This window comes from Ascaphus truei, chromosome 3 (genome assembly GCF_040206685.1).
Source record: "Ascaphus truei isolate aAscTru1 chromosome 3, aAscTru1.hap1, whole genome shotgun sequence".
Lineage (NCBI taxonomy): Eukaryota > Metazoa > Chordata > Amphibia > Anura > Ascaphidae > Ascaphus > Ascaphus truei.
The window spans coordinates 211,259,338-211,331,426 of NC_134485.1; the positions used below are offsets into that span (position 1 = coordinate 211,259,338).

A 72,089-nucleotide genomic window follows, 5' to 3' on the forward strand; every position below is an offset into this window, starting at 1 on the left:
AGAGAGGCAAAGCGAGCCAGAGAGACAAAGCGAGCCAGAGAGACAAAGCGAGCCAGAGAGGCAAAGCGAGCCAGAGAGGCAAAGCGAGCCAGAGAGACAAAGCGAGCCAGAGAGGCAAAGCGAGCCAGAGAGGCAAAGCGAGCCAGAGAGGCAAAGCGAGCCAGAGAGGCAAAGCGAGCCAGAGAGACAAAGCGAGCCAGAGAGACAAAGCGAGCCAGAGAGGCAAAGCGAGCCAGAGAGCCAAAGCGAGCCAGAGAGACAAAGCGAGCCAGAGAGGCAAAGCGAGCCAGAGAGGCAAAGCGAGTCAGAGAAGCAAAGCGAGCCAGAGAGGCAAAGCGAGCCAGAGAGACAAAGCGAGCCAGAGAGCCAAAGCGAGCCAGAGAGGCAAAGAGAGCCAGAGACGCAAAGAGAGCCAGAGACGCAAAGAGAGCCAGACACACAGCCAATGCTACAGCAGGATCCTATTGCGCAGGATCCTATGTCCCAGGCTCTTCCCCTGGCCCAAATCCTAGCACTGACACTGGCCCAACCATTGGCAGTGGCTCAAAATCTGTCCCAACCACCAGCACTGGCTGAACCACTGACCCAACCACCAGCACTGGCTGAACCACTGACCCAACCACCAGCACTGGCTGAAACACTGGCCCAACCACCAGCACTGGCTGAACCACTGGCACAACCCCCGGCACTGGCTAAACCACTGGCACAACCCCCGGCACTGGCTAAACCACTGGCACAACCCCCGGCACTGGCACAGCATCAAACGGCAAGAAGAAGGCAACGAGCCAGTCACCGTGGACATGATCCCACACCAACGCCTCCCACACGTTCATCCCAAAGACTATCCCCCCCAAAAAATGTCATAATTCTTCCCGTAAGTCTTTTTATTCTATTATTAGCATTCATTAATGTTCACCAAACATACTTAACAATGTGCAATAATCAAGTGTGTATGTAACATAATTCAGGTGCATACATGTGAATGAAACAGCATATGATTTCTCATGTGTGAATAATGTATCTGATATATATATATATTTATATATATATATATATATATATATATTTTTTTTTTTATAACGTCTTAACTTACCAAAATCATCATTATAATAGTTGTTCATTTGAACATGTTATTTCCCATAAATATTCTATCCAAAGTGTGTTTCTGAGATTTGCTACTGAATCATGTATAATATGCAAGCACAAATTTCATAAGATACAGAACACATGTATGTGGGAGAAGAATACATGGACACTTCTTCCTTTGCATAATGACCTTGTACAGTGTTGTGCACATAATGAAAGTTTTGATACTTTGTAAGAACCTTCAATTAAGGAATACTTTTGATTACTGTACTCCATTCCATGAAAATACATGCCGTTTGAGATGTGTTCTACGGAAAAGCCTCCGTTTTCTTACGCCAAGCTAATATATAGCGCCATTGAAAATGAAAGGAACAAAAAAGCTACAGTCTCACAGATCTATCAATATCTTACAGATAACTACCATTATTATCAAAATCATCTGCAACCTAAGGTCTGGAAAAATTCGATCCGCTGCACTTTATCAACCAATGCTTCTTTTATTCGAAACCCACCATCTGGCGGAAACAGGGGTGGCTGTTGGTCAGTTCATGAATCCGGTATGCGTTTGTCTGCAAATGGAAATGTAAAAAGACAGACAATTGTCGGACATAACTACCATGATATAGGTGCCCGCAGTGGTGCCTTAAATGTTCAGCAGAATGTCTATTTTCAACCGGAGTTGGCCTACCAATACCATAACCATAACGGAGCAAGTTATTACGATAACATGCAGAATACCGACTTTGCTCAAACAGATGAAATTACACAAAGTTACTCTCTTATCCGCCTCCGTACATTGTACAAGATTCAAACAGTTATGAAGTAAGCAACAACCCTAGCCAGCTGAACACACAGAACAACGAATTGATTGACTACAGTGGCTACACCCCTTCCATGCCTGCACTGAATATGAATGCAATATAATGCCGGTAACTATAGTGTAAATAGTTTATACACTGTGTGAATCTTTTCTTCCCGAATGACAGGCATATGCATTGTATTCATGACGCATGCGCGTACCATACAGGAAAAAAGTTTTTATTTGTGTAAATTAATGTGTCTCTTTTACCTTTTTGGCGGCTTCTGATATTATTACAGAGATCGCGCTGTGAAGATCACAATATGCCGGAACACAGTTCTGTAAGAAGGTAAGATCTAGTTAACGATATACGTGCCAATATTTTGAACTGTGCAGTGCAATGGATGGTGAAATCAGAGATATTCGTGCACAGCCCTTAAATGTCAGTCGACTACGTGTACGCCCCTTTGTGAAACTACAAGAATTTTAAACATAAACAAATAGTTATATATGCAGAAATGCAGTACATATCTTCCTAATTTGTGTACTTTGCATATGGCTACATAATAATGTTATGTGCCTGTTGAATCTTGGTTACTCTGTTATAGAAATGGCAGGCAAAACAGCAGCAGTTTACATGACATTCTGTCACATTATGCAGACTAGTTTATGTTGTTTATAATTCTGTATGTAACATGTTTGTGGTGATAGCATGTGAAGAAACGAAAACTCAGGTAATACAGCCAGTCCTCGGTTATCCGACACAATGCGTAACTTTTTTTAATATTATCCGAATATTGTAATATTATCCAAATATTGTACTTGGACAATAAGATATGCAACACACACACATTATATACACTGTGTATATATATATATATATATATATATATATATATATATATATATAATACTTAGCAAAGCATCGTAAGACTGTTGGATAAGCCATTCGTTTTAAAACGAGGACTGCCTGTATAAGCATAAGTATAATGTAACGTGGTTGATTATGAAAATATATATATACATATATATATATATGTAAATATGGTTAATAATGTTAATAATATATATGTAAATATGGTTAATAATGTTTACTCCATTCCATGAAAATACATGCCGTTTGAGATGTGTTGACACTTGTGCCTTATGCACTGTACTGTACTAGTGTGCAGTTTTTTGAGCCCTTTTCTTTTCTTGTTATAGGAATCATGAATAAAGCTTTCTTCCAAGAGAAAATTGTGCCTGAGATTGTGGAATATATCACACGTGAGTTCCCGGATGATCACCGTTTCTACCAGGACAACGATCCGAAGCACACCGCGTCAACAGCGCATTTCCTTGAGCGCGGTATCAACTGGGTGAAGATGCCAGCGGAGTAAGTGCGGTAACCGTGTTTCTCATTTTTTCCCACTGTTTTTACTGTGTACTGTATCTCTTAAACTAATTGTCCTTTTTTTCCCCCTCCAATGACAGATCACCAGACTTCAATCCTATCGAAATGGTCTGGCATGAGCTGAAGAATCATATCCGAAAAGTCATGAAACCCTCCAAAAAGGATGAGTTGGCGCAAGGCATACTGAGTTTTTGGAACGATGTACTCACTGTGGAACGATGCAATAAATATATTGACCATATTGCGACTGTGTTGCCCATTGTGATCGCGCGTAATGGGCAAGCATCAGGAAGGTAGTATGGTATAGTACTGTACTGTAGTATTGTAAGTACAGTATGATACAGGTAAGTATGGCACAGATTTTTTCTTTCCTGGTAGTCAGAGTATACAGTAGTTCCAGTATAGACTAGTTTAACAGTACTAACTGCATACTGTAGTCCAATATGGAGTAGCTATACAGTACACAATGCCATAATACAGTATGCACCTAACTGCTCAAATTTTTTCTTTCCAGAGAGAGCAGCACCAGCCATCTGGTTACAAAGTATTTAACAGTAGTCACAGTATACTGTAGTTCCAGCATAGACTAGTTTGATAGTACTAACTGCATACTGTAGTCCAATATGGAGTAGCTATACAGTACACAATGCCATAATACAGTACAGTATGCACCTACTGTAACTGCTCAATTTTTTTCTTTCCAGAAAGAGTAGCACCAGCCATCTGGTTACAAAGTATTTAACAGTAGTCACAGTATACAGTATTTCCAGTATAGATTACTTTGACAGTACTATACAGCACACAATGCCATAATACAGTATTCACATAACTGCACTAATTTTTTGTTTTCTTGTCTTTTCAGAAAAAAAGGATGGACTGGGGGAGAGGGGGGATATTGTGTAAAGTCTGTGAACTGTTTGTACAGTTAAGTGTACAGTATCTAAACTGCAGTCATGATGTACACAAAACCTCTCCTCTCTCAATGAACTACTGTACTGTACACAGAATGAGGAAGAAGATAAAGACGGAAAAAATGATATTACAATATATATGTAGAGGGAGAAAGGGGGTGGCTCGGGATTAAAGGGGTTGCACCCCATTTGGCCATCCCCTGACCTCACCAGGGAGACAAGGGGTTAACTGGGCTGAGGTCCAGAAATGTGATGTAACCCTTGTTATGACATGAAAATGTGTATTCCCCTGTTCCCATGCTTTATTGTAATATCTGGTTTAATCAGTGTCTGCATCACACACACACTAGGATCCATCCGGGAGCGCAAGGGTTAATAGTTGTTTAGTGATTATAGCCCATTGTGTAATTTTCCCGCCTTTTCAGGCACCATTTTGCAGGGTCCCATAAGTCGCCATTGAGGCTCCATGTGTTTCAATGGTGAATCTTGCTGTTTGGGTCCTGTTTCCTGTGAAGACCAGCAGATGGCGTCCGAGAGGAGGAGCGGCGGTTTCCCATTGTAAGTCAATGGGCCCATTGACTTCAATGGAGAATCCTCGAAGGAGCTTTCCAGGAACGAGTTGGCTGCCGTCCAAACTGCAAAACCGCAAAGCGGATACATTTTCAATAAGAGAGCTTTGATCACTTAGCAGTCAAGTTCAACGACAAGTGGCGTGGGAATAAACAGTTCTAGAGCACCTAGAAATAAAATTCTTTCTGCCCCTAGTTCCTAGACCTCCCCCCACTCGACCACAACCGGGTCCCCGAATCCTTGACCCCCGATAAGGGTTGAACCGAGAAGAGAGGATCGCGCCATAGGTTCCAATGGCGGCGGCAGAAACAGCTCAAGAAAACGGCTAAGTGTCAAAAGCTGAAATTTGGGAATCCATAGCTCCGGTTCCGGAGGGCCCAGAGGATCAGGGTTTGGGGTATCTGTAGTCACTGCTCCGGCATCGCTGCAGAACCATCCTTGACCCTCTTGGACCAACCCGACGGAGTATGGACCCCCTTGAAAGTTCGGGACTTTTCCCATAGACTCCAATGGTGGCCAATCTCCATTGACCGGCTATGGCGGAAAACCCCCATTGACTTCAACGGCGGCATTGCCCCGTTGAAAGTCTATGGAGGCGGATTCCCATAGCCGCCAATGGCGGCGGTTTGCCATTGAAAGTCTATGGCGGCGGAGCCCGTTGTTTTCAATGGGGATTTAGTGAAAAAACGTGATTTAATTACAGCGGAGATTTTTGTATTAAAATGAGCAACGGTTTTAAGTGTATTTGTGTAACTCCGGTTCCGAGGGTCGTAGCAAGTCACAAATTGGACCATAGGGTGTCCCAGTTCCGGCATTGAGAACTGGGAAGTTTGGACCTGCTGGACCCAACGGAACCGGGTATTTTAATATACCAAAAAATAGTACCAGCACTCTCTGTCTCACAGCTACAGATATAAGCGAATACCAGTGTAGGGAATATGAATAATTTAATGACACTAATAATAAACTGAAAATATAGCAACAATAGCCAATACGGCAATGCAAGAATAAATATCACCATAGAGGAAATCAAAAATAAAGGGGGTAGAGGGGAAAGAAGGAGAAGGGGAAAAAAACACAAAAGAAAAGCAAAAAATCACAAAAATGGAAAAAGGAAAGCAAACTAGGGGGGCGACGTTTCGAGGGGTGACCTCTTCATCTGGCCCATTCCCCCTGGTCCCAAAGGGTCCCAGAGGTACTTCCCTAAGCCTTCCCTCCCCACTGTCAAATAATCCCACACTCAGCTAATGATATAAATCTAAAGTCTAAAGAGGTCTAGAGTCTAAAGTCTAGACTTTAGATTTATATCATTAGCTGAGTGTGGGATTATTTGACAGTGGGGAGGGAAGGCTTAGGGAAGTACCTCTGGGACCCTTTGGGACCAGGGGGAATGGGCCAGATGAAGAGGTCACCCCTCAAAACATCGCCCCCCTAGTTTGCTTTCCTTTTTCCATTTTTGTGATTTTTTGCTTTTCTTTTGTGTTTTTTTCCCCTTCTCCTTCTTTCCCCTCTACCCCCTTTATTTTTGATTTCTTCTATGGTGATATTTATTCTTGCATTGGCGTATTGGCTATTGTTGCTATATTTTCAGTTTATTATTAGTGTCATTAAATTATTCATATTCCCTACACTGTTATTCGCTTATATCTGTAGCTGTGAGACAGAGAGTGCTGGTACTATTTTTTGGTTTGTTAGTACTTCTGAAGGGAATTAGGGTCCCTTCTTGTTCCGTGCACCCTGCAACCTTGCTGAGTCATTGTGTCAGAGTGCTGTCTATCACCCCCCCCTTTCTACCATAGATTGACCCTTTGATAGATGGGCACCTGTGCCATTAGTTGTGACTTCATGTCGTTGTCACAGGATATTGTCACCCCCATAATTAATGCCAATACATTTACTTATTCAGATGTGGATGCTTCACGAATAGCCACACTGTTTGGGGGACAGGGAATTTTTATCTGATAATAATCCCATTGATATCCCGCTAGATTTAGAAAGGATCTTAAAGCGAAAAATAAACTTAGAATTACATGCAACCACTTTAGCCGAGTACTTTAGGGTGAAACGCATCCCTAGGGGTCTTCGATCTAATCTGAGACCTACGCTTGATATTTGATATCTGCTTATGTGATTTGCCCTCTTTAGACTTTAGATTTATATCATTAGCTGAGTGTGGGATTATTTGACAGTGGGGAGGGAAGGCTTAGGGAAATACCTCTGGGACCCTTTGGGACATGGGGGAATGGGCCAGATGAAGAGGTCACCCCTCGAAACGTCGCCCCCCTAGTTTGCTTTCCTTTTTCCATTTTTGTGATTTTTTGCTTTTCTTTTGTGTTTTTTTCCCCTTCTCCTTCTTTCCCCTCTACCCCCTTTATTTTTCATTTCCTCTATGGTGATATTTATTCTTGCATTGGCGTATTGGCTATTGTTGCTATATTTTCAGTTTATTATTAGTGTCATTAAATTATTCATATTCCCTACACTGGTATTCGCTTATATCTGTAGCTGTGAGACAGAGAGTGCTGGTACTATTTTTTGGTTTGTTAGTACTTCTGAAGGGAATTAGGGTCCCTTCCAGTTCCGTGCACCCTGCAACCTTGCTGAGTCATTGTGTCAGAGTGCTGTCTATCACCCCCCCCTTTCTACCATAGATTGACCCTTTGATAGATGGGCACCTGTGCCATTAGTTGTGACTTCATGTCGTTGTCACAGGATATTGTCACCCCCATAATTAATGCTAATACATTTACTTATTCAGATGTGGATGCTTCACGAATAGCCACACTCTGTTTGGGGGACAGGGAATTTTTATCTGATACTAATCCCATTGATATCCCGCTAGATTTAGAAAGGATCTTAAAGCTAAAAATAAACTTAGAATTACATGCAACCACTTTAGCCGAGTACTTTAGGGTGAAACGCATCCCTAGGAGTCTCCGATCTAATCTGAGACCTACGCTTGATATTTGATATCTGCTTATGTGATTTGCCCTCTTTAGACTTTAGATTTATATCATTAGCAGAGTGTGGGATTATTTGACAGTGGGGAGGGAAGGTTTAGGGAAGTACCTCTGGGACCCTTTGGGACCAGGGGGAATGGGCCAGATGAAGAGGTCACCCCTCGAAACGTCGCCCCCCTAGTTTGCTTTCCTTTTTCCATTTTTGTGTTTTTTTGCTTTTCTTTTGTGTTTTTTTCCCCTTCTCCTTCTTTCCCCTCTACCCCCTTTATTTTTGATTTCCTCTATGGTGATATTTATTCTTGCATTGGCGTATTGGCTATTGTTGCTATATTTTCAGTTTATTATTAGTGTCATTAAATTATTCATATTCCCTACACTGGTATTCGCTTATATCTGTAGCTGTGAGACAGAGAGTGCTGGTACTATTTTTTGGTTTGTTAGTACTTCTGAAGGGAATTAGGGTCCCTTCCTGTTCCGTGCACCCTGCAGCCTTGCTGAGTCATTGTGTCAGAGTGCTGTCTATCACCCCCCCCTTTCTACCGGGTATTTTAATATGTTCATGTTTTATCTTGCATACTGTGTGCCAAAGCCGGGACAAAACCCAGAGGAAATTCCTTTGCATACCAGGGTAGCATATGGCCAGAAAGGCGACCCAATGTCTAGGACTTAAGTATGGTTCAAAGGATTTTGTCACCTCGCTGTTTACATGAGGGCGGAGATTACTCAAACCAGAGCAGTCTTTAAGTATTTCATTTCACACCTCACAACAAAGAATATCCTGCCCGGAATCCAATCTGGTAGACTAGCTGGCATTCCTGATGCAGATGAGGGGCTACAGAAATGAGACCCCAGAGTTCTAATGCGCATGTACCAGCTAGCAGGGGGGCATGTATCAAAATGTGTTCCCACGTTAATGAGTGGCTAGAGGTAATTGAAGACCAATCACCTGTACTTAATGTTAAGGATAGGGTTTACAAAAGGTTTATAAACTGTTGTCCACCCTTTATCCTTTGTCTTCTGATATCATCTGAATTGTTACCTGATTGCGAGAGAATTGCTATGCTACATACTTCTCATCCCCCATCCCCAAAGTAAGTGTACTTCTTGTCTGTTACTGTATTATTTCGTGTATTCACCTATCCAAAGGAATAAATATACTTTATTATATCTAAGCCTCGTTCAGTTCAAAACCAGTATTTGGTGTAAATTACAACCTGTGATAAGCTATCGTCACAGGCTTGTATATTAACTGGTGGCAGCGGCGGGATTGAACTGGACCTGGATTACAGTATTTTGCGGGGTACTGTGATCCAGTGGGAACTTGATGGTAATTGCAAGTTCCTGGGACTAAAGATATTGAACACACGGTAGTGCAACAAGTAACGCAAGTTGTCACACCACCTCACTGCTGCTACCCAGAACCATGAGTTAAGCGGAAAACGTCCACTACCTGAGGACAAGAGCTCAGCTAAAAGACAAGTGCCGTGACTATGGACTGAAATATGAGGACCAGGAGGTCAAAGACATGATTGCCGCAATCACGGAATATGAAGCCGCGCGGGCAGAGTCTCAGGATACGGCTCAGCTTGCTCTTGTACAGCCGCCCGGAGATCAGGGACTGAAACGAGTGCTGGAGCGGCAGAATCCCGGGGAGGGGACAAGTGCACCTCCCGGGACAAGTGCGACAGGAGGAGCACTGATGGCTGCGGCCACCAGTCTGTTTACCCCTGAAATGTTGGCACTGATTACCAAGTGGGGAGACCGAGGGACAGCGGAGGAGCAGCTAAAGTTTCTCTCAATGGCAGTGAACAGACCCGCTTATTGCCCCCCGGTCCAACCCCGCAAAGATGAACTCCAACTGGACAAGCACAGTCTCACCAAGTACGTGGAAGGCACTGATCGAATCGACATGTTTTTAAGGAACTTTGAAACGCAGTGCCGGCGGTACAAGGTGCTTCCCCAGCATAGGGTTGCACGCTTGGACCCGCTACTCTCCGGCTTGGCTAAGCAGACATTGATGGCGCTTACAGAGGAGTTTGCTGATGATTATGACCACCTGAAAGAACTATTGCTATTTCAGCACGGTTTTACCCCTGAAACTTACCGGGGTAAATTCCGGCTGGAGGAGAGGCAGCCTCAGCAGACCTACGTCACCTATGTGACCCACATGGCTTTATACGGGCTACACTGGGTGGAGGGCTGTGAGGCCAAGACTTACCAACGCCTGCTGGACCTCATCTTTCAGGAGCAGCACATGCAGCAGTGCCCGCCAGCGATGAGGGCTTGGGTGTATGACAAAAAGCCCAAGACTTACACAGAGGCGGCGAGGCTGGCAGATGACTATGTGGTCAGCCAGTCCCAGATGACTGCCAAGGCACAAGCCAAAGCGGCGGCAGTGCCGGCGCCAACCAAGAAGTCTGTGACTAACCCCAGTGGACCCAAAAGCCGCCTGCGGGCAGTAGTTCACAGAAGGCGGGAGAGCTCCGGCATGAGCGCCGGTGCTACAACTGTAACAGCACTGGTCACCTATGACCAGATTGCCCAGAAACCCTGCATTCCAACGGACCCCATCGGGGGCAACGCACCCCAGCTGCGAAGCCGGTAGCCCGCGTGCGGGTGGCTTCCACCAAAGAACCAGGAGTGGTCATGGAAACAACTCCCAGCGAGACGTCCCATGTCACCCCTATCCCGGTTTCATCGGTGCCTACAGCCAGGAGCAGAGGACATCTCAGCGCAGACCTGCAGCAGACGGACGGCCGGAGCAAACATCTCATACCAGTCACAGGCGGTGACCGGCAAGCAGTGGGCTTGCTGGATTCAGGAGCTGCAGTGTCCCTGGTCCGACCTGATATGGTCCGGCCAGAGGAATTGCTCCCAGGCCCTGGGATGCAGATCACTGTAGCCGACGGAGAGCCACGTTTCTTGCAGGTGGCCCGCATCTTTTTGGATTGGGGGGTGGGCCAGGGTGTGCGGGAGGTGGGGGTTTTACCCGGTTTGGATGCTGGAATTCTTTTGGGCAACGACCTGGGACCGATGACCTGCACCTACGACCGTGTGCCCCAGCCCGCTGCAGTGGCGGCGGTTACCCGGAGCCAGACCGTGGCAATGCCGGCGGTGGCCGCTCCAGTCCCCCAGCCTTTGGGATCAACGTTAGCGGAGGGTGCAGAGGAGCCCGGGGAGGTAAGCCAGGATCAGTTGCAACCACAGGCTGACTTACTGTTCCCTCTCACCCTGTCCCCTTCCCCTGACAATGACATGACTGGGGGGTGGCCAGACTTAGGAGCCCAGTTTAGGGAGGCAGTGAAGGCAGACCCTACCCTGGCCGGCGTGAGACTTCGGGCGTCCGAATCTCAGGCAGGGGAGGGCACTGAGCGCTGCCTATGGCATAAGGGACTCCTATACAGAGAGTAAGGGAACCCGGGGATAGAGGAGGGATTGACCGGTAAGTGACAGCTAGTAGTGCCCCAGGGGTACCGGCAGCAATTGTTACGGGTAGCTCACTCTATTCCGTTAGCGGGACATCAGGGGGTCACCAGAACGCGAGCCCGGTTATTACAGCATTACTACTGGCCGGGGGCATCCCCAGATGCAAGCAATTTCTGCCGCTCTTGTGATGCCTGTCAGCGAGTAGGTAAGGCGGGCGACCGTGTGAAGGCACCCCTAAGACCCCTACCGATAATATGGGAACCCTTCCAAAAGGTAGCGATGGACCTTATAAGACCCCTCATGATTCCTAGCAGGTCAGGGAAGCGCTACATCCTCACGGTGGTGGATTTTTCCACCCGGTACCCTGAGGCGGTAGCGCTTGGCACCATAAGTGCCAAGATAGTGGCAGCAGCTTTGCTGAACATTTTCTCTAGGGTAGGTTTCCCTAGTGAGATCCTAACCGATCAGGGGTCGCAGTTCATGAGTGTCTCTGGGATGCATGCGGTGTACAGCACCGGCGCACTACGCCTTACCATCCCCAGACAAACGGATTATGTGAGAGGTTTAATGGTACCCTGAAGCAGATGCTTCGGACCTTTATAGAGGCGGAGGGGAAAGACTGGGAGATTCACCTGCAGCACTTGCTGTTTGCATACCGAGAGGTACCGCAAGAATCTACAGGCTTCTCCCCCATTGAGCTACTATATGGCCGCAGGGTACGTGGACCTCTGGACCTATTCCGGGAGGGATGGGAAGGGTAAACTACTGCTACTGATGCTTCAGTCATCCAGTATGTAGTAGATCTCAGAGACCGGTTAGAGATGCTCATGGGGGTGGCCCAGGACCACCTCAGGGCTGCTCAGACCAAGCAAAAGCAATGGTATGACCAGCATGCCCGTAGCAGAGAATTCATCCCAGGACAGCAGGTGCTTGTTTTCAAACCCACTCGGGAGAACAAGCTGATGGCTGCCTGGTCGGGACCGTACTCGGTTATCCGAAAGGTGAATGAGTGCAACTATGTTGTACAGGTAGCGCCTGAGAGGCACAAGACATACCACATTAACATGTTGAAGCAATACAGAGCACCGAGTATGGGAGCAGTGCTAGCCAGTTGTAGCCCACTGCTGGAGGATCCGGCGAGCAATGCTCTGCCTGATCTCCTAGGGGAGGCTAGGCAGGGAAACACTGTAGAGCAGGTAGAGATAGGGGCACAGTTGAGTGCTAGGCAGAAGAGAGAAGCCAGGGACATGCTAGTTCAGTTTAGTGCCCTCTTCACTGACATGCCTGGGACCACACATCTCACAAAACACCCAGTGCACACAGGGGACCTGCAGCCTCTGCATAAGCACGCTTATAGAGTGTCAGCAGAGGTCAAGACAAGTATGGAGAGAGAGATAGAGGAGATGCTGACCCTAGGGGTAATTACTCCGTCCCAGAGCCCTTGGGCAAGTCCAGTAGTCCTAGTTCCTAAGAAGGACAAGACCACCCGGTTTTGTGTGGACTACCGGTTGCTCAACGCTGGGACGGTGTCAGATGCTTACCCCATGCCCCGCATGGATGAGTTACTAGATGAACTCGCGGGGGCAAAGTATCTGACCACCATGGATTTGAGCAAAGGCTATTGGCAAATCCCCCTGACCCTGGAGGCTAGGGAGAAGTCAGCATTCATCACTTCAAGTGGCCTCTATGAGTTCTTGGTGATGCCATTTGGGATAAAAAATGCCCCGGCTACCTTCCAACGCCTGGTCAATAGGTTACTGGACGGGATGCAGAGCTATGCCCGGGCTTACTTAGATGACATTGCTGTCTTTAGTAATTCCTGGGAATCTCACTTAGGACATGTGTCTGCGGTGCTGGGTAGGATCAGGGAGGCTGGGCTTACCTTAAAACCCACTAAATGTATGGTAGGGATGGCAGAAGTCCTGTACTTAGGGCACAGGGTGGGTGGAGGGCATCTCAAGCCAGAGCCAGCCAAGGTAGAAGCCATAGTTGAGTGGCCTGTTTCAAAAACCAAGAAACAGGTCATGGCATTTTTGGGCACCGCAGGGTACTATAGGAAATTTGTCCCACAGTACAGCGCCGTGGCCAAACCCCTGACTGATCTGACTAAGAAGCAACTGCCTGTGCTTATTACCTGGACTCCTGCCTGTGAAACTGCTTTCCAAGCACTGAAAACTGCGCTTGCTGGAGCCCCCATACTGGCTGCCCCAGACTATACCAGTGGAGGTGGAGGGTTGGTCAGCGCACGGGATTTTGCTCAAACGTAGAGATAAGAGGATAGGAAGATATGGAACACGGTATTAGTGTTTTAGTAATCGAACGGTACAATACAGCCAAAAGAACTTTGGAATTAAAAATGTATGAAAAATATATTTTTAAAATAGCTTAAAACTCTTTGGAATTAAAGAACCTTGGTAATTAAAAGTAAATATATGAAAAAATATATTCTAAAATAGCTTAAAAATCCTTAAATAAAATCCTTAAATAAAATTTAAATGGAATTGTGTGGTTTTTTTGTGAACAGAAGCAGAATACGTGCTATATGTGGATGACTAACAGGGTGTGTTTATATAGCCTGTTGTTGGTCTGAGGTAAAAAGGGGATAATGGGGCTGGTTAGCAGAGTTTAATGCGTAGTCTTTCCTTCACGGAATGCTGCTAAAAACAATAACTTTCTCACCCTCCTGGTGGGGGCAGTACGTGAGTTGCTTCTCTCCCGGGGGCCCAAATAGGAAGAAAAGGGCCGAACTCGGTGAGTGAGCAAAATAGAATTTATTAGGTACAGAAAACAAAGTCAAAATAACACTCACGGTACAGCTTTAAAACAGCCCAGCATCAGCCTGATCGTCCGGTGATATTCCTCTCACCAGTACAGCTCCCGTGGTCGCGTCCGACGGCGGGACCGGAAGAGGAGGTCTTACCGGATGTCAGCAGGCTGGCTGGGTCCTTCAATCAATGGGCTCCGGCAGGGAACAACTAGTTTCGCAATAATGCTTCGTCAGGTTCCTGCCAGATGCCCTGTGTCTTCCCTCTTTATAGGCAAATACCTAATTGATGATTGGATTGGTCATCAATTGGTATTGGTACAATTAAATAATAAAATGTAAAAACGACCTTTATTGAGTGTTGGGTGTTGGACTAATGCCCAATAATATGAAAGACCAATAATGCTAAACTCTAAATACATACATAAATATGTTACAAGTAGTGACAATGTTATACACAGTAGATAATCATGCACACATGATCTCTATCAGTTCTATGAGACCTTCCCTCGCTCGAGGTGTAGGCAATTAGTAATTTGTGCAATCTACAGACATCTTTAAACAAATCTCTTAAAATTGGTAGCAGGTGCAGCACAATAACTTGTGAAGTAAACCTCTAAGTAATTCCTTCAGCAAATTAATTTCATACCTAAAGTGGCCCTTGCACTTAGAACTTCTGTGATGTGTGACATTTAAACTAAATGCAAAAAAGCTTATGCTCAGATGGATGGATTTTAAGTGATATATAAAAAATATAAAATAATAAAATAAGAATATAAAAATGTATTGTAAATAAAAATATTGTATAGATGAATATATGTGTAGTTGGGGCTACCATATGGTATCGCTTATATGTTTAGACTATTTGTCCTGAAAAATATATATATATATATGGTGTATTACCCAGGTTTAGGTGATATATGTTAAAAAGTATCCCTGTGTGTGTCGTGACTCCCCCTTTAGTTTGGAGAATGTCAATGGTGACTGGAATAGAATTGGAAAAGAATTATTCCTACAAATGTGATAGTTCAGTAATTCAAACATAATGATCAGTAATTTAAAGATGTATAGAACTTGGATATATTTTCAATATGATTCATTGGGGATTTGACCCCACGATCATATTAGGCCTTAACTTAAAAGCAGAGTGATAGGTTGGCTGTGCTATACAGAGGCAGATGGACTTCATGTGCTTGTTTGCACATATGCGAACAGAGAGAGTACAGAATTCTGCAATGAGAATAACAAATGTGGGTAAAGAGTATTGTTGTGTTACCCAGGCTTAGGTGAAATGTTAAAAAGTATTAAAAAGTATCCTTGTATATGTCTTGCCTCCCCCTTGTTGGTAGTTTTAGGGAATGTTGGTGGTGTCTGGAATTGGATTTGGGATAAAAGATATAAAAAAAAAAAAAAAAAAAAAAAAAAAAATCTTTTTATAATGTTAGTTCTAAATAATAGTATAATAGTAATAGTAATTAAAAATGATGCTCAATAATTGAGAAATGTGGGGTACTTGAATTCTTAGTGTGTGTTTCTAGTATTTCATTGGGGATTTGACCCCACGATCATATTGGCCCTTACTCAAAAGCAGTGTGATAAGTTAACTGTGCTACGCAGAGGCAGATAGATTTCATATACTCGTTGGTGCATATGTGAACATAGAGAACGTAAACATAGAGATAATGTAATTGTGTACGGTTAAGCGAATGTAAGTGAATCATCCAATTGCGAAGTTACTGGTTCCAAATTCGGGAGGGGGAATGGGAGAAAGAAGAGAAGAAGGGAGAGAAGAAGAGAAACGTGATTAGTGTGTTAAATATACATGTTTCATTCTAGAAAAGCCCCAATGTCGATGTCAATGTTAAGTCCTTGGGGTGCTAGCGTCTTTAGTTTATAAATCCATAGTGTCTCCTTTCTTGCTAGTTTTGTAAGTCTATCTCCCCCTCTCCAAAGGGGGGGAATCTGTTCTATGGCTCTATATGTCAAGCCCGAGGGGTCCCCCTGATGCTGTAGTGAAAAATGTTTTGATACGCTGTGGGTCATAACCTGTCGTCGGATGTTACCAATATGTTCCAATATACGAACCCTCAGTGGTCGGCTGGTACGGCCGACATACTGTAGTCCACAGGGGCAGCTTAGTAAATAGACCACGTAGTCACTCTTGCAATTGATAAAGTGCTTGGTTTTAAATTGTTCGCCTGTTACATGGGATGAAAAGTCTATTTTGTCGTTTGACCCTTGTTTGCAAGCTTTGCAAGTACTGCACTTATAAAAACCTTTGGCTGTTGATAGCCAATTCTCGTCCCTTTTGGAGTTATCAGTTCTAAATAGGCTGGGTGCTAATTTATTCTTTATATTATCTGCTTTTTTAAAGATGACCTTGGGTCTTTCTGGGAGGTAGTTTCTAAGGGTGTCATCTCCTTGTAGAAGGTGCCAGTGTTTATTAAGAATTTGTTGTATTTTGCCTGAATCCTGGCTGTACTGAGTTAAAAATGCGACGTTAAAATTTTCTGTCGGTTGTTTTTGTGTTGTTTTTAGGATATCTCGTCGTTGTAGGAGACCTGTCTTCTTAATGGATTCATCTAGTGAGTTTTTGTTGAATCCTTTGTTAATAAACCGATTTTTTAAAATGTCTGCTTGTTCTTTAAAAGTGTTACCGTCGCTGCAATTCCGCCTGATACGGCGGAATTGGCCTGGGGGTATGTTAGATAGCCACTTTTTGTGGTGGCAGCTTGTTCTCAGTAGGTAGTTGTTGCAGTCTACTTTCTTGAAAAATGTTTTGGTTTTGAGAGAACTGTTCTCGACATAGATGGTTAGATCTAAAAAATCTACAGAGATGGGGTTTGTGCAGGCCGTGAATTTTAGATTGATTTCGTTGTCATTGATATATTCTAAGAACCGTTTTAGATCCTCCTCGCTACCTTTCCAGATGAAGAAGATATCATCTATATATCTCCGCCAAAGCGCCAGATCTGCGCTAAATTCATGTGTTGACCAGATTTTGTCCTGTTCCCAGGCGTCCATAAAAAGATTGGCGTAGCTTGGTGCAAATTTCGTGCCCATTGCGGTGCCGCATTTTTGTAGGTAGTACTTTCCATCAAAGTTAAAAAGGTTATGTTTTAAAATAAAGTTAATACTCTCTAGAATAAAAGATTTCTGTTCTATAAGAACGTTTGGGTCATTGCTTAATGTCCTATCAATGGCTGAAATACCATCCTCGTGGTTAATGGATGTGTATAGTGATGTTACGTCACATGTGCATAGTATAAAATCTGGGCTCAAAACTGCGCTTGCTGGAGCCCCTATCCTAGCTGCTCCAGACTATACCAAGCATTTTCTTATTCAGACTGATGCCTCAGACTTTGGTGTTGGGGCTGTATTGAGCCAGGTGGGGGACGACGGCAAAGAGCACCCTGTGGTGTATCTCAGTCGCAAACTGCTCCCCAGAGAAGTGGCATATGCCACCATTGAAAAGGAGTGCTTGGCCATTGTGTGGGCACTCAAAAAGCTCCAGCCCTATGTATATGGGAGGGCTTTCACGGTCATCACAGACCACAATCCCCTGTGTTGGCTACAGAGGGTATCAGGGGAGAATGCCAAGTTGCTGATATGGAGCTTGGCTTTCCTAGAATTTGAATTTACCATTCAACACAAAAAGGGCAGTGAAAAAAGCAATGCCGATGGCCTTTCACGCCAGGACTATCCCTCTGAGACTGAATTCATTAATGGTGCCAGCAGTGCCCCACTCCCCGTTAGGGCCAGTGGGCCACAGGTCACCCATTAAGAAGGGGAGGTGTAGAGGGAGAAAGGGGGTGGCCCGGGATTAAAGGGGTTACACCCCATTTGGCCATCCCCTGACCTCACCAGGGAGACAAGGGGTTAACTGGGCTGAGGTCCAGAAATGTGATGTAACCCTTGTTATGACATGAAAATGTGTATTCCCCTGTTCCCATGCTTTATTGTAATATCTGGTTTAATCAGTGTCTGCATCACACACACACTAGGATCCATCCGGGAGCACAAGAGTTAATAGTTGTTTAGTGATTATAGCCCTTTGTGTAATTTTCCCGCCTTTTCAGGCACCATTTTGCAGGGTCCCATAAGTCGCCATTGAGGCTCCATGTGTTTCAATGGTGAATCTTGCTGTTTGGGTCCTGTTTCCTGTGAAGATCAGCAGATGGCGTCCGAGAGGAGGAGCGCGGTTTTTCCATTGTAAGTCAATGGGCCCATTGACTTCAATGGAGAATCCTCGAAGGAGCTTTCCAGGAACGAGTTGGCTGCCGTCCAAACCGCAAAACCACAAAGCGGATACATTTTCAATAAGAGAGCTTTGATCACTTAGCAGTCAAGTTCAACGACAAGTGGCGTGGGAATAAACAGTTCTAGAGCACCTAGAAATAAAATTCTTTCTGCCCCTAGTTCCTAGACCTCCCCCCACTCGACCACAACTGGGTCGCCGAATCCTAGACCCCAGATAAGGATCGAACCGAGAAGAGCGGGTCGCACCATAGGTTCCAGTGGCGGCGGCAGAAACAGCTCAAGAAAACGGCTAAGTGTCAAAAGCTGAAATTTGGGAATCCATAGCTCCGGTTCCGGAGGGCCCAGAGTATCAGGGTTTGGGGTATCTGTAGTCACTGCTCCGGCATCGCTGCAGAACCATCCTTGACCCTCTTAGACCAACCCAACGGAGTATGGACTCCCTTAAAAGTTCGGGACTTTTCCCATAGACTCCAATGGCGGCCAATCTCCATTGACTGGCTATGGCGGAAAACCCCCATTGACTTCAACGGCGGCGTCGCCCCGTTGAAAGTCTATGACGGCGGATTCCCATAGCCGCCAACGGCGGCGGTTTGCCATTGAAAGTCTATGGCGGTGGAGCCCGTTGTTTTCAATGGGGATTTAGTGAAAAACCGTGATTTAATTTACAGCGGAGATTTTTGTATTAAAATGAGCAACGGTTTTAAGTGTATTTGTGTAACTCCGGTTCCGAGGGTCGTAGCAAGTCACAAATTGGACCATAGGGTGTCCCAGTTCTGGCATTGAGAACTGGGAAGTTTGGACCTGCTGGACCCAACGGAACCGGGTATTTTAATATGTTCATGTTTTATCTTGCATACTGTGTCCCAAAGCCGGGACAAAACCCAGAGGAAATTCCTTTGCATACCAGGGTAACATATGGCCAGAAAGGCGACCCAATGTCTAGGACTTAAGTATGGTTCAAAGGATTTTGTCACCTCCACTGTTTACATGAGGGTGGAGATTACTCAAACCAGAGCAGTCTTTAAGTGTTCCATTTCACACCTCACAACAAAGAATATCCTGCCCGGAATCCAATCTGGTAGACTAGCTGGCATTCCTGATGCAGATGAGGGGTTACAGAAATGAGACCCAGAGTTCTAATGTGCATGTACCAGCTAGCAGGGGGGCATGTATCAAAATGTGTTCCCACGTTAATGAGTGGCTAGAGGTAATTGAAGACCAATCACCTGTACTTAATGTTAAGGATAGGGTTTACAAAAGGTTTATAAACTGTTGTCCACCCTTTATCCTTTGTCTTCTGATATCATCTGAATTGTTACCTGATTGCGAGAGAATTGCTATGCTACATACTTCTCATCCCCCATCCCCAAAGTAAGTGTACTTCTTGTCTGTTACTGTATTATTTCGTGTGTTCACCTATCCAAAGGAATAAATATACTTTATTATATCTAAGCCTCGTTCAGTTCAAACCCAGTATTTGGTGTAAATTACAACCTATGATAAGCTATCGTCACAATATATATATTATTATATATTATATATTATTAATTAATATTATTATCAATGTGCATTATTCATGATTATCCACCGGCCCTCAATTTCCATCTGACAGAAGACCTTAATAAAGACTGCATTTTGTATTATTCATGATTATTTTTATATTTGTTTTTTTTGTTTCTTATAAAATAAAATAAATATTTATTTACATTCATGGTAATTATAATCATTGTCAACCCCCCCCCCCCCACACACACACACACCTACACCAAAGAAAAAGAAAGAATGACAAAAAGTGGTAATTTACTGCATCAACAACATGAATCTGATAATGTTTTTTTAACTCTCAATTTCACAGTGCTGTGCAAATCAGATTTACATATCAAATTCAAGAAGGGATTTTCAAAAGCGTTACCGTAAACAAAGCCTCAAAGGGTTGGGGGGGGTGGATGGGGGAGTCATGCGCAGTAATCATCAGCTAGCTCCCTTCCCAAATAGGATTACAGAGAGGTGGCTCTAAGCCTGATGCTCGGCTAGGGACGGATTAAAAACACAATGGCAAGCTTCAGAAACTGAATGACTCTGTAGAGGTGTCTGTCGATAAGAGTTTCAAATCCTTGAGCGAGCGTTGTGTGTGTGCGTGGGGGAGGGGGGTACAGGGTACAGATGCATGAAGGATTAGGATTCAAAGAAATTGCATATTTTCAAAAGGCAGGTCATGATAATAATTTGAACCCTACACCCTCAAATACAGTACATAAAAAGCACACAAATCAACTAGTCGCAGTCAAAAGCTACAGCACAGATTGAAAATCGTAATATCAAGATGGTTTAGGCAGGCTTGTGTGGAGAAAATAAAAATAAAAAATGAGGAGAAAAAAAAAATATTTTTTTTTTGGTCACTCACTCTTGAACTTCGCAAGCAAGTGGGCGAGCGAGGGGAGAGCGCTGAATATGCCGAAATGTGATACTGTTACAGTACTATACACGCCTATGCGTTTCAACAATTTTCAAATGAGACATACAGCACTGCAAATGCATGTATAAATATGCAAATTTACAATTACTGCGCGCGCACACGCAGACTGTGTACTGACGTAGGTTGAACTGCTAAAGTATAAGACTTCGAAGACAACAGCTCGCGACTGCCCCCTGAGTTTTTAGACAGTATTGCAGACAGCGATAATAAAATGCTAATATTACGAGCGCTAAAATACCGCAATATACTCCGGACAAAAAAAAAAACAAAATGCATCTGTCCGCGGTTATCAGAGTGTCAGCAGAGGTCAAGACAAGTATGGAGAGAGATAGAGGAGATGCTGACCCTAGGGGTAATTACTCCGTCCCAGAGCCCTTGGGCAAGTCCAGTAGTCCTAGTTCCTAAGAAGGACAAGACCACCCGGTTTTGTGTGGACTACCGGTTGCTCAACGCTGGGACGTGTCAGATGCTTACCCCATGCCCCGCATGGATGAGTTACTAGATGAACTCGCGGGGGCAAAATATCTGACCACCATGGATTTGAGCAAAGGCTATTGGCAAATCCCACTGACCCTGGAGGCTAGGGAGAAGTCAGTATTCATCACTCCAAGTGGCCTCTATGAGTTTTTGGTGATGCCATTTGGAATGAAGAATGCCCCGGCTACCTTTCAACGCCTGGTCAATAGGTTACTGGAAGGGATGCAGAGCTATGCCAGGGCTTACTTAGATGACATTGCTGTCTTTAGTAGTTCCTGGGAATCCCACATAGGACATGTAGCTGCGGTGCTGGATAGGATCAGGGAGGCTGGGCTTACCTTAAAACCCACTAAGTGTATGGTAGGGATGGCAGAAGTCCTGTACTTAGGGCACAGGGTGGGTGGAGGGCATCTCAAACCAGAGCCAGCCAAGGTAGAAGCCATAGTTCAGTGGCCTGTTCCAAAAGCCAAGAAACAGGTCATGGCATTTTTGGGCACCGCAGGGTACTATAGGAAGTTTGTCCCACAGTACAGCGCCGTGGCCAAACCCCTGACTGATCTGACTAAGAAGCAACTGCCTGTGCTTATTACCTGGACTCCTGCCTGTGAAACTGCTTTCCAAGCACTGAAAACTGTGCTTGCTGGAGCCCCCATACTGGCTGCCCCAGACTATACCAAGCATTTTCTTATTCAGACTGATGCCTCAGACTTTGGTGTTGGGGCTGTATTGAGCCAGGTGGGGGACGACGGCAAAGAGCACCCTGTGGTGTATCTCAGTCGCAAACTGCTCCCCAGAGAAGTGGCATATGCCACCATTGAAAAGGAGTGCTTGGCCATTGTGTGGGCACTCAAAAAGCTCCAGCCCTATGTATATGGGAGGGCTTTCACGGTCATCACAGACCACAATCCCCTGTGTTGGCTACAGAGGGTATCAGGGGAGAATGCCAAGTTGCTGATATGGAGCTTGGCTTTGCAAGAATTTGAATTTACCATTTAACACAAAAAGGGCAGTGAAAAAAGCAATGCTGATGGCCTTTCACGCCAGGACTATCCCTCTGAGACTGAATTCATTAATGGTGCCAGCAGTGCCCCACTCCCCGTTAGGGCCAGTGGGCCACAGGTCACCCATTAAGAAGGGGAGGTGTAGAGGGAGAAAGGGGGTGGCCCGGGATTAAAGGGGTTGCACCCCATTTGGCCATCCCCTGACCTCACCAGGGAGACAAGGGGTTAACTGGGCTGAGGTCCAGAAATGTGATGTAACCCTTGTTATGACATGAAAATGTGTATTCCCCTGTTCCCATGCTTTATTGTAATATCTGGTTTAATCAGTGTCTGCATCACACACACACTAGGATCCATCCGGGAGCACAAGAGTTAATAGTTGTTTAGTGATTATAGCCCTTTGTGTAATTTTCCCGCCTTTTCAGGCACCATTTTGCAGGGTCCCATAAGTCGCCATTGAGGCTCCATGTGTTTCAATGGTGAATCTTGCTGTTTGGGTCCTGTTTCCTGTGAAGATCAGCAGATGGCGTCCGAGAGGAGGAGCGGCGGTTTTCCATTGTAAGTCAATGGGCCCATTGACTTCAATGGAGAATCCTCGAAGGAGCTTTCCAGGAACGAGTTGGCTGCCGTCCAAACCGCAAAACCACAAAGCGGATACATTTTCAATAAGAGAGCTTTGATCACTTAGCAGTCAAGTTCAACGACAAGTGGCGTGGGAATAAACAGTTCTAGAGCACCTAGAAATAAAATTCTTTCTGCCCCTAGTTCCTAGACCTCCCCCCACTCGACCACAACCGGGTCCCCGAATCCTGGACCCCCGATAAGGATCGAACCGAGAAGAGCGGGTCGCACCATAGGTTCCAATGGCGGCGGCAGAAACAGCTCAAGAAAACGGCGAAGTGTCAAAAGCTGAAATTTGGGAATCCATAGCTCCGGTTCCGGAGGGCCCAGAGTATCAGGGTTTGGGGTATCTGTAGTCACTGCTCCGGCATCGCTGCAGAACCATCCTTGACCCTCTTAGACCAACCCAACGGAGTATGGACCCCCTTAAAAGTTCGGGACTTTTCCCATAGACTCCAATGGCGGCCAATCTCCATTGACTGGCTATGGCGGAAAACCCCCATTGACTTCAACGGCGGCGTCGCCCCGTTGAAAGTCTATGACGGCGGATTCCCATAGCCGCCAACGGCGGCGGTTTGCCATTGAAAGTCTATGGCGGTGGAGCCCGTTGTTTTCAATGGGGATTTAGTGAAAAACCGTGATTTAATTTACAGCGGAGATTTTTGTATTAAAATGAGCAACGGTTTTAAGTGTATTTGTGTAACTCCGGTTCCGAGGGTCGTAGCAAGTCACAAATTGGACCATAGGGTGTCCCAGTTCCGGCATTGAGAACTGGGAAGTTTGGACCTGCTGGACCCAACGGAACCGGGTATTTTAATATGTTCATGTTTTATCTTGCATACTGTATCCCAAAGCCGGGACAAAACCCAGAGGAAATTCCTTCGCATACCAGGGTAACATATGGCCAGAAAGGCGACCCAATGTCTAGGACTTAAGTATGGTTCAAAGGATTTTGTCACCTCCACTGTTTACATGAGGGCGGAGATTACTCAAACCAGAGCAGTCTTTAAGTGTTCCATTTCACACCTCACAACAAAGAATATCCTGCCCGGAATCCAATCTGGTAGTCTAGCTGGCATTCCTGATGCAGATGAGGGGTTACAGAAATGAGACCCCAGAGTTCTAATGTGCATGTACCAGCTAGCAGGGTGGCATGTATCAAAATGTGTTCCCACGTTAATGAGTGGCTAGAGGTAATTGAAGACCAATCACCTGTACTTAATGTTAAGGATAGGGTTTACAAAAGGTTTATAAACTGTTGTCCACCCTTTATCCTTTGTCTTCTGATATCATCTGAATTGTTACCTGATTGCGAGAGAATTGCTATGCTACATACTTCTCATCCCCCATCCCCAAAGTAAGTGTACTTCTTGTCTGTTACTGTATTATTTCGTGTGTTCACCTATCCAAAGGAATAAATATACTTTATTATATCTAAGCCTCGTTCAGTTCAAACCCAGTATTTGGTGTAAATTACAACCTATGATAAGCTATCGTCACAATATATATATTATTATATATTATATATTATTAATTAATATTATTATCAATGTGCATTATTCATGATTATCCACCGGCCCTCAATTTCCATCTGACAGAAGACCTTAATAAAGACTGCATTTTGTATTATTCATGATTATTTTTATATTTGTTTTTTTTGTTTCTTATAAAATAAAATAAATATTTATTTACATTCATGGTAATTATAATCATTGTCAACCCCCCCCCCACACACACACACACCTACACCAAAGAAAAAGAAAGAATGACAAAAAGTGGTAATTTACTGCATCAACAACATGAATCTGATAATGTTTTTTTAACTCTCAATTTCACAGTGCTGTGCAAATCAGATTTACATATCAAATTCAAGAAGGGATTTTCAAAAGCGTTACCGTAAACAAAGCCTCAAAGGGTTGGGGGGGTGGATGGGGGAGTCATGCGCAGTAATCATCAGCTAGCTCCCTTCCCAAATAGGATTACAGAGAGGTGGCTCTAAGCCTGATGCTCGGCTAGGGACGGATTAAAAACACAATGGCAAGCTTCAGAAACTGAATGACTCTGTAGAGGTGTCTGTCGATAAGAGTTTCAAATCCTTGAGCGAGCGTTGTGTGTGTGCGTGGGGGAGGGGGGTACAGGGTACAGATGCATGAAGGATTAGGATTCAAAGAAATTGCATATTTTCAAAAGGCAGGTCATGATAATAATTTGAACCCTACACCCTCAAATACAGTACATAAAAAGCACACAAATCAACTAGTCGCAGTCAAAAGCTACAGCACAGATTGAAAATCGTAATATCAAGATGGTTTAGGCAGGCTTGTGTGGAGAAAATAAAAATAAAAAATGAGGAGAAAAAAAAAATATTTTTTTTTTTGGTCACTCACTCTTGAACTTCGCAAGCAAGTGGGCGAGCGAGGGGAGAGCGCTGAATATGCCGAAATGTGATACTGTTACAGTACTGTACACGCCTATGCGTTTCAACAATTTCCAAATGAGACATACAGCACTGCAAATGTATGTATAAATATGCAAATTTACAATTACTGCGCGCGCACACGCAGACTGTGTACTGACGTAGGTTGAACTGCTAAAGTATAAGACTTCGAAGACAACAGCTCGCGACTGCCCCCTGAGTTTTTAGACAGTATTGCAGTATTGCAGACAGCGATAATAAAATGCTAATATTACGAGCGCTAAAATACCGCAATATACTCCGGACAAAAAAAAAACAAAATGCATCTGTCCGCGGTTATCAGAGTTGCGCCGATATGGCCGCACAAGGATAAAGGCGGCCGCCACTGTATGTTCAAAAAATATCAGGATCAAAACACCAACACTCAAATTGGCTCCCAGATTCTTGGGTCCTTACCCAGTCCTGGAAAGAATCAATCCGGTAGCCTATCGCCTCAAACTTCCTCCTTCGATGCGGATACCTTCCGTGTTTCACGTGTCGCTCCTGAAACCGGTCTTTTCTCGCGCACGAAGCGGTACTCATGACATCACAGGGACTAGCCCCGCCTCCTGGTCACGTGACAGCGCGGCGCGCACACGTGATGCATGTGCACCACTCCCTAGCTGCGTGTCAACATCCACTGGTCACCTAATCAATCCCACCTGTCTCCTGCACCGACTCCACCTATCCCTGCCTCCGCTGAGGCTGCACCTCCGCTCCTCCTCTCTGTCTGATTGGATCTCTTCCCTTATATATGCTCATCTATGCAACTGGCACGTTGGCTGAGCATAGTTCTTTGTAGCCTTGCTGTTCTTAACAGATTGATCAGAAAGATAAAGAAAAGACCCTCCAGAGATGCACTCTATGATAATAGTGTACTGATATGTGACTCTCTAGAGTAGGGTCCGTTTTAAAATCACAAAACAATAACATTTTATTACATCCAAAAAATTGTGTGACAATGTGAAAAAAATATATAAAAATCTTAAAATCCCTGTAACGGAGCAGTAGAAATTCTCTTTGGTATAGAGATATCTTGACCATATAGGTTTTAGCTCAATTTCTACTTCGACATAGGTAATACATCCAATTGTATATAATTTGTTCACTTGTTAACTGTTTGTAACAATTGGATGTATTACCTATTTGGATGTCGAAGTAGAAATTGAGCTAAAACCTATATGGTCAAACTATCTCTATATCAAAGAGAATTTCTACTGCTCCGTTACGGCGATTTTAAGATTTTTATATATTTTTTTCACAATGTCACACAATTTTTTTGGATGTAATAAAATGTTATTGTTTTGTGATTTTAAAACGGACCCTACTCTAGAGAGAACATAAGCTGGCTGAATAAGTCAATACACTATTATCACAGAGTGCATCTTTGGAGGGCCTTTTCTTGATCTTTCTGATCAATCTGTTAATATATGCTATTTACCTCTATTGCACCATGATTTATTAATTACATTAATAGGAGAGCAGAATAGAACACAATTTTTTGTTCTAGCCTTGCTGTTCCCATGTCCCGTTCCCAGCTTTGCCTTGCCTTGTCCTGCCTTATCCTGTTTACAGTTTGACTTCCAGTGTACCGACCCGGCTTGACCCGGCTTGACCCGGCTTGACCCGGCTTGACCCTTGGACTCCGCTTCTCTGGACTACTGACCCCGGCTTACCTCTGACCTTCCGCATCTCTCCAACCCTGACCACGGCACCCGGACATCAACTATTCTACTGTCTCCGACCCTCGACCTAGGCAAGTATAAAGACTCTCCTTATATCTCAATCTCAGACCCGGCTACCTTGACCATCCACTCTGCAGACGTGCCCTCGTTGCTGTGCGTGGCGTTTATACTCTTCCCACCTCAGTACCGGGGCCCCACCTTGTTCGTGGTGAGCACAAGCGTTACGTGTACTTTTTTGATATGCGGAATAAAAGATGTTTCATTTGCTAGAGCTGTTTGCCTTCTCTCTCTGTACCACATGTCCAGTCACATTAGATGTAATTGTGGGGGTACTTTATCCCATAGGTTTCTTCATATAAAAAAGAAGTGTAATAGGGCAGTCATAACCTTGAAGGGATCCATGTTAAAATGTATAAGAAGCAAAAAGTGACACACTGTGTGTCATTACCCAGAATCACTTGCTGCAGTGGAAGTACTGTATGCTATGAGATAATGAGGAAAGCAGGATTGCAGACCTGTCTTGGACATGGGAATGTGCTCACACGTGATATTTTTATTTGCTGTACAACTTTCACGTGCAACCTGTGTAGAATTGTATGCATGACTAGCCTCCGTCTTCCAGATTAAAAATATTGCTACGATTAGTTGACTCTTTGAAATGTTTTCCAAAATCACTGCATGGAAAACATACTGGGTCACTGTTTTAGCAGTTGTTCAAAACATAGAATTATTTCAGAGGTTTTGCTTAATGTATGTCCCTTTTAAATGATTAAGAGCCCATATGTGACCCTTGAGGTATACAGTATGTTGCACAAATCTGCTCTATGGCTATTGCCTTCCATTTTCATTTTGTATTAACATGGTCATTCTCTAGGTGGCGCTGTTGCTCTAATAGGAACTGGGACATGTGGAATGTGACTTCCCCCTAACAGTTCACATACAAAAGTTCAGGAACTTTCTCTTTTCCTCACAACACCATCTTAAACACGCCAATGCTTAAAAAAATCACTGTTTTCAGTTTCCTAGTATAAAAAAACAGAATATTACGGGATTCCACATGCCTCCCTCCTTGCCAGCTTCTCCCCCACATGCTCCCCCCTTCACCAGCTTCTACCCAACATGCTCCCCTCCTTGCCAGCTTCTCCCCCACATGCTCCCCCCTTAACCAGCTTCTACCCAACATGCTCCCCTCCTCGCCAGCTTCTCCCCCACATGCTCCCCCCTTCACCAGCTTCTACCCAACATGCTCCCCTCCTCGCCAGCTTCTCCCCACAAGCTCCCCTCCTCACTAGCTTCTCCCCCACATGCTCCTCACCTGCTTGTCCACCACATGCTCTCCTCCTCGCCAGCTTCTCCCCCACATGCTCCCCTCCTCGCCAGCTTCTCCCCAACATGCTCCCCTCCTCGCCAGCTTCTCCCCCACATGCTCCCCTCCTCACTAGCTTCTCCCCCACATGCTCCCCCCTTCGCCAGCTTCTCCCCCACATGCTCCCCCCTTCACCAGCTTCTACCCAACATGCTCCCCTCCTCGCCAGCTTCTCCCCCACATGCTCCCCCCTTCACCAGCTTCTACCCAACATGCTCCCCTCCTTGCCAGCTTCTCCCCCACATGCTCCCCCCTTCGCCAGCTTCTCCCCAACACGCTCCCCTCCTCGCCAGCTTCTCCCCACAAGCTCCCCTCCTCACTAGCTTCTCCCCCACATGCTCCTCACCTGCTTGTCCACCACATGCTCTCCTCCTCGCCAGCTTCTCCCCCACATGCTCCCCTCCTCGCCAGCTTCTCCCCAACATGCTCCCCTCCTCGCCAGCTTCTCCCCCACATGCTCCCCTCCTCACTAGCTTCTCCCCCACATGCTCCTCACCTGCTTGTCCACCACATGCTCTCCTCCTCACCAGCTTCTCTCCCACATGCTCCCCTCCTCACCTGCTTCCCCCCACATAGGGTTACCAGGTGTCTGGTTTTGAACTGGAAAGCCTGGTATGTTGCCTCTGCGTCCGGTATAAAATGAAAGGTAATACCGGACATATATGTGTCCGGTATTATCTCTCTCCAAACGCAGGGTGGATGCGGGGGGAGGAGGAGGGGGCGGCTGGTCAGCCACCATGCCTGGCTCTCCCCGGCAGCAGGCTTCTCTCTCCCTGTTTGTCTCATCGATATGAGACAAACAGGGAGAGAGAAGCCTGCTGCCGGGGAGGTGTCTGACACTTGCCGGGTCCTCTGACATCAGCGCCGAAAGTCAGCTGGGCTTCCGGTGCGCACCGATAGGGAGGCCCGGCGCGCATCAGCCTCAGACACCTCGGCGTGGGACAGACAGGGAGAGAGAAGCCAGAAGCGGGGGAGAGCCGGGCATGGCGGCAACTGCTCTGACCAACCGCCAGCCCCCTCCCATCTACTGTCCCCCCCTCCGAATCCACTGTCCCCCCCTGCAGCCACAGCCATCCCCCCTCTGCAGCCACCACCCTCCTCTTCCCCCCCGCAGCCACTGCCCTCCTCCCTCCGCAGCCACTGCCCTCTCCCCTCCGCAGCCACCGTCCCCTCTCCTCTCTGCAGCCATCCCCACCCCTCCTCTCTGCTGCCACCGATCCCCCCCTCCGCCCTTCCACAGCCACTGGCCCCCCGCAGGCACCGGTCCCGACCTGACACCATCCCCAAGGTACGTCTGAATTTTATTGGGGAGGTGGGGGTCTTTTGTATATTTATTAGAGAGGTGGGGGTATTTTGTATATGTATTGGGGAGGTGGGGTATTTTGTACATGTTTTGGGGAGGTGGAGGTATTTTTTATATGTATTCAGGGGGCGTGGGGGTATTTTGTATATGTATTCGGGGGGCGTGGGGTATTTTTTATATGTATTGGGGGCGTGGGGGTATTTTTTATATGTGTTCGGGGGCTTGGGGGGATTTTTTTATATGTATTCGGGGGCGTGGGGGTATTTTTTATATGTATTCGGGGGGAGTGGGGGTATTTTTTATATGTATTTGGGGGGCTTGGGGGTTGCATCTTTTACCATTGTGTCCAGTATTTTTGGACAAGCCACCTGGCAACCCTACCTGCACATGCTCCCCTCCTCTCCTGCTTCTCCCCCACATTCTCCCCTCCTCACACTGCTTTTCCCTAACTTGCTAGCCTCTTCTGCAGCTTATCCACATTCCACAATCTGCATTACGCATGCAGTAGCTATGTGAGAAAAAGGTCAGCTAACATTTAAGGCATCTTACTTAGAGTTTACTACCATAACATAAAAATAAATGTATACTTTTATTGGTGCATCCTACTTGTTTGCATGAAAGATACATACACACATTTGGTACGTTTTTATTTACAGAAACAATCCCCTTACTTTCTGATCACAAAACTCACTAAAATCCACAGGCGATTTTCCACATTTGAGATATATTGACACTGTGACACTTTTTACTTTATGTTCTGTCACTTTACTTTGTTTGATATGCGGAATTAAAGATGTTTGATTTGCTAGAGCTGTTTGCCCTCTCTCTCTGTACCACATACTCTTCTTCTCATATGCTTCTCCCGTTCATGTCCACCTTTTCTATCTCTTACTCTCCCAACTCCTCTCTATCATTTTCCTCCATTCTCCTTATCTTTCTCTCACATCTACTCTCTTTCTCCCCCCTTTGTTTCCTTCATAAACTTCTCCCCTCTCTTAATTACCCCCTCTCTTTTTTACTCTCTCCCCCTATCTTTTACTCTCCCTCCCCTCTCTTTTACTCTCTCTTCTTCTCCTCATGTACTCTCCCCACCACCCGTCCCTTCTCTCCTACTTTTTCACACCCACCCCTCTGTCCTCTAGTTCTCTTTCAACAACACTCTTCTACTATCTCACCACCACCTCCTCCCTCTACTTGGACTCTTTCACCACCAACAACTCTCTCCTCCCTCCACTTGTACTCTCTCACCCCCCTCCTCTTGTACTCTCTTTTACACCCCCAACTCTTTTACGTCCTTTCTTACACCTCCCCATTCCCCAGGTCCTGCCTAGAGAATGTACTGTAGGTGCGGACTCGCAGAGCTTGTCAATGATCCGCCGCTGATGGAAAAGGGTCCACCCAGGCCGCCGAAACTGAAAGTTGGGCCCAATTCTGGCATAGCGTAACTTATGGGTTCAGACCCATGGGGCAGCCCTCTTCAATGCCAGGTAGGTCATTGCAAACTCCACGAGTCTGCAGCCATGTTCCCCAGGTAGGGCCTAGAGAATGAGGCAGAGTGGCTGCAGAACTGCCGGAATGCTGTTCTAGATACTGGTCAGAAATTGATTAACACACATTCCCAGCTAGCTCAAACTCCCACACCCACCACACCATGAATATATATTTATGTCAACAAGAGAGCTACTGAGCGTGGCAATTGTATTTAACAAGAGACAAGGGGTGCCCAATGCTACATCCCATTGACAAAACATATATGGTAAAAAGTATAAAGTAAAATACTTCAATAATAATATTAAATACTTGGTTATTTAGTTAACCCTTTGGCCAAAGCATCATAAGCCTGCATACACTACACTGTGAACCCTTCATTTTACCTCTGTAAGAGGGGAAGAACCATTATAGGTCCTGTTCCTGCAGCAAAAAGTAAAGACCTCCCAAGTTAAAAAGGTGAAGGAGGAGGAGTGAGCTCTGGGGGGAGGTGCCACCAGCCTCCAAACAACTGTTACCAGTCAGAAATTGATTAACACACATCCCCAGCTAGCTCAAACACCCACACCCACAACATCATGAATATATATTTATGTCAACAAGAGAGCTACTGAGCGTGGCAATTGTATATAACAAGAGACAGGCTTGCCCAATACTACATCCCATTGACAAAACATATATGGTAAAAAGTATAAAGTAAAATACTTCACAACATATTTGGTTATACTTTGGCGTTGGTATGCAGGCTTTTGACGCTTTGGCCAAAGGGTTAACTAAATAACCAAGTATTTAATATTATTATTGAAGTGATGGAGGGGTGATGATTTGGGCTTATTTTGCAGCCACAGGACCTGGGAAGCTTGCAGTCATTGAGTCGACCATGAACTCCTTTGTATACCAAAGTATTCTAGAGTCAAATGTGAGGCCATCTGTCCGACAGCTAAAGCTTGGCCAAAATTGGGTCATGCAACAGGACAATGATCCCAAGCACACCAGCAAATCTACAACAGAATGGCTGAAAAAGAAAAGAATCAAGGTGTTGCAATGGCCCAGTCAAAGTCCAGACCTCAACCCGATTGAAATGCTATGGCTGGACCTTATGAGAGCTGTGCATAAACAAATGCCCACACACCTCAATGAACTGAAGCAACATTGTAAAGAAGAGTGGGCCAAAATTCCTCCACAACGATGTGAGAGACTGATAAAGTCATACAGAAAACGATTACTTCAAGCTATTGCTGCTAAAGGTGGTTCTAAAAGCTATTGAATCATAAGGTATACTTAGTTTTTCACACATGGCTTCTCCATTTTGGCTTTATTTTTGTTAAATAAATCATGACACAGTGTAATATGTCATGGGTTGTTGGTCATCTGAGGTTGTAGTTACCTAATTTTAAGACCTGCTAAGGAACAGATGATTGCTATTATGTCCTGATATGTAAAACCATGGAAATGAGAGAGAGAGAGAGAGAGAGAGAGAGAGAGAGAGAGAGAGAGAGAGAGAGAGAGAGAGACGGAGATGCAGAGAGAGAGACGGAGACACAGAGAGAGAGAGAAACGGAGACACAGAGAGAGAGAGAGACAGAGACACAGAGAGAGACGGAAACACAGAGAGAGAGAGAGATGGAGACACAGAGAGAGAGTCAGAGCGAGAGACGGACACACAGAGAGAGAGACACAGAGACACAGAGAGAGAGGGAAAGAGAGACAGAGAGGGAGAGAGACAGAGAGAGAGAGACACAGAGAGAGAGAAGGAGAGAGACACACACACACACACACACACACACACACAGAGGCACACACACACAGAGACAGAGAGAGAGAGACACAGAGAGAGAGACAGAGAGAGAGAGAGAGAGATAGAGAGAGAAACACACATAGAGAGAGAGAAAGAGAGAGAAATAGAGACACCTAGAGAGAGAGAGAGAGAGAGAGACGGAGACGAAGACACAGAGAGGGAGAGTCACAGAGAGTGTGAGAGAGAGAGAGATGGAGACACAGAGAGAGAGAGAGAGAGAGACGGAGACACAGAGAGAGAGAGAGATACACACAGAGAGAGAGACACAGAGAGAGAGAGAGAGAGACACACAGAGAGCGAGAGAGAGAAACACACACACACACACAGAGAGAGAGAGAGAGAGACACAGAGACAGAGAGAGAGAGAGAGACAGAGAGAGAGACAGCGACAGAGAGGGAGAGAGACACAGAGAGGGAGAGAGACACAGAGAGAGAGATGGATCCCTTCAACTCTTAAGGTTCAGGGAGAGGGAGCCTATGCCCAGAGGGGACTCAACAGGCTGTAGCCACGAGGCATAGTTGAAGCAGCCCATCGGAGGTCCCTAGCTGGCCCCATTGTAGACTGCCACGAGGTGGCATCCAGTGCCGCAGGGGGGGACACTTATTACCAACAGAGTGAGAGTAGCACCAGGCCCAACATGGGCCAATATGAGATAGAGCCCTACCGAAAGCACCCAGAAGAGAGCTTCCTTAGGAAACAAAGGGGATAAAGCCTCCGCAACCTCCCCTAGCAGGCTGAGATCGGGGCAGCTAGGGAAGAAAGGTTCAGACAGCACAGGGAGAATGGAGTTATGACTATACCAAAATCACTGTGTATATTGCTGTAACAATATAGCTGCTGTTGAATTAATGAAGTTCATGGCGCCCATCATTGCTATATCACCGCCCAGCCAAACGAATCCAGCTCCCTGACAAGATAATCAAGTCTGATCAAGCCAAGATAAGAGACATTGGTGAAAACTCCCTAGGAGCCTGGCAGGGCGGGTTACACACATTATTTCGATTTGTTCAGCTGTAACTATTAAATTTTTTAGGAATCATTATTTTTGTGTTTGCATGTTTCATAGGGATGGGTCACTTTGTCCTGTGTTGTAGATTGTGTGTCTCCTTTAGGGCTGTAGTACTGATGCTAGTTTTTCTCTGGGAACTAAGCAGGTATAGACTAAGCAGGAACATGTGTCACCTCACAAGCCATATTGTCCACACACTTATCTCTACATATCAACTGAATACTCAGATAGCACATTGTATTCTTCAGTTTCTTGCTTATTTGGGGCTGATTGTTTTCTCCCACAGTGACATTAACTTCTTTATAAAACACCTCACAAATGTCAGGGTCCCAGAGCCAAAATGAAGGGCAATTGAAAGAACTGCACCTACACAGATTAAATTTTAATTAGATAATGTCAATGTCTCACGCAGATGTTTTACCAGAATTGATTTTAGTGGTCAATGTTTTGGTCCCCTTCTTGGACCTTTATTAAGGTCCACATGAGTGCTAGTTCTTCTTGCATTGTATTCATAGCACTGCTTTATAAATATGAATCTAAATGTCATGCACTTGCCGCATTTAAAAGATGACATGGGGAACTGTGATATTGATGTTTGGGGACATGCGATGATGGATTATTCACTGAAATCTAAAATTGAATATGTACTTTAAAGACTTCTTTGCATACTGTTCTTTGGCTGCGTTTCCTATTAATTGCCACATTATATTGCACTACCCATCAGTATATCACATTTGTTCTCCTTGATTACCGTTGCATAATCAACTCCCAACTGAAGTCAAAGTAGGGGCAGAGGCCTTGAAGCCTGCGAATAAGGCTGTAGCCCCCACAAGGGGCATCAGAGTCTCCCCTTACTTCTTAGCTTTTTGTTCACCTGGGAACCTGCCAAAGTGCCGGTTCCAAATTTCCAAGCGACACACCCGGGGGAGATATGAACAAAATGTGGCTACCACATAGAGGACAGGAGACGCTAGCCCACGCAGACAGAACATGGTGGGAGGATAAAATGAGGGTTCTGTGGTAAAAGAATTGTCAACAGGAGTAGATTTAAAACCAGAGACAGAACATAAAACACAGACAGAGCTCAGTGCACATCCAGTGAAACTCATACACGGTACAGTGCCTAAATATATATTTGTAAATATCTATTAAATAAAATGGTCTTTTAGTTTAACATTTTGGCCAAATTGTTGTAAGCCCCTGAGCCACTGCATGGCAGACCACATTCTCAAGGGTCCCTAACACTAATATAAATTCTTAATAACCTGTGCAATACCAGGAAGAATGATTTATAATAAATCTGTCTATATTAGTTGCAAAGTTCTAAGTCTGATTGAAGCTTTTATTAACCTGTACATTACCAGGAAAAGCACTTTGCAACTAATATTGACAGATTTATTATAAATCATTCTTCCTGGTATTGCACAGGTTATTAAGAATTTATATTAGTGTTATGGACCCTTGAGAATGTGGTCTGCCGTGCAGTGGCTCAGGGGCTTACAACAATTTGGCCAAAATGTTAAACTAAAAGACCATTTTATTTAATAGATATTTATACATATATATTTAGGCACTGTACCATGTATGAGTTTCACTGGATGTGCACTGAGCTCTGTCTGTGTTTTATGTTCTGTCTCTGGTTTTAAATATATATTGCCATGCTCAGTAGCACTCCTCTGTGAAACTCATATGCGTATATATATGTTGTGGTTATTTTGGGGGTTCAATAGGAGCTTGTTAGGTGTCCAGTATGTTTTGCAACAGGAGTAGATGTCAGAATGCTGAGAGTTTTCCCACCCACCTATACCTAATCATAATATGGATAACAATGTAAATATGTTATTGATGTCTTATTCAGGTACTTTTTTGTCACAGCATCAGTCAGGCCAGTTACGAGATATAAAAGATTCAGTTTGGAATCAGGAGCACAGCCAGGATACAGAGTGCAAAAATAATGATTCCAGGGCAACTCTGAATATAAATGAGAGTTTATGGAGTATAGCTCACAATGAAGGTGAAGAAACGCACCTACGCGTTTTGTCCGTAAAGACTTTATACACGTGTGGGCTACAACATAAATACAAATACTTTTAAAGATGTTTTTCTCGCGCCACTCATTACCAGAAGTGACATCATCAGCGCGTGACCCAAAAGCAGGTCGCTTTGATACATCGCCAACCCCATAGGCCCTGAGTGTCAGCTGACAATAAAATAAAACAAAAAAAACTTTAATCAGTCCCTAAGCGGGCAAAATACAATAAAAACAAACACATAAGTATAAAAAACATGAACAACTTAGTTTAGACAGCACTGATGGAAATAATATGCATGAGTATTAGAGAATGATGGAAGGAATGACAATATAAAAAGAACCAATTTGCCCTAACACAATAACACTATCACATTAACATATTTGCATAAAGTAAAGTTATATTTAATTAAAAAGAAAGAGACACTTTTCTTAAAGCCACTATTATATCAACATACTGTGACAGAAACCAGGGGATGGTAATAAATTCCGTATATAGGGCTCCCAGGATACTAGACAGTTTCTATCCTGTTTGGCCTGGGAGTGCAGCCTTATAATACATACACTCCATCCCACAGTTTGGCAAGCGCTGGAACTGAGGGATGAGAGATCCAGACCAGAGTTTGTCTGCTGCCTGATTTCTGTCACCTGTCATGCTAATTAGGAATCAGGTATGAAAGACTGATTTCCTGTTTGCTCTGGTCTCCCCACAAGAGCCAGGAGGCTGGAAGGCTGCTGAACTACAGAGGGGAGAAGCCTCTTCCCCAAACAGGTTCAATCTTTCTGTTCATTTGTGTAAGACTGCAAAAGTACCGTGTTTTGATGTTGGAAGTGGAAAAGCCACTTCCAACCCTGAGTCAGGGATATCTAAGTTAAGTTATCGCTCAGGTGAGCAGCTTTTGTTTTGATCTGTTTTCTGTTGTATGCACTGTGGCAGTCTCAGTGCCTGGGGCTGAATAAACCAGGCATAGCCTGTTTAAAGGAACAGTACGTGACGCCTCATCATTTAACCTACCCTAAAAGACCGTGTTCTAAACAGTCCCGGACAAACGACGGAGCCCCGGAGTAAGCCGTTTGTCACATATGGTGGAGAATGCGGGCAGAGCACTAGGGGGTCTGCGGGTTGAAGAACATTGAAAAAAAAAAAAAAAAAAAAAAAAAAAAAGGTTTTTTTCATCCTCTGCAAACAAGATGGAAGACGTGGTGGGTGCGCTGGTACGCAATGTCGCTGCCCAGAAAGACGCGAATGAAACCCAGCAACAGCTGTTAATAGCCCATCAAGAAACTAATGCAAACCAGCAGCAGACGAATGCAGCCCATCAACAGCTGCTAATAGCCCAGCAAGAGATTAATGCCAACCAGCAACAGGCGAATGCCAACCAGCAACAGGCGAATGCAAACCAGCAACAGACGAATGAAGCCCTGCAAAACGCGAATGCAAACCAGCAAGAGACAAACCGCTTGCTGAGAGAGGAGCAACAGCGGTTCGCTCAGGGCTTACAGCAGGAACTCGAGATCCTGAGGGGGACTATCAGTAACCTTCCACTGGCAGCGGCAGCCCCAGTACCGAAAATGACCAGGGCAAGCCACTACCTTCAGAAGATGGGACCCTCGGATGATGTGGAAGCCTATCTTCTCACGTTTGAACGCACGGCACAGAGAGAGGGATGGCCAGAAGCTGAGTGGGCTGGTCTAATCGCACCCTTCCTAAGCGGCGAACCCCAGAAGGCTTACTTTGATCTAGAGCCAGCCGAAGCTAACGTCTATGCAAAATTGAAGTTCGAGATCCTCGCCCGCCTCGGCGTAACCACGGCTGTTCGCGCCCAAAGGTTTCACGCATGGTCCTTCACGATGGATAAAGCCACCCGAAGCCAGATGTATGACCTCATCCACCTCGCCCGGAAGTGGCTACAACCCGAGATCAACTCAGCCAGCCACATCGTGGAACGGTTGGTCATGGACCAGTTCTTGAGGAAACTTCCCTCTGCCTTACGCCGTTGGGTCAGTCGGAGTGACCCCCACAATGCGGATGAGCTTGTGGCCCTCGTAGAAAGGTACAATGCAGCAGAAGAGCACCCGCAACCCACAGTCGTGGAGCAACCCCACTACCCGAGGTTCCAGGACTCTTACAGAGACGGTAAAAGGGTACCGGGGTTAAGGGGCGCTGAAGAGCGGCGACCACCTTCACGCAGCACCAGCAACAGTGGTTCGCACACTAAGGGCAATAGCCAACATGGGGAGCCGGGAAAAGGCTCTAAGTGGGACACAGACTATGTACCTAAATGTGTAAATTGTCATGAGAGGGGCCACACAGCAAAAATCTGCCCACTAAATGATGAGCCCATGCAATGCAACAGCGTGGAACCTTATTCGCTGTTGTCCCAATGTATGGGCCCTAGCCCAGAGGACCCCTTGAATAACCATCTGTGGGCATTTGTAAAGGTTAATGGTAAGAGGGTTCGGGCACTTCTTGACTCTGGGAGCATGGTCACACTAGTGTCCGAATACCTCTTGCCCATTAAGAAGAAACAGGGAAACAGTTCACAAAGAGTGGCAATTTGTTGTATACATGGGGATAATCATGAATATTCCACTGTTGATGTTTTTTTTGAAACAGAGTTTGGTTCTTTAGATTTCAAGGTGGGTATTGTACCCAAACTGGCACATGATGTGTTAATAGGGACCGACTTTCCCCATTTTCTAAAAATGTGGTCCCCCGCTCAGAATAGCGCCCAGAGTTCAATAGCGGACCATAATGAAGTATTAGAAGAAACAAATCCTTTCCCTTTTTCAGAAATGGAGGTTGACGAGGGCCCAAATAAGAAGGGGGAAAAGGAGGAGTGCTGTAAAATTCCCTTCCCCATCACTACTTTGGTAGGGAATACCCCAAATCAAGATGTTGAGCAGACACTTACCACCCCAGAACCGGATAAGACCCTCGCTGACATAGAGGTCAGTCCTGGGAGTTTTAAGAAGGCCCAGTGGGAGGACCCCACATTAGCGGTAGCAAGGGGAAATATACGGGACCAGAATAGTACTCCTGGCCAACCAGATAGGTCACTTGCTTACCCCTACTTCGAGGTAGAGAACGACCTAGTATATCGGGTTGATAAAAGGAAATCAGTTACAACTAAACAATTGTTGGTACCACGGACATTCCGTAACGTAGTATTACACCTCGCACATAGTCATCCATTGGGGGGACACCTAGGGGTGGAAAAGACAAAAGAAAAGGTTCTCCGAAGCTTCTATTGGCCTGGGGTTCTGGCAGAAATTACGAATTATTGTTCCTCATGCCCAGAATGTCAGATCACCGCCCCGTTCAAGGCGTACCGCAGCCCATTGGTACCCCTTCCCATAATAGAGGTACCATTTGACCGGATTGCTATGGATCTAGTAGGACCCCTAATAAAGTCTGCTAGGGGACATCAGCATATATTGGTAATATTAGATTATGCCACCCGATATCCGGAGGCAGTTCCCCTACGTAGCACCTCAGCTAAAAACATAGCAAAAGAGTTAGTAGTTCTGTTTTCCCGGGTCGGGATTCCTAAAGAGATTCTATCTGACCAGGGAACACCATTTATGTCCCAAGTAACGAAAGAGCTATGTAAACTCCTAAAAATCAAGCATCTCAGAACCTCAGTCTATCATCCACAAACAGATGGTTTAGTGGAAAGGTTCAATAAAACCTTAAAGAGCATGTTACGGCGGGCGGTTGATAAAGATGGGAAAAACTGGGATTGTTTGTTACCGTACCTGTTATTTGCCATTAGGGAAGTTCCCCAATCATCCACTGGCTTCTCCCCGTTTGAACTATTGTATGGCCGACACCCAAGGGGCTTACTGGATATAGCCAAAGAGACTTGGGAACACGAGGTTACCCCTTACAGAAGTGTAATAGAGCATGTTGCCCAGATGCAGGACCGCATTGCTGCAGTCCTACCCATAGTGAGGGAACACATGGAGAAAGCTCAAGAAGCACAGAGGAATACATATAATAAGGGTGCTAGGGTCAGAATTTTTTCTCCAGGTGATAGGGTACTAGTTCTGGTTCCCACCGTGGAGAGTAAATTCCTTGCTAAATGGCATGGGCCATATGAGGTCTTGGAAAGAGTGGGAGAAGTAAATTATAAGGTAAGACAGCCAGGTAGGAGGAAACCTGAGCAAATTTACCATATAAACCTACTCAAGCCCTGGAAAGATAGAGAAGTCTTGTTAACCCTAGTACCCCCAGGTCCATCAGAGAATCAAGAAACTGACCCAGAGGTTAGCATAGCTGAAACCCTGTCTGTTCATCAGAAACGAGAGGTTCAGAATTTAGTGAAAAGAAACAAAGAAATCTTCTCTATACGGCCAGGTAGAACTAGCGTAATTGAACATGACCTAGTCTCTGAACCGGGGGTCCGAGTTAACCTTAAACCGTACCGAATCCCAGAGGCCAAAAGAAAGGCTATAAGTTTAGAGGTTAAAAAAATGCTAAAACTAGGTGTAATTGAGGAATCCCAAAGTGGGTGGAACAGCCCTATAGTCTTAGTCCCAAAGCCAGATGGTACAACAAGGTTTTGTAATGACTACCGGAAACTAAACGCGGTGTCAAAATTTGATACTTATCCTATGCCCAGGGTAGATGAACTTGTAGAGAGACTGGGCAAAGCCCGATATCTCACAACCCTAGACCTAACAAAAGGATACTGGCAGGTTCCCCTCACAGAAAGGGCAAAAGAAAAGACAGCCTTCTCAACCCCAGACGGCCTCTTTCAGTATAAGGTGTTGCCTTTTGGCTTACATGGAGCTCCCGCCACATTCCAAAGAATGATGGATAAAATTTTAAAACCACATGCTCGGTATGCTGCCGCCTACCTGGATGATGTGGTAATCCATAGTGAAGATTGGCAATCCCACCTTCCAAAGGTCCAAGCTGTGCTTGACGCAGTCCGGTCTGCTGGACTAACTGCTAACCCCGCTAAATGCACTATTGGTCTGGAGGAGGCCAAGTATCTGGGATATTCTATTGGCAGAGGTTTACTCAAACCCCAAACACTCAAAGTGGAGGCGATACAAAATTGGCCAAGGCCAGTTACAAAAAAACAAGTAAGGACCTTTTTGGGGTTAATTGGGTACTATAGAAGGTTTATTCCCAATTTTGCAACTAAGGCAACCCTCACTGACCTCACAAAAGCAAGAGGACCGCTAATGGTAAAGTGGTCCCCCGAAACCGAACAGGCCTTTAGAAGCCTGAAAGAAGCTCTCTGTGCCCAACCAGTGTTGGTCACACCTGACTTCTCCAAAGAGTTCGTAGTCCAAACCGACGCATCTGAGGTAGGGCTGGGGGCGGTACTCTCCCAGGAGTCTCAAGGTGAGGAGCACCCCATCCTTTATTTAAGTAGGAAACTAAATCCCCAGGAGAAAAATTACTCCATAGTAGAGAAAGAGTGTCTCGCAATAAAGTGGGCTGTAGAGACGCTCAAATACTACCTGTTGGGGAGAAAATTCCGGTTGGTCACAGATCATGCACCCCTTACCTGGATGTGTCAAAACAGGGAAAAGAATGCTAGAGTGACCAGGTGGTTCCTAAGCCTACAACCCTTTAAATTTTCTGTGGAACACAGGTCAGGGCACAAACATGGCAATGCTGACGGGTTGTCAAGGATGCACTCCCTAATATCCATGGTCGCTCATCCCTCGAGGTCTGAGCTGGGGGGGAGGATATGTGACAGAAACCAGGGGATGGTAATAAATTCCGTATATAGGGCTCCCAGGATACTAGACAGTTTCTATCCTGTTTGGCCTGGGAGTGCAGCCTTATAATACATACACTCCATCCCACAGTTTGGCAAGCGCTGGAACTGAGGGATGAGAGATCCAGACCAGAGTTTGTCTGCTGCCTGATTTCTGTCACCTGTCATGCTAATTAGGAATCAGGTATGAAAGACTGATTTCCTGTTTGCTCTGGTCTCCCCACAAGAGCCAGGAGGCTGGAAGGCTGCTGAACTACAGAGGGGAGAAGCCTCTTCCCCAAACAGGTTCAATCTTTCTGTTCATTTGTGTAAGACTGCAAAAGTACCGTGTTTTGATGTTGGAAGTGGAAAAGCCACTTCCAACCCTGAGTCAGGGATATCTAAGTTAAGTTATCGCTCAGGTGAGCAGCTTTTGTTTTGATCTGTTTTCTGTTGTATGCACTGTGGCAGTCTCAGTGCCTGGGACTGAATAAACCAGGCATAGCCTGTTTAAAGGAACAGTACGTGACGCCTCATCATTTAACCTACCCTAAAAGACCGTGTTCTAAACAGTCCCGGACAAACGACGGAGCCCCGGAGTAAGCCGTTTGTCACAATACATATTGACTCAAAACCAATCAGTGGTATAAAGTAACACTCTCTTTCACCTAAGACGGTATCAATTTTGAAAAATAGTGCATCATCCTTATATAGTCCTTGGTTTATTTATAACTACGGTAATATAAAATTCTATTACTCAAATTGTAATAAACACACAATAGATACCTGAAAAATATATAGCACAGGAACAGAACCTTGGATTGAGAAGCAAACCATTATCACATGCAAAGCATGAAATTAATTATAAGAAGGAAACATTTTTAAAAAATCATAACTATATAGAGGACCCGAAATAAAGGATGTCAAATCCAAATATAAGGATAATAATAATAATAACAAAATAACTAAGCATATGATTACTGCTTGCAAATCATCACATAACCTTCATGATGTGCTTTAAATCCAATCAAACGCACTATTGACAGAAACAAAAAAACTATTTTAATAATAGAGCACTTATTAGCAAATAATATTAGAATAAAAAAATATGAGAACATAATAGGTAAATTAAATCATATAAAAGAAATGGGATAACTACTACATTTCAATTTAGAAGTAAAATAGAAAGATGGGAAAGAGGGGGGTGAGGGGGACGAGATATACCACGCTCACATGCCCAGGTAACAGATCAAATGTGGGATCAGCTTTGCGGCTGAACCAGGAGTCAGCTGTAAAACGGGGCAAGTCAGCAATACCACAAGGGATGGAGCTTTGCGAGCTAACTGGCATTAAAGCTGCAGTTCAAGCTGCAGTTTAACAAATTATATATATATATTCCCCATTCAATATGTGCATCAATACAATCTGCACACTGACAAGTGATTAGCTAAACTGCAGATCGATCCGTTCTCCTGTAATTGATCGCTTGCTCCGGGTTATTTAATTCAGTTCTTGCACAGCATTCTGGGCAATGTAGTCCTGGAATATGATTGACTGGGCAGTTACGAGATTCAATTGGTGCACTGCTAGAGAGAGGGCGGGGCTCAGGAGCCAGAGCCTATCAGAAGGGGAAGGGGGCTGTCACTTTAGAAATGCTTCCTACATTAGACACATTAAATAAATGTCTTTAAAAAATTTTTTTTTTAATGCTACAAGTATTTTCTCAGAGTACAGAACTGATTTATTAACAAAAAAATACACATGTAGGATATTGCTTGAACTGCAGCTTTAATGATGGGCACTATATGTAAATATTCTGTGTATCCTTTTCTGTGGGGCTTGATAGAAGAGTGTGCCGGTGGCTTTGCTCAGGTTAGCAACAAGTTTAACATTTGACAGGGCAGTGAATGGAAAATACAATTGTGTGCCTTGTAAACAGCTTTAGACTTGTTTAGTCCAACAACAATATTGCTTTTGTACGGCTGCCAAGTTCCATGTCAGCAGGAGTAGTTAAGTCAGGTGAATAAGTACATGGTATTTACCTGACTTATTCACGTATTTGGTGGAGGAATCAGACATGTTTGCCAGTGCCTGTTTTTTTACGCGCCTCGTTAATGTTTTATTTACAATCTGAAACCTAAAAACTCAGAATGTTCCTCTTAGGTAAACTCACCTTTGTTTTTGTTTTTTTAATCAGGGCTGTTCATTTGATTAGAGAATGTTATATTATAATAAGGCACTCAACATGTGGAGAAAGTCACAAAAAACTGAAGCTAGCATTCATAGTTAAATACTTGAATGCTTAGAGCACCAATTCATTTTTAATGCTGCTCCCACACCAATTCTAAACATAATTATCTCAGAACAGCAATCCATGAAGCTCATATTTTTTTAGTTTTGCATTTTACATTACCTGAATTTGGGTGTCCCCTAGAGTTGAAGCACGGTCCACTGGGGACCCTCCATTCCTGAGATTTCCGTGAGTACATCCTGGATGTATAGACTCAATATGGTTGCCTTCTACCCGCAGCTAATAAATAGGGAGACAATGTTTCATCTTTTTACTGGTGACAATGGACCTACTGGCAAGTAGCATAGCTGATATCTCAGGAACCAGTTCAGGTAAAGTAACTCCAAATATGAATTTGGGATGAACTGCTGCGTTAAAGCAGAAGTATATACAAGTTTAACTCATATAATGTTAGTATTTTGCCCACTGAGCTGAGCATGTCCTGCTCTTTAAAAAAAAAAAGACTCTATCAGAATCATAATATTTTAAACGCTTATATCTCGTGAACAAGCTTCATTTGATAATGGTGAAGCTAAAACTTGGTTTGGAGACATCATTAACACTATAGAAAACCACATGTTCAAAACTACAGGAACATTTGTCTTCCTCCAATATGAATGGCCGCAGATGGAGTTTACTTTGAAAGTTCTAGCCAGGCACATTATGCTGGCCCACTCTTGTAGACTGCTGTCCTACCATTTGCTGGACAGGCCTGTTAATTTATGGGTTTCTGTGACATTATCACAATTAGCCAATGACCACACAAAGGTATATAAGCTGTTTTCTAAACATGACTTACAAGATGTTGTTTATGGTAGAGAAGGTTGATCTTAGGGTGTTTAACTACCAGAGGGGACACCAATGCATTGCTTTACCGTCGCCTTAAGCAGTGAACCAAGGTTACACATAATTCTGTTACTGATGAGTTAACATATGTGTTATCACATAGGAAAACAAATCTGCAAAAAAAAAAAATTCCACAGATGCACAGATGCCTAAAAATAGACATCAATTGAAAAAAATCTTCACGTCTCATGCATACTGTATGTCTGCAGTCTCAGTAAAGCATCCTGGTAGGTTTTATTCTTTGGCTTCTCTAATTTATGCCTTGTTTGGACTGGCTGCCGGTGCAGTCTTGGTCTTCAGGAGATCTGCTGCTGATGGCTCCAGCAGATGTTTTCGTTTTTCACACCGCAGAAAATCTGATGAACTTATTTCCTATCTGTTTTAGGAATATCTGCCAAAAAAAAGCTGAGGCATGGAAACTTGGCAACTTATAATCAGACAACATGCTGTCCCATGGAGAAACCTGATCCAGTTTCCTGTGAAATCAATCATATCCAAGGTCTTCTTTGGTTCCTGCACTGCTGCTGCTGCTGTATTTTTTCAAATGTTCAGAATCTAAATAGCATTTGCTGATTTTCAGCACTGCTTGTTCTTAATGTGCCTGGTGACATTGTTTGTTTTCTGTGCCTTGATACACTACACTAGGGACCCACTGGCAAGTTTTTTCTATCATTGACCTGCTTTCTTTGGACATTGAGGTTGTTGGAGATCACAGCCATGACTGTGAAAGTTCAGTGACACAAATGAATGAGATGTGGGAGTTCTAGACGAAAGCGTAACATTTTAATGTAATCATTCCAATTTGAAGTATTCATACTTCATTAAAGTTCATCATAAAATTGTACAGTATTCTTAATTTTTCATGCATATTTGTTATAAAAACTCGATATTAAAACAGGGTTGAAGAACTGTCTGAGACATGCAAATGCACCGCAAGTTGTATTTTTATTTATGTTATATTAAAATATCTATTTTATAGCTAAGCAGGTCCTAAGCAGAGGGATTTCCCTTTAAATAAGAAATGCCTTTTTATGTAATGCTGTTGGAGTTTTCTGCTCTCAAAAAGAGTGCATTCAGCATGGTTAATATCTTTTCTGCTAAATATCTCAGAAATGCCCTATAGCAGTGCAGGGGTTGAAGGGGTCATAATACTTTCCTAGACAATGTGATATTACTGTATAGACTTTCCCAGTAATAATTTTGAAATATCTCTTATTTAACTATCCTCTTGGTAATTTCACATGTTTATTTGAATGTATATGTCGAGTTCTGTCTCATAACATTAATACCTTTTTTTAATTAGGCAAGTGTACTATACCATGCATGTAGATGAATTGCACTATAGCGTGCATGTTGTTTAATGACTATACAGTACTAAATAAAGGGAAGCCCTGAGGCATCCGGGTGTGTACTTCTTTCATGATATTAATTTAAAAGAGAATGCAGATGGCTGCACGGAATTGATATTAAATTCCCCATATATCACCTGCCAGAAGGTGCACGCCTTTGATCCTGGAAGGGTGCTGATTCTTCAGGGTCAACTGGTTTGAAATAATAACAACTGATTGGGATGCAGCTCATTTTCGTGCCTTTCTCAGACCTCAGGCTTCCTTCCCACACAAAGATTCCACTTTCTCCTGCATCTCTCCACATACAGTAGGGGTAACTTGGCAGTTTAGCACATTGAAATTCCATAATCTATTTTATATTTGTTTGCCAGAAAATATAAATCAGAACAGAGGCAGCCAAACCAGCATTGGCCTCTCTCCAAAAAATCTTTTAGGAGTTACACCATACTCTCCTCTTTCAGCAACACTAACTTTGGGAACAGATTTTTTTAAGTCCCACATACTGACTCCTTTTTAGCAAAAGAGAATTAGAAAGACGTATAAAAAGGCAATAAAGCAGAAACTTGGAGAATGTAAACTGTATCATCAATATCTAATATATTATACCATGAATGACAGAAGGGTCAGCAACACATTGCTGTGCTCTCTGCACACAAAGGGTCAAATGCAAAGGTTAAAGTGGTTTAAAAATAGTGGCCCGATGCTTGATTTAAAAAACATTTACCAAACATTGGGACAAGGGTCTTAGGACTGTATTGTAGAAATATGTAAGCAGTATGTATGCTCTAAGCAGGCGTTTTAAAATAAAAACCTCCCTACCTTAAAAAGAAAGGAGACTCAGAGCCCCACAGGGCGCTGGTCTTGAAACAGAAAGACCCAACCAGGGCCAGAGATATAGTAACCAACCTTTACTACTTCCCAGCGAAGGAACAAATAATTGGGGCATGCAGAAACAGCCCTGACCTGAGGTTTGAAGGAGCCAGAATCCAGATAGACAATGACTTGGCTTCGATTAACAAATAACGAGAGCTGAGACCGATGACCATAGTCTTGCGGGAGAAAGGTATCAAACACCACTTTCCCTTTAAATTTGCGGTTATGAAGGAGGGCACTACACACGCATTCCATTCTATGAGGGAGGCGGATACCATCCTTCTGTCCATAGAAAAAACAAGATGAGGCCCAGGAGAAACCCAAACACTCCATACTCATGATAGAATGGTCCAAAGTTTGGGAGAAACGGTGTTCCAGCTGATTCTTTCCCCCTGGCAGAGTTAAAATGGATCATCATCTGGCGGTTATTCCATGGAGGGTTAACGAACCTTGTGGAGAGGTCCTACTTCTGATTGGATGACTCTTACCAGACTCAATGGAAGTCTGATAGGGTTTTCCCCTGGACCGAGAACAGTCACAAGAATTGGCCAACTCACTCTTTGGCATTTATCAAACTAAAAGACTTTGGGATACACTAAAATTCTAATATAAGTTGACCACAAAGGAGTTCAATATGACCCTATTATTTAATAAACCGGCGTTTGAACCAGGAATGATAGTCGCATATTTTTCATGGTGGGGAAAAAGGAGGTTCAGAAGAATAGGAGACCTGTTGTTCTTTGACAGGATAGGTACATTTGAAGAGATCACACACAAACAAACACAAAGTATCCAGAAGAGAGATTTTCATATGTCTCCAACTGAGACACTTCATCTCCTCCTGCTTCACGGACAAACTAAGCTCTTCTAACACATATATTGAAACAATCTGTAGCTCAGACCCAGATGCGAAAGGTGTAATCTCAATCCTATATCAAACCATTTTATTCACAGAGCAGGACAGCAAGCTGCTCTGTATGAGGCAATGGGAAGAGGAACTGGGAGAGTCTGTGGAGTGGTAGGATTGGGAAAAAATATGGGAAATCTGTTCGAAAGGTCTCTTAGCATTTTAATCAAAGAAAATAGCAATAAGCTTCTCTTTCGCTGGTAAATTAACCCCAGCAAAGTTAAACAAAATGTACCTGACCTCCTCCCCTCTGTTTCATGGATTGTGGACAGGTGGGGGGCATGTTGCACACCTGCTGGGAATGCGAGTAGATAAAAAGTTTATGAACCTAAATCTATGCCATTATAAATAGAATCTTAGGACGGAGTCTCACCCCAGAGCCCTGGGCAGCGCTGCTAAATAGACCAATTCATGGGATTTCTAAATACTAAGGGAAACTTATTACCCATATGTTCCCTGCCCCCAGATGTCTGATTGCGGCTAATTGGAAGCAATCGGCTCCTAAATTTCCTCAATCCTCAACAGGATGTAGAAAATAATGTACATGGACAAGATAACCGGGTGCCTCCGCGACTCAATGGACAAGTTTACTCAAACTTGGGAACCATGGTGCAAATCATACCCACAGCCAACTTCTGTCATAGATTCCATGGTCATATGAAAAAACATACAGTCATGTGAAAAAGAAAGTACACCCTCTTTGAATTCCATGGTTTTACATATCAGGACATAATAACAATCATCTGTTCTTTAGCAGGTCTTAAAACTAGGTAAATACAACCTCAGATGAACAACAACACATGACATATTACACCGTGTCATGATTTATTTAACAAAAATAAAGCCAAAATGGAGAAGCCATGTGTGAAAAACTAAGTACACCTTATGATTCAATAGCTTGTAGCAGCACCTTTAGCAGCAATAACTTGAAGTAATCGTTTTCTGTATGACTTTATCAGTCTCTCACATCGTTGTGGAGGAATTTTGGCCCACTCTTCTTTACAACGTTGCTTGAATGTATCATCTAAACCAAGGAGCCCTTCATGGAACTGTTAACATTACAAAGTGATAGATACACAAGCGTCCCCCCAGGTGTGCCTCATGGCCTTCAGGATCACATCTTATACTATATTAGTGAAAGCACTGTATGTTTGCCTGCCTGGATGTCCGGTGTCCCTAGCGGCAATCTCATTGGTCCCTTGGGCCGCCCGCCCCCGCACACCTCTCATTGGCCTCACACACTCACACCACCCCCTTGGCCCGCCCCCCACACCTCTCATTGGCCTGAGGCGGAGTGACGGGCCAAAGGTCCAAAAAAAAAAAAAAAAAAACACACAGACACAGACACACACACACACACACACACACACACACACACACACACACACACACACACACACACACACACACACACACACACACACACACACACACACACAGACACACACACACACAGGGGGGGGGGGGGTGTTACATACATTAGCGGGGCTCACAGTGTTAGCAGCACATCTCCCGCTCTCTTCCCCACCGGTCCCGGAGGCTCCGCCTCTTCCTGTTTCCCGCGCTTTCACCCCCCCCCCTCCACGTGGGAGCTGCCGGACGGGTGAGTGAGCGGCCGGACGGGTGAGTGAGCGGTCTTCACGTCCCCTCACCCCCCTTCACCTCCCCTCACTCACTTCCCCTCCATCCCCCCCCCCCCCGGCGCCTCTACAGTCAGCAGGGGAGCGGAGTTATCACCTCCCCTCACTCACTTCCCCTCCACCCCCCCCGGCGCCGCTACAGTCAGCGGGGGAGCGGCCACAACACGCTGCCTCCCGCCTCAGATCCACGTGGGAGCTGCCGGACGGGTGAGTGAGCGGCCTTCACCTCCCCTCACCCACCCCTCACTACACTTCCCCTCCCTTCCACATCCCCTTCACCTCACCTCCACCCCCCCTCCACCCCCCCCTTCACCTCCCCTCCACCCTCCCCCTTCACCTCCCCTCCACCCCCCCCTTCACCTCCCCTCCACCCCCCCCCTTCACCTCCCCTCCACCCCCACCTTCACCCCCCTTCACCCCCACCCCCACCTTCACCCCCCTTCACCTTCCCTTCACTCCCCCTTACAACCTCCCACCACCTCCCCCCCTTCCCACACCCTTCCCACCTCCCCCCCCTTCCCACCACCCCCCCCTTCCCACCACCTCCCCCCCTTCCCACCACCTCCCCCCCCTTCCCACCTCCCCCCTTCCCACCACCTCTCCCCACCTCCCCCCTCTTCCCCCCTTCCCACCACCTCCCCCCTCTTCCCACCACCTCCTCCATCTCCCCCCTTCCCCTCCTCCATCTCCCCCCTTCCCCTCCTCCACCTCCCCCCTTCCCCTCCTCCACCTCCCCCCTCCTCCACCTCCCCCCTTCCCCTCCTCCACCTCCCCCCTTCCCATCCTCCACCTCCCCCCTTCCCCTCCTCACCTCCCCCCTTACCCTCCTCACCTCCCCCCTTACCCTCCTCACCTCCCCACTTCCCCTCCTCCACCTCCCCCCTTTCCCCCCTCTCCCCTCTTCCCCCCTCCACCCCTCTTTCCCCCCTTTCCCTCCTCCCCCACCTTTCCCCCCTTTTCCCCTCCCCCACCTTTACCCCCTTTCCCCCTTCACCCCTCCCCCCTTCACCCTTACCTCCCCCCCTTCACCCTTTCCCCCACCTCCCCCCTTCACCCTTTCCCCCACCTCCCCCCCTCTCCCCTTCTCCCCCCTTTCCCCTCCTCCCCCACCCCCCTCTTCCCCCTCCTCCCCCTCCTCCCCCACCCCCCTCTTCCCCCTTCCTCTCCTCCACCTCCCCCTTCCTCCCTTCACCCCCCCTTCACCTCCTGTCACCACCCCCCCCTGCGCCTCCTGTCACCCCCTCCTGTCACCCCCCCCCTCCCTTCACCTCCTGTCACCCCCCCCCCTCCCTTCACCTCCCGGCAACCCCCTCCACCTCCCGTCACCCCCCCTTCACCTCTCCCCCTTCACCTCCCCTCACCCATCCTCACCTCCCCTCCGACCTCCCCTCCGCCCCCCTTCACCTCCCCTCCACCCCTCCGACCTCACCTCCCCTCCTTCAACGCCTTTCGTCCGCCCTCCCGCCTCTGCCTTTCGCCCACCCGCACTTCTGCCTTTCACCCGCCCACCGCTCACATCCCCGCGCCACACAGCCGCCTCACGCACTAAACAGACCTGCCACACTCGACACACACCCGCCGCCTCTCACCCACCCCACACACTCGACACACACCTGCCGCCTCCTGCCCCTACGCAACAATATCACTGACCAGCTGTCACCTGCACTCGCCACACACCCGCCGCCTCACACCCTAGCAGGACCCCGACCCACAGCCAGCACTCACTACCCACGCGCCACCCGTACTGAACACCCACCCGCCGCCTCACACACGCTCACACCCTAGCAGGACACACGCCTCACATTTTCACATCTGTTATGTCACCAAAATATACATTGTACTGTGGTGTGTTTACAATAAACCATTTTGATACAACATCGTATTACATTTTCTTACATCTTTCTTTTCAACATTATTATCCAACCTTTACAACAAATAGTCATCTATTGTTCCACGATTTATAAATAATACGACCTATTACGCATTTACATCCCGGGCAACGCCGGGTCTCTCAGCTAGTAATACATATATGCATGGTAACTTGATGCTTTACTTGTAACAAAGATTTTAGTTCTGATGACGATTGATGGTGACTGTTTTCCAACCTTTCCCCCACCTATCATTTTCTTTTTTTCCCCATCAAAAAAAATGTAAATGAAAAATGAATTTGAAAAAAAAAAACATTCTAGTCAGGAGTGTGTAAACCTTGGTATATGGACCAATGGCCTTGTACTTTGTACAGAGTGATATACTTCATCAGAAATGTAATGCTGTGGTTGGTGAGTTCTTGTAAACAAAATGATCAGGCTGAGAAAGGTCCAAAGGCAATAATAATATAAAACTGTGCAAACAACTCTAAGAGGCAATACTTAATACACTCTGATAAGTGTACTTCTGGGCTTAAACAGATGCTCTAAATAGGTTTCTCTCTCTCCTTCCAATCCAGCGAAAGCTCTATTTCGGACAAATGTGCCAAAAACTCCATATTATGAGCGAGAAATCTGTGATAGCCCAAGCATAAAATTACTTTTGATGACTGCGGTAAATACTATGTGCAACAGTGAAAAGGGGACAAAAAGATTGCTTATTAGTGCAAAGACACATGTGGATGTCAATATATAAAAATTAAATCTAATATAAAAAAGGTGTGAAATCCATTGAACCAAGTAGATTCAAAACACAGTCCAATAGAAACAGTTCCAAAGTAGATCCCACTTAATGGCTTCCAAGTCTGGGTTGCAGCTTCCAAAAGAAGTGCTTTTCTTCTTTACATTGGAACCTCACAAACAACACAAGGGTAGGCACATACCATTGTGTAAAGTACAAACATCCATCACAATGGTATGCGCTTACCTCTTGTGTTCTTTAAAAGCTCTATTTCGCCTACCTGAGAGATACAAGGTTTCTAGCTGTTAGTTTCCAGCCGGTATTGCAGCTAATTGGGTGAAAACCATATGCAAATGAGATATCAAACCGCAAGATTTGTGTGCATAGATTCTTAAATCGCATGCTGTTCTCATGTGATTGTGCATTGTCAATATCGGAGTTTCATGAATAAGGCCTTAAGTGTTGTCCTGGATAGTTTGACAGCAGGCATGGCTGCACCTTGCAGATGTGAGAACAGAAGTACTGTAAATATTGTTCGAAGTTAAAAGAACAGTTCCCGCTAATACCAGTCATTCTCACATTGATACACCTCACGGGATCAGTAAAAGGTTTTCTGATGCCGCTCTTGTAACAAGCCGAGATTACCTTGTGAGATCTTGATAAAATATTTTCTTTATATATGAGAAACTATAATGTTGATCCATTCTAGGTGTCACAACCTGCAACACATCTGCATTTCTCCATGACCAATATGACTACTACAGAACTCTGTAACTACGCCTTGTCTCAAGGGTATAGTTTCACTTACATAAATAAGCAGGAGAAATTCAATGGTGATGTCGTAGTGTAAGATATGGGTGCTAAAAATCAATTGGTAAATATTTTCCATAAGAAGGATAGACGCTATTCTAATTGGACCACAACAAAGGATAATTACTATGTTATTCTATCTTACCAGACAGTCAACATTTCCTTCTACCATAAGGTTTTAGTTGAGACTGTCCACATCTCTCTATTAATATTATTAATTAATATCATACATCAATACCTGTCTTTCATTTCAGTATATAGTCCTATTTTTATTAGTTTTGTTTTTAGATCATTGTTATTGCCTTTATTTATCCCATAACAACCTGCTGCCATATAGATAACTGTTTCATGTATTGATTTAGAATAATGGGCCATCCGATTTGTATCTATATGTACCACTGTAACGTTGCTCGTCTCTGAATAGGAAGCGGACCCGCAGGGCTTAGGTAGGGATATAAGATCACCGACCATAGCCAAGGGACAGAGTCCTGTTAGAGTAGTTAAGGACTATATCATATATAATCATTGCTAGAGCAAATGCACATTGATAGAACCACCTGTAGTACAGTGAAACCCTATCTTACACCCAAACATAGGGTAACCGTTAACATTTGATGATACAAAGTCTTGGATCAAAACCCAGGACTATTTATCTAACAAAAAGTATAGAACATTAAATGTAAAAATGAAATACCCAAAGGATATGTAACACAAATGCAGTAACTGCAATAATAGAGGTTGAAATGTAGACAGTGAACACATGTACTGTACAGCTTCAATGAAAAGACCATAACATTGAGATAATACTCAGACTAAATTAAATATATAAAAATATATAAAGAGATCCATTACTAAACAGGCCAATACATTTTCTAATACAGTATATAATGTAAACAACTATACATGTGTAGACCATTGGCAGATCAACAAAGAATCTTCCAATGATGATGAGGCCTACAATAGACCCCCCCAATAACCCAGGGCAATAAGCAAGTAGTGACGTTACCAGAACCAACCTAAAGAATTCTGTAGTATCCAAACCATTTCAGGATGGTCTAAACATAATATAAATATTATAAGCATCACAACACATTGTCCAATCTATCAGAAGATTAAAGAAAATGGGTGAGATCCCAGTCTATATTTATCCCATGGGGCATTCTGGTCCTCAACGTGAAGATCCAGAAAGCCTCACGTCTATCCAACATTTTAGTTCTATTACCCCCCCTGGGTAAAGTTGGAACAGATTTGATGCATTAAAACTTGAAATTCTCTATACCACCTCTTGAGCAACCAGAGAAATGCTTAGGGACCGGATGATTAAGATCCCCCTTTGTTAAAAGCATAAGATGTTCCATCATCCTGATCTTTAAACACCTGGTGTTCTGACCCACTTACTGTATTGGCGTCCATAGCCACAGGTGATTAGGTAAATAATGAAAGAAGAATTACAGTTAATGAATGTAGTAACTTTATGGACTGCTCTGGTTACTGTGGAACTAAATGTATTAGAGGAGTTCATTCTAGTGCAGATTTTTACACACAGATTTTTACAGACAATTATTACACTTATATGACCCCTTAGGGAGATTGGATCTAATATCAATCTGTGACCTAAAAAGACTAGGGGTTAAGGAATTGGCCACTGTTCTGGCTCTCCTAAAGACAACATTGGGACCTGAGGATACAATGGGCTTAAGGACTGGATCCAAAGAGAGTACTGGCTAATGCTTTCTTAAGACAAACTTAATTTGCTATATGAAGTTATGAATAAAGGTGATTCATTAAGCAGTGGCTTCTTAGGAGACCGCTTCAATAACTCCCCTCTATCCATAGCGGAGACCTCCTGGATAGATCTAATAAGATCATTTTGATTGTAACCTCGCTTAAAAAATCTGTCATAAAGATCTTTAACCTGAAGGTTGTAATCTTGTTCAGTGAAACAATTGCAACGTAAACGCATTAGTTGTCCCTTAGGTATACCACTGAGGGTTTTGGGGTGGCAGCTGCTAGCTCGTAAAAAGGTGTTGCGTGAGTTAGGCTTACGATATGTGTCAGTTTGAATGTTGAGTGCAGTGTCTACATATAAATATAAATAATGTATGTGATGATGATTAAATGAAAGCGAAGTGAAGTTTATAATCGTTGGTGTTAAGTGTGTGTATGAAGGATAAGAGTGTGGAAACATCACACTCCCAAATGAAAAGAAGATCGTCAATGAAGTGCGATAAAATAAAATGTGCTCCCAATAAATGTTCTCATCTCCTAACTCACACAACACCTTTTTACGAGCAAGCAGCGGCCACTCCAAACCCTTCATTAGTGGCATAGCAAGGCCCTGCTTTTCAGCGATCCGCGGATACGGCGGTACCGAGAAGGGGGCCGCCATGTCTGTGCATGCGCAGAACGGGGAAGTCCGAAGTCGCGCATGTGCAGAACGGGTGGTTGCCGAGGGTGTGCATACACAGAACGGTAAGTTGCCGAGGGTGCGCATGTGCCGAACGGGTGGTTGCCGAGGGTGCGCACGCGCACAATGTGGAATTGACGGTTTGTGCATGCGTACACGCCAAAAATCACCGGTTACACTTTCTGGCTGTCCCTTAGAACGGAACCCGTCGCATGCCCGGGGCACACCTGTATACCTAAGGGACAACTCATGCGTTTACGTCGCAATTGTTCCACTGAACAAGGTTACAACCTTCAGGTTAAAGATCTTTATGACAGATTTTTAAAACGAGGTTACAATCAAAATGATCTTATTCGATCTATCCAGGAGGTCTCCGCTATGGATAGATCTAATACCGTGATAACACAAATGTCAGACCGTGAGGTGTGCTCATGCCAAACCGTTCAATTTGGCAGTGATTTTATCGAAGCTACTAGAGTAGGCCCCATAACTAAATTTCTGTCTATTCCTTCCCTTCCCCCTCCCCTTTTCCCCCTACCCCCCCCCCCCCCCCACACAAACACCGTATCCTACCGTTCTGGGCAGCCCTACAATAAGCTAGGAGGTTTGGCAGTTACATAGTAGTTGTTACGCCGGTGCTGCCCGCAGACCAGACCCGTCCCCTGTGCCGAAGAGGGAAGTAGGGATACACGCACCCGCAGCAAAGGGAGCGAGTCCGGAGTGTGGTGTTAAGCGTTGCCAGGCATAAGTAACGTAGACAATACTTGCCGGTACCGGTATAGGAGTAGAATAGTGATTGCCTTGCCGAGATCAGGGAGCGGAGAGATGAGGAAGGTTGAAGGCCAAGCCGTGATCGTGGGATGCCATAGAATACGTAGTCTAAGGGGAGCCGAAGTCGAGAGCCAAAGGGGGGTAGTGGTACGAGCCATGTCAAAACCAGTAGTAGTGACCGAGACTACACCAAACACTTCCATACAGAGACTATGTCGAGCGATGAGTGAGGGCTCAGAGATGCTAGATAAGGCTGGGCTGACCAATCAAGGATGGAGGTGGGTCAGGAGGACTGCAGGGAGCCTCTCTGGATAGGTGTGGCTGATACAACCCAGGTGAGCACTGGTAGCACTCTGATTACACCCGTGCGGTGTACGGGGGAGGAGCCTCATAACAGGAGTGGAAGTAGAAGAGCGGATGCTGGGCGTGCGCACTGCAAGCTGTGTGTGCACGCGACCAGCGTTGGAGGAGGACACACGTGTGCATGCGGGACGGAGGACCCACGCCTGCCACTGAGAAGGAGGAGGAGCGGTAGGGCTGCCGAGGGGAGGGGCCCAGCGGCGACGGAGGAGCTGACGGCCCATGGAGGCAGGTAAGCGGAGGTTGCGCTGCGCGTCCTGAGTCTCCCTGAAGGTAGTCTGTGTGTTGCGCGGACGGCGCTGAGAAATCAGATTCCTAACAGTACCCCCCTCTTCAGGAACGGACTCTGGACGGTCCTCAAAAGGTTTCTCCAGAAACCTCCTTCTGAAGGCTCTAAGAAGAGCCAGAGCGTGAATGTCCTTTAAAGGAACCCAAGACCTCTCCTCGGGTCCAAAACCTCTCCATTGCACCAGGAACTGGAGTTGACCCCTGGACACGCAGAAATCCAATAGAGATTGAACCTCATACTCTTCGTTATTTTGGATGGTAACTGGATCCGGCTTGCGAGTCTGGTCTGGGAAGAAATTACTGGAGATGAAAGGTTTTAAGAGAGAAACATGAAAAACATTGGGGATCTTCATACTGTGGGGTAGCTGGAGGCGAAATGCCACAGGATTGATCTGTTCTAAAATAGGAAAAGGACCCAGGAATTTAGGTGCCAATTTTGGGGATGGTACCTATAAGTGGATATTTTTAGAGGAGAGCCATACCAAATTCCCTGGCCTGTACCTGGGCGCAGGACGACGGCGGCGGCGATCGGCCTGAAGTTTAGATCTGTGGGAGGAGTTGAGAAGGGTCATTTGAATCCTGGACCATGCTGTTTGGAGAGAAGAAATGCGTTCGTCTACGGCCGGTACCCCAGAAGGAATGTTGGAGATGGGCAAGAAGGAAGGGTGAAACCCATAATTTATTTTAAAAAAAGGCGACTCACGGGTGGCTTCATTCTTGGCCGAATTAACAGCATACTCCGGCCAAGGGAGGAGTTTAGTCCAGTCTTCCTGGGAGTCAGATATAAAGCATCTTAGGTACTTTTCCAGGGACTGGTTAATCCTCTCCGTCTGTCCATTGGACTGTGGGTGATATGCAGAGGAGAAGGAGGAAGAGATGCCCAATCTCTTAGTGAAAGTTCTCCAAAACTTGGACACAAACTGGGATAGAAGAAGGGATCCCATGAATCCGAAAAATTTGATCCGTAAAGATATCAGCGAGGGTGGGAGAGGTGGGCAGTCCCTTAAGTGGGATAGAATGAGCCATCTTAGAAAATCTATCCACGACCACCAAGATTGTGTTCATTCCTCTGGATTTGGGTAACTCCACGATGAAATCCATAGAAATATGGGACCGGGACGGTCGGGGACTGGAAGAGGTAGGAGGAAACCTTTGGGTTTTTGACGAAGTGTCTTGTTCTGCGCACAGATAGGACAAGCACGGGTATATTCCAAAATATCTTGGGACATTTTGGGCCACCAAAAATTCCGACGAATAAGGTCGAAAGTCTTCTTAAAACCTGGATGGCCTGCGGATTTCAAAGAGTGACCCCAGGTCAGGACTTCAGGGACAAACTTGGGGGGGTACGAAGAGTTTGCTGTCAGGAACCACCAAGTCCTTCGGATTGCGTCTCTGAGAATGCATAATTTTATTGAGGTTCTTGAAGGTAGATGTGGCGAATATGATCCTGGAGGTCTTGGGAAAAAAAATCAGGATGTCATCCAAGTAAACTATTACAAAATTGTTGAGTACCTTACGAAAAACGTCATTGATAAAGTCCTGGAAGACTGCTGGAGCATTACATAACCCGCAGGGCATTACAAGAAACTCGTAGTGGCCGCAGCGCGTGTTGAATGCCGTCTTCCATTCATCCACCTGTCTGATGCGCACCAGATTATAGGCTCCACGTAGATCCAACTTGGAAAAAATCTTAGCCCCTTGTAGTTTATCAAAGAGTTCGGTAATGAGGGGAAGGGGGTAACGATTTTTAACGGTGATGTGATTCAAACCCCTGAAATCAATGCAAGGCCTTAACGAGCCATCTTTCTTCTTCACGTAGAAAAATCCAGCCCCTGCTGGGGAGTTGGAGGGGCGAATGAAACCCTTCTTGAGGTTTTCTTGGATATATTCGTCCATGGCCTGAGACTCTGGTAGAGACAAGGGGTAGGTCTTGGATTTAGACAAACTGTAACCTGGAACAAGATCGATCGGACAATCATAGGTCCTGTGAGGGTGCAAAAGATCCGACTGGACCTTATTGAAAACATCCCAGAATTGATGGTAAACGGAGGGAAGGATAATCTCAGGAACGGTGGCATTAGCCAAAAGTTGGAATGCTTCGCCTGACCTCGGTTTCCAAGTGATGGGTGAAGAGGAAGTCCAATCAATCAGCGGATTGTTTAGCTGTAACCACAGAAGGCTAAGGGTTATGGGTGTTCCAGGAGCATGGATGGCATAGAGGACTAGGGTCTCCTTGTGAGACTGGGAGGTTAGAATGAGAGGAGCTCTAAGGAGATGTATGCCGGGGTAAGAGGACGTCCGTCTATACCGACCAGTGCGATGGGGCTCTTCTTCCACACGAGCGGTATGTGGTTCAGCCTGGCGAATTCAAGATCCATAAAGTTTCCTCCTGCTCCCGAGTCAATAAACAATGCGGTAGAGGTATGAAAGTTATCGCCCGTAAGAGAGACAGGTATGGTGAGCTTCTTAGGGTATTCTCCCTTAAGGAGGGGGCGAGGAGACATGACACCCAGCGAGAGCCCCTCTGTATTCACTGGGGGTTCGTGTTTCCCATCCGCAGGACATTCCCGAACCAGGTGCTCAGTGGATCCGCAGTAGAAACACAATCCCCCGGCGTGACGGAATTGCCGTACAGGTGTGCGGATGCGTTGTATCCCCAGTTACATCGGCTCAAGTAGCTCCAAGGCAGGACGAAGAGGAGTGGTGGTACTTGTAACCACAGGAGTACTGAGGAAAGGAGTTTGGAAATTAGAAAAACGATAGCGCTGATGCTCGGAGCGGCGTCCCTGGATGCGTTGATCCACTCGGACTGCTAGTTCGATGAGATCCTCCAATTGATCTGGCCTGGGTTGGCGAGCAAGTTCATCCTTGATGGGATCAGCCAGGCCTTGCCAGAATACAGAGATGAGAGCCTCCTGTCCCCAGTTAGTCTCGGCTGCGAGAGTCCGGAACTCCACGGCATACTGCGTCACCATTCGTCGCCCATGCGTGATCTGAAGGAGAGAAACAGATGCCATCTCCCGGCGTGCGGGGGAATCGAATACTTGTTGGAACTCGGCCTTAAAGGCTAGATAATCCTGGGTAAGGTCAGAAAGTCGCTCCCGGACCGGGGAGGCCCAAGCCAGGGCACTGCCCGTCAGGAGGTTATAAATGTAGGCTTCCTTCTTACGTCCAGAATTGAAGTGATGGGGGCCCATTTCGAACTGCACCTCACACTGGTTGAGAAAACCCCTACATTCTTTCAGTTCGCCAGCGTAGGGTTTGGGAGGCGGAATTTTTTCGTCAGAGCTGCTAGCAACTGCTGCGCTTGCGGGCTGGGAGTTAACGCCAGAAGTGGGGTCAGCTGGTACTCGGGCCGAGAGTACTGCAACCTGATGCGTTAATGCCACAATTTGATCCGCCATGGCCTGGTTATGCTGAAGCAGATCGGAGAGAAACTGCCTTAGTTCAGTCTGGTCTGGGTCTGTGGGCTCGACATAATGTTACACCGGTGCTGCCCGCAGACCAAAACCGTCCCCTGTGCCGAAGGGGGAAGTAGGGATACACGCACCCGCAGCAAAGGGAGCGAGTCCGGAGTGTGGTGTTAAGCGTTGCCAGGCCAGATATAAGTAACGTAGACAATACTTGCCATTACCGGGTATAGGAGTAGAATAGTGACTGCCTTGCCGAGGTCAGGGAACGGAGAGATGAGGAAGGTTGAAGTCCAAGCCGTGATCATGGGATGCCAGAGAATACGTAGTCCAAGGGAAGTCGAAGTCGAGAGCCAAAGGGGGTAGTGGTACGAGCCATGTCAAAACCAGTAGTAACTGAGAGTACAACAGACACTTCCATACAGATAATATGTTGAGCGATGAGTGAGGGCTCAGAGATGCTAGATAAGGCTGGGCTGACCAATCAGGGATGGAGGCGGGTCAGGAGGACTGCAAGGAGCCTCTCTGGATAGGTGGGGCTGATACAACTAGGTGAGCACTGGTAGCATTCTGATTACACCCGTGCGGTGTACGGGGGAGGAGCCTCATAGCAGGAGTGGAAGTAGAAGAGTGGATGCTGGGCGTGCGCTCTGTAAACTGCGTGTGCATGCGACCAGCATTGGAGGAGGACACACGTGTGTGCGGGACGGGAGGACCCGCGCCTGCCACTAAGAAGGAGAAGGAGCGGAGGGGGCTGTCGAGGGGAAGGGCCCTGCGGCGATGGAGGAGCTGACGGCCCGTGGAGGCAGGTAAGCGGAGGTTGCGCTGCGTGCCCTGAGTCTCCCTGAGTGTAGTCTGTGTGTTGCGCAGACAACGCTGAGAAATCAGATTCCTAACAGTAGTTGAGGTTGAAAAAAAAATATTTCCATCAAGTTCAACATATGCTACAATTAGACACCAAATATCTATTCTATATTAGTTTTTACAGTATATTGATCCAGACAGGAAGGCAAACAAAAAAAAAATCACAGTGAAACATCATTCAGTGCTATCTCATAAGGGGAAAATTAAATTCCTTCCTGACTAACTGACACTGGTAGTGCCAGTCCCTTGCCAGTTATTGGTTTATAGAGTGTTTTTTTTTTTCATTCTAGGTCTTTTGTTTGCCATGATAAAGTCCGATATTTTCTTCTGGAGATTTTCTAGTTATTTCAGATTGATTGGAATTGGAGTTAGTGAAACAAATATAGCAATCTGGGAAGCAAGTTCATTTAAACTGAATGAATCTTACCTATTCAAGAGATTTGGTACTTAGCCGACTTATTAAGTCGTCCCGGAGGATTCTTAATAATGGGGGGTAGTTATTGTCACGGTGAGATTATGGCAGGCTGTATAAGGTCACATAAATATATATAACAGATGATATATATTTATCACTGGATCTGAACTGAAACGAGTCTTAGATATAATAAAGTGATTTTATTCCTTAGGATAGGTAAACACACGGATAATACAGTAACAGACAAGAAGTACACTTACTTAGGGGTTGGGGAATGAGAAATTTGATGTAGCATTTCTCTTCAGCAATCAGGTAATCATCAGATGATAAATTGAAGCCTCACAACGAATAACTAAGGATATGTGGGGAACAGCAGTTTATAAACCTTTTGTCCCTCTATCCCTAACCTTAAGTACCTATGATTGGTTTCCCATTATCTCCAGCCAATCTGTGATGGGGGAACACATTTTAGGACAGGCCCCCCTGCTAGCTGGCACATGCGCAGTAGAACTCTGGGGTCTCATTTCTGTAACCCCCCATAGGCAAATGGAATGCCAGCCAGTCTACCCATCTGGATCTCTAGCAAGATAACCTTTGTTGAAAGGTGATAACTGGGACACTTGGAGACTGCTCTGGTTTGAGCCTCCTCCACCCTTAAATCATCAGGGAGGGTGACAAGACCCTTGGAACAACACTTAAATCCTAGATATTGGGCGCCTCTTGGGGCCATCTGCTATCCTGGTGGACAAAGGAATTTCCTCTGAGTATTTGCCCATTCCCTGGGACACAGTATTAAACCTAAAACATAAACGTATTTCACAAAGAGCTATAATCATTAAAGGACTATTAACCCTTGTGCTCCCGGATGGATTCTAGTGTGTGTGTGATGCAGACACTGATTAACCAGACATTACAATGGAACAGGGGAACAGGGGAATACACATGTACATGTCATTACAGGGGTTAAATCACAGTTCTGAGTCTTAGCCCAGTTAACCCTTTGACTCCCGGGTGAGGTCAGGGGATGGCCAAATGGGGTGTAACCCCTTTAATCCCGGGCCACCCCCTTTCTCCCTCTACACCTCCCCTTCTTAATGGGTGACCTGTGGCCCACTGGCCCTAACGGGGAGTGGGGCACTGCTGGAACCATTAATGAACTCAGTCTAAGAGGGATAGTCCTGGCGTGAAAGGCCATCAGCATTGCTTTTTTCACTGCCCTTTTTGTGTTGAATGGTAAATTCAAATTCTTGCAAAGCCAAGCTCCATCTCAGCAGTTTGGCATTTTCTCCTGATACCCTCTGTAGCCAACTCAGGGGGTTGTGGTCTGTGATGACCGTGAAAGCCCTCCCATAGACATAGGGCTGGAGCTTTTTGAGTGCCCACACAATGGCCAAGCACTCCTTCTCAATGGTGGCATATGCCACTTCCCTGGGGAGCAGTTTGCAACTTAGATACACCACAGGGTGCTCTTGGCCGTCGTCCCCCACCTGGCTCAACACAGCCCCCACACCAAAGTCTGAGGCATCAGTTTGTATGAGAAAATGCTTGGTATAGTCTGGAGCAGCTAGGATAGGGGCTCCAGCAAGCGCAGTTTTCAGGGCCTGGAAAGCAGTTTCACAGGCAGGAGACCAGGTAATAAGCACAGGCAGTTGCTTCTTGGTCAGATCAGTCAGGGGTTTGGCCAGGGCGCTGTACTGTGGGACAAATTTCCTATAGTACCCTGCGGTGCCCAAAAATGCCATGACCTGTTTCTTGGTTTTTGGAACAGGCCACTCAACTATGGCTTCTACCTTGGCTGGCTCTGGCTTGAGGTGCCCTCCACCCACCCTGTGCCCTAAGTACAGGACTTCTGCCATCCCTACCATACACTTAGTGGGTTTTAAGGTAAGCCCAGCCTCCCTGATCCTATCCAGCACTGCAGCTACATGTCCTATGTGGGATTCCCAGGAATTACTAAAGACAGCAATGTCATCTAAGTAAGCCCTGGCATAGCTCTGCATCCCTTCCAGTAACCTATTGACCAGGCGTTGAAAGGTAGCCGGGGCATTCTTCATCCCAAATGGCATCACTAAGAACTCATAGAGGCCACTTGGAGTGATGAATGCTGACTTCTCCCTAGCCTCCAGGGTCAGTGGGATTTGCCAATAGCCTTTGCTCAAATCCATGGTGGTCAGATACTTTGCCCCCGCGAGTTCATCTAGTAACTCATCCATGCGGGGCATGGGGTAAGCATCTGACACCGTCCCAGCGTTGAGCAACCGGTAGTCCACACAAAACCTGGTGGTCTTGTCCTTTTTAGGAACTAGGACTACTGGACTTGCCCAAGGGCTCTGGGACGGAGTAATTACCCCTAGGGTCAGCATCTCCTCAATCTCTCTCTCCATACTGGTCTTGACCTCTGCTGACACTCTATAAGCGTGCTTATGCAGAGGCTGCAGGTCCCCTCTGTGTACTGGGTGTTTGGTGAGATGTGTGGTCCCTGGCATGTCAGTGAAGAGGGCGCTATACTGAGCTAGCATGTCCCTGGCTTCTCCCTTCTGCCTAGCACTCAACTGTGCCCCTATTTCTACCTGCTCCACAGTGTTTCCTTGCCTTGCCTCCCCTAGGAGATCAGGCAGAGCATTGCTCGCCGGATCCTCCAGCAGTGGGCTACAAATGGCCAGCACTGCTCCCTTACTCGGTGTTCTGTACTCTTTCAACATGTTGATGTGGTATGTCTTGTGCCTCTCAGGCGCTACCTGTACAACATGTAGTTGCACTCATTCACCTTTCGGATAACCGAGTACGGTCCCGACCAGGCAGCCATCAGCTTGTTCTCCCGAGTGGGTTTGAGAACCAGTACCTGCTGTCCTGGGATGAATTCTCTGCTACGGGCCTGCTGGTCATACCATTGCTTTTGCTTGGTCTGAGCAGCCCTGAGGTGGTCCTGGGCCACCCCCATGAGCATCTCTAACTGGTCTCTGAGATCTACCACATACTGGATCACTGAAGCATCAGTAGCGGTAGTCTCCCCTTCCCATCCCTCACAGAAGAGGTCCAGAGGTCCACGTACCCTGCGGCCGTATAGGAGCTCGAAGGGGGAGAAGCCTGTAGATTCTTGCGGTACCTCTCGGTAGGCAAACAGCAAGTGCTGCAGGTGAATCTCCCAGTCCTTCCCCTCCGCCTCTATAAAGGTATGAAGCATCTGCTTCAGGGTCCTGTTAAACCTCTCACATAATCCGTTTTGTCTGGGGATGGTAAGGGGTAGTGCGCCGGTGCTGTACACCGCATGCATCCCAGAGACAATGTAACAGTTCACTCATGAACTGCGACCCCTGAATGGTTAGGATCTCACTAGGGAAACCTACCCTAGCAAAAACGTTCAGCAAAGCTGCTGCCACTGTCTTGGCACTTATGGTGCCAAGCGCTACCGCCTCAGGGTACCGGGTGGCAAAATCCACCACCGTGAGGATGTAGCGCTTGCCTGACCTGCTAGGAATCATGAGGGGTCCTGTCAGGTCCATCGCTACCTTCTGGAAGGGTTCCCCTATTATCGGTAGGAGTCTCAGGGGTGCCTTCACACGGTCGCCCGCCTTACCCACTCGCTGGCAGGCATCACAAGAGCGGCAGAAATTGCTCGCATCTCGGGATGCCCCCGGCCAGTAGTAACGCTGAAATAACCGAGCTCGCATTCTGGTGACCCCCTGATGTCCCGCTAACGGAATAGAGTGAGCTACCCGTAACAATTCCTGTCGGTACCCCTGGGGCACTACTAGCTGTTGCTTACCGTCAATCCCTTCTCTATCCCCGGGTTCCCTTCTTCTCTGTATAGGAGTCCCTTATGCCATAGGCAGCGTTCAGTGCCCTCCCCTGCCTGAGATTCGGACGCCCAAAGTCTCACACTGGCCAGGGTAGGGTCTGCCTTCACTGCCTCCCTAAACTGGGCTCCTAAGTCTGGCCACCCCCCAGTCATGTCATTGTCAGGGGAAGGGGACAAGGTAAGGGGAAACAGTAAGTCAACCTGTGGTTGCAACTGATCCTGGCTTACCTCCCCGGGCTCCTCTGTGCCCTCTGCTAACGTTGGTCCCAAAGGCTGGGGGACTGGAGCGGCCGCCGCCGGCATTGCCGCGGTCTGGCTCTGGGTAACCGCTGCCACTGCAGCGGGCTGGGGCATCGGTCCCAAATCGTTGCCCAAAAGAATTTCGGCATCCAAACCGGGTAAAACCCCCACCTTCCGCACACCCTTGCCCACCCCCAAATCCAAAAAGATGCAGGCTACCTGCAGGAAACGTGGCTCTCTGTCGGCCACAGTGATCTGCATCCCAGGGCCTGGGATCAATTCCTCTGGCCGGACCATATCAGGTCGGACTAGGGTCACTGCGGCTCCTGAATCAAGCAAGCCGACTGCTTGCCGGTCACCGACTGTGACTGGGGTAAGATGTTTGCTCCGGCCGTCCATCTGCTGTAGTCTGCGCTGAGATGTCCTCCGCTCCTGGCTGTAGGCACCGATGAAACCGGGACAGGCGCTGCCTGGGACGTCTCGCTGGGAGTTGTTTCCATGACCGGTCCTGGTTATTTGGTGGAAGCCACCCGCACGCGGGCTACCGGCTTCGCAGCTGGGGTGCGTTGCCCTCGATAGGGTCCGTTGGAACGCAGGGGTTCCGGGCAATCTGGTCTGATGTGACCAGAGCTGTTGCAATTGTAGCACCGGCGCTCATGCCGGAGCTCTCCTGCCTTTGGTGACCCGCTGCCCGCAGGCGGCTTTTGGGTCCACTGGGGGGTACTCACAGCTTTCTTGGCCAGTACCGGCGAGCTCGCCGCTTTGGCGGGTGCCGTGGTAGTCATCTGGGAACGGCTGACCACATAGTCATCTGCCATCCTCGCCGCCTCGGTGTAGGTCGTGGGCTTTTTATCATACACAAAAGCCCTCACCACCGGCGGGCACTGCTGCATGAGCTGCTCCTGAAAGATGAGGTCCAGCAGGCGTTGGTAAGTCCTGGCCTCAGAGCTCTCCACCCAGTGTAACCCGTACAAAGCCATGCGGGTCACATAAGTGACATAGGTCTCCTGAGGGTAAAACCGTGCTGAAAAAGCAAAAGTTCTTTCAGGTGGTCATAGTCATCAGCATACTCCTCTGTAAGTGCCATCAATGTCTGCTTAGCCAAGCCGGAGAGGAGCGGGTCCAAGCGTGCAACCCTATGTTCAGGAAGCACCTTGTACCGCCGGCACTGCGTTTCAAAGTTCCTTAAAAACATGTCGATCCGATCAGTGCCTTCCACGTACTTGGTGAGACTGTGCTTGTCCATTTGGAGGTCATCTTTGGGGGGTCGGACCGGGGGGCAATAAGCGGGTCTGTTCACTGCCATAGAGATAAACTGTAGCCGCTCCTCCGCTGTCCCTCGGTCTCCCAACGCTGTAATCAGTGCCAACATTTCAGGGGTAAACGGACTGGTAGCCGCAGCTGTCAGTACCCCTCCTGCTGCACTCCTCCCAGGAGGTGCACTTGTTCCCTCCCCAGGATTCTGCCGCCCCGGCACTGGGTTCAGTCCCTGATCTCCGGGCGGTGGTATAAGGGCAAGCTGAGCTGTCTCCAGAGTCTCTGGATGCTCGGCTTCATAGGCTGTGATTGCGGCAACCATGTCCTCAACCTCCTGGTCTGCATATTCCAGCCCATAGTCACGGCACTTTTCTTTTAGCTGAGTTCTAGTTCTCAGGTAATAGATGCTCTCCTCTTCACTCATGGTTCTGGGTCGCAGCAGGTGAGGTGGTGTGACAACTTGCGTTACTTTTTGCACTAACGTGTGTTCAATATCTTTAGACCCAGGAACTCGCAATTACCATCGAGTCCCCACTAGATCACAGTACCCCGCAGAATACTGTAATCTAGGTCCAGTTCAATCCCGCCGCTGCCACCAGTTAACTTATAATACAGTAGCCTGTCACGGTGCGATTATGGCAGGCTGTATAAGCTCACATAAATATATATAACAGATGATATATATTTATCACTGGGTCTGAACTGAAACGAGTCTTAGATATAATAAAGTGATTTTATTCCTTAGGATAGGTAAACACACGGATAATACAGTAACAGACAAGAAGTACACTTACTTAGGGGTTGGGGAATGAGAAATTTGATGTAGCATTTCTCTTCAGCAATCAGGTAATCATCAGATGATAAATTGAAGCCTCACAACGAATAACTAAGGATATGTGGGGAACAGCAGTTTATAAACCTTTTGTCCCTCTATCCCTAACCTTAAGTACCTGTGATTGGTTTCCCATTATCTCCAGCCAATCTGTGATGGGGGAACACATTTTAGGACAGGCCCCCCTGCTAGCTGGCACATGCGCAGTAGAACTCTGGGGTCTCATTTCTGTAACCCCCCATAGGCAAATGGAATGCCAGCCAATCTACCCATCTGGATCTCTAGCAAGATAACCTTTGTTGAAAGGTGATAACTGGGACACTTGGAGACTGCTCTGGTTTGAGCCTCCTCCACCCTTAAATCATCAGGGAGGGTGACAAGACCCTTGGAACAACACTTAAATCCTAGATATTGGGCGCCTCTTGGGGCCATCTGCTATCCTGGTGGACAAAGGAATTTCCTCTGAGTATTTGCCCATTCCCTGGGACACAGTATTAAACCTAAAACATAAACGTATTTCACAAAGAGCTATAATCATTAAAGGACTATTAACCCTTGTGCTCCCGGATGGATTCTAGTGTGTGTGTGATGCAGACACTGATTAACCAGACATTACAATGGAACAGGGGAACAGGGGAATACACATGTACATGTCATTACAGGGGTTAAATCACAGTTCTGGGTCTTAGCCCAGTTAACCCTTTGACTCCCGGGTGAGGTCAGGGGATGGCTAAATGGGGTGTAACCCCTTTAATCCCAGGCCACCCCCTTTCTCCCTCTACAGTTATATTTGCAACAAAAGACAAAAATCCCCAGTGCTACATCCAATATGACAAAATATATAGTTAATTACTTATCAGTCTTCTCATAAGAAACCAGAAAGAAAAGGACCCCTGTGTAGCACTCTATCACCTTGTGAGATGATGATTTGTTTAAAACATATATTGATTGTATTAGGAACACGTTAAAACAATACGGTTTAAAACAAGAATTAAATAAATTGGAAACACAGCGTTCACAATTTATTTAATTCTTGCTTTAAAAAGTTGAATGAGGATCCTACTAATGTTTTTATTGGAGAATTGAACATCCTATTGGACGTTGCTTTGTTAAATGGCATACTAAATAAAAAGGTACATTCATTTTTATTTTCTGAGAGTCCACGGATCCCAATTTTTTACTATCTCCCCAAAGTTCACAAATCCCTTGTAGCCCCACCAGGACAACCTATTGTGTCAGGTATTGATTCATTGACTTCTAACCCATCACAGTACGTCCATTTCTTCTTTCAAAAATATGTTTGTCAGTTACCTTCTTACATAAAAGATACTACAGCCATCATTTTTCTATTTAAAGATTTTGAAAGGAAGAGCAGTTATAAATGGGTGACTTTTGACGTTCAGTCTGTTTACTCCAATATACCACACATGGAAGGAGTTGATGCCGTTGCACAATATTTAATGAACGATTCTGAATTACATTTACTAAATGGTTATTTTATTTTAGAGTCAATTAGGTTTATATATATACACAATTATTTTCTATTTTTAGCACCGTTTTTTATTCAAGTCTGCGGTACAGCAATGGCTACACGTTTTGCCTCAAGTTACGCAAATATCTATATGGGAGCTTGGGAACAAAACGTGATCTGGAATAATAACCCATTTGCTGAGACTTTTATAATTTGGCGCAGATTTATAGATGATATAATTTGTGTGTGGGAAGGGGACGATGACGCTGTAAGTCAATTTACCACTTACTTGAATTCCAATGACTATAATCTAACTCTTACATTTGAGAGTAATCCAAATCAAATTACATTTTTGGATTTTCAATTAATGAAAATGGATGATAATAGAGTGGCAACAAAACCTTTCTTTAAGAAGGTTGACACAAATAGATTTTTATTAGCAAGTAGCAATCATAAAAAATCATGAATTGAAAATATCCCCATCGGACGTTTTACGTATTAAACGGAACTGTAGCGATGAAAAAGATTTTGAACAGCAATCCATACTGTTATTTGAGAAGTTCATACAAAGGGGATATAAGAGTGACAACCTTCTTAAAGCATTATCTAAAGTCATAGATATGGACAGGAATTCAATTCTAATGGGTAAATTGAACAAACCCAAAAACATTACTCAAGTTAATCATTCAGAAAATAGAGAAATATTAGCAAACCAAGTAGTATCAGTACCATTTGTCACTAATTTTAATTCAGTGAGCTATGAAATAAAAAATATAATTAACAAAAATTGGAGGATCCTAACAAACGATCCAATTCTTGGTCCCATTTGGATGGAAAACCAAAATGTATTTTTTGTAAGGCTAATAATTTAAAGAACTGCCTGGCTCCTAGTAATATTGGTACTAATCCCGCGCCAAAAACCAGTTGGCTTAAGCCAGAGCCACCTGGTAATTTTTGCTGTGGTGCAAGGCATGCAAACTTTTAAATAAACAGAGAAAAAGTTTTGACTCATTTGCCACAGGAGAACATTTTACAATACAGGACTGCATTTCATGTAATACTACTTTTGCAATCTATCTGTTGGAATGCCCCTGTGGCAAACAGTATATAGGGCGTACCAAATGCCAGTTAAAAGTCAGAATTTTAGAACACGCCAGAAATATTAAGATTGGTTACGACAAACATAGCGTGTCACGCCATTTTAAAACCCATCAGTGATCCATCACAAATGAACTACAAAGGTACACAGACTGTAGCCCCAAGCCGTAGAGTTGGGGATAGACTAAAGACTCTCTAAACAATAGAGCTTTTGGATCTTTAAAATGCATACATTATCACCAGAAGGTCTAAATGACGAGTTAGGTGTATGGTCTCTTTATTGATTTAGATCTACAGGTAGATCTTTAGGTATTATATGTATATCTATATATCTTAACATTTATTAATTCATTTGACCAGTATCCTATCCTAGTTTTTATAGTCAGTTTGTTCATAGTCTATTTTGAATATTCCTTTAAACTCTGAATATATATTTTATAGTCATGTATTTTAGAGTTGTCTCTAAATCATTTTCATGTCTCCTCTTTTGACTTTAATATTATATGTTTATTATTATAGAGGACTGCACGAATACAGTTTTTATCTCATGTCAGTGCGGATGCTTTCTTTTTCTGTTTTAACATAGTCAATCATTAAAATGTAGCTATAATGTTTTTTAGTATTTAAGCATATTATGTTGTGCCTCTTTATTGTATATAATATGTTATTTGTTATATTGTAATTAGTTATTAGTTACACCATTGCAGAGTTCCGTGATTGGTGGAGAACACCCCCCAGTTTGGGTCCATCATGGGATCTCGCATGGTATTTAAATGTAGGGTTTGACCATTTGCATGTACATCCCTTAAGACGTTTGTAACGAAACGCGTAGGATTGGTTTTTATGAGGTAAACACCTCTATTTACATGTGAGCACGTTTAAACTCTTATAAAGAGATTGGAGACAGCTTTACTTTGCTTTGTTTACTCCGTCCCCGAATACATCTGACGAGCACTCAGTGACCCGGGTTGAGTGACGTCTATAGGGCGACTACTGGAGATTCTGTGCAGGAGTCAGTGCCGGAGTGAGTAAACGGCGTTGAACTTTGGCAAAAAGACCTGAGGGGACTAAAACCCAAGCGGCTGCCGGGCAGTGCATTCGACATACAGCTGGGACTTGTATCCGGAACTGAGACGGTGTCGGGAAGAAAAGACGGTGCCCGTGACTGACCGGTCTTTCTGATCACTGGTGGATGCTGGATCCTGCTGTCTTTTGGAGAAGGAACCTGTGTGAACGCTGGCTCCAGTTGTGCCGAAATTCATGTATTGCCTGATAACATCACCTTTTTGTACGTGTATTTATCACCACCTTCACTTTATTTCAATATAATTTGAATTGATTACACTACGTCCGTTGTTTGTTCTGTTTGTTCTTTTTTTCCTTTACTAGTCATATCGATGTTGAGCCATCTGAAGCAGCACAGCAGCAGACTCTATTATTATTAAGTATTTTTTCCTTATTCTATTATCACGATTCACTTTATAGTTATATCTTTAGTATTCACTAATATATCACTGTAATTATTATACTATATGATACACGAGTCATCACTTATTAGTTATTTTTAAGTATTATGGTTGAAGGTTAATTTTATACACTACATATGTAATTAGTAGCGCAGATTTTTTCACTTTTTACTTTTGTGCTAAATTAATAACATTATAAATGATAACAGGAATATAACATTCGCATTTGTAATAACTTGAATATACAAATTCCATCGCTTGACTTGTTTTTACTATCAAGAAAACATTTTCTAAGCTGCTCTGCTTGGCTTTCGTGCTCATAAGCGCATGATCCCTGGAACTTTGTTAGATTTAGGTATCATCTAGAAGAGTTTACTATCCTATTAATTTACAATCTAGTAAACATTACATTTTAAACCTTTGAGCTTTATTAACAACTAAAGCAAAAATAATACGTCTCTTTCATTGTGTATAGTGAAACCTTGCTCCGCT

At 45.4% G+C, this 72,089-nt stretch overlaps 1 long non-coding RNA gene across 1 annotated transcript; it reads left to right on the forward strand.

Moving 5' to 3' along the window:
• Positions 1–29,360: 29,360 nt before the first annotated feature.
• On the forward strand, positions 29,361–45,734 carry LOC142491013 (uncharacterized). The gene is made up of 3 exons (XR_012800222.1): positions 29,361–29,538; positions 30,874–31,040; positions 45,119–45,734. It is a non-coding gene; the product is annotated as an uncharacterized LOC142491013 (long non-coding RNA).
• Positions 45,735–72,089: the final 26,355 nt, after the last annotated feature.